This window comes from Quercus suber, unplaced genomic scaffold, assembly GCF_002906115.3.
Source record: "Quercus suber isolate HL8 unplaced genomic scaffold, Cork oak 2.0 scaffold_301, whole genome shotgun sequence".
NCBI classification, from domain to species: domain Eukaryota; kingdom Viridiplantae; phylum Streptophyta; class Magnoliopsida; order Fagales; family Fagaceae; genus Quercus; species Quercus suber.
The window spans coordinates 510,967-583,055 of NW_027069757.1; the positions used below are offsets into that span (position 1 = coordinate 510,967).

At 31.7% G+C, this 72,089-nt stretch overlaps 5 protein-coding genes across 6 annotated transcripts in view; 3 read left to right on the forward strand and 2 right to left on the reverse strand.

The window, feature by feature from the left end:
• The first annotated feature begins 12,853 nt into the window (after window positions 1–12,853).
• Window positions 12,854–17,899, forward strand: LOC112008585 (biogenesis of lysosome-related organelles complex 1 subunit 1). Of its 2 annotated transcripts, none has more exons than XM_024040918.2 (5): window positions 12,854–13,151; window positions 15,767–16,001; window positions 16,121–16,326; window positions 16,422–16,518; window positions 17,421–17,899. In XM_024040918.2, exons 2-4 carry the CDS (start codon window positions 15,833–15,835, stop codon window positions 16,509–16,511), a joined length of 465 nt encoding a protein of 154 aa, XP_023896686.1. In that variant the 5' UTR covers window positions 12,854–13,151; window positions 15,767–15,832; the 3' UTR covers window positions 16,512–16,518; window positions 17,421–17,899. The 2 variants fall into 2 exon arrangements, with proteins under 2 accessions (XP_023896686.1, XP_023896685.1); XM_024040917.2 differs by having other exon boundaries at window positions 12,855–13,151; window positions 15,783–16,001.
• Window positions 17,900–19,164: 1,265 nt separating this feature from the next.
• Window positions 19,165–25,162, forward strand: LOC112002602 (biogenesis of lysosome-related organelles complex 1 subunit 1). Its single transcript, XM_065782404.1, has 4 exons — window positions 19,165–19,242; window positions 24,517–24,568; window positions 24,682–24,887; window positions 24,983–25,162. Exons 1-4 carry the CDS (start codon window positions 19,165–19,167, stop codon window positions 25,070–25,072), a joined length of 426 nt encoding a protein of 141 aa, XP_065638476.1. The 3' UTR covers window positions 25,073–25,162.
• A 13,597-nt stretch (window positions 25,163–38,759) lies between these two features.
• Window positions 38,760–44,957, forward strand: LOC112008587 (chaperone protein dnaJ 16). The gene is made up of 12 exons (XM_024040921.2): window positions 38,760–39,206; window positions 40,831–40,954; window positions 41,168–41,250; window positions 41,365–41,476; window positions 41,620–41,724; window positions 42,795–42,845; window positions 43,489–43,578; window positions 43,672–43,780; window positions 43,887–44,035; window positions 44,116–44,169; window positions 44,297–44,514; window positions 44,604–44,957. The coding sequence occupies exons 1-11, from the start codon at window positions 39,067–39,069 to the stop codon at window positions 44,507–44,509; spliced, it is 1,230 nt and encodes a 409-aa protein (XP_023896689.2). The 5' UTR covers window positions 38,760–39,066; the 3' UTR covers window positions 44,510–44,514; window positions 44,604–44,957.
• Window positions 44,958–51,486: 6,529 nt separating this feature from the next.
• On the reverse strand, window positions 51,487–58,160 carry LOC112010974 (uncharacterized). The gene is made up of 3 exons (XM_065782425.1): window positions 57,988–58,160; window positions 57,250–57,407; window positions 51,487–51,953 (listed from the first exon to the last, which is right to left on the reverse strand). The coding sequence occupies exons 1-3, from the start codon at window positions 58,142–58,144 to the stop codon at window positions 51,846–51,848; spliced, it is 423 nt and encodes a 140-aa protein (XP_065638497.1). The 5' UTR covers window positions 58,145–58,160; the 3' UTR covers window positions 51,487–51,845.
• A 12,506-nt stretch (window positions 58,161–70,666) lies between these two features.
• Window positions 70,667–72,089, reverse strand: part of LOC112008578 (pseudo histidine-containing phosphotransfer protein 5) — a 1,993-nt gene continuing 570 nt past the window's right edge. Inside the window, exons 2-5 of the mRNA XM_065782405.1 lie at window positions 72,010–72,089; window positions 71,338–71,409; window positions 70,852–70,924; window positions 70,667–70,756 (exon numbers count right to left, since the gene is read on the reverse strand). The exon at window positions 72,010–72,089 is cut by the window's right edge and continues 45 nt beyond it. Of these exons, the coding sequence (XP_065638477.1) occupies window positions 70,667–70,756; window positions 70,852–70,924; window positions 71,338–71,409; window positions 72,010–72,089 (315 nt within the window). The remainder of the gene's footprint in view (window positions 70,757–70,851; window positions 70,925–71,337; window positions 71,410–72,009) is intronic.

Below are 72,089 nucleotides of genomic sequence, written 5' to 3' on the forward strand. Positions count from 1 at the left end.
TTACATGAACAGAGTACAATATTTTATACTACTTATACAAATGCATACAATTTTGTTCATTTTATACAAATAATAAATGTAAACATATAATTTTTTATAATAATATTTGTAATATCCTTAAAATCACTCATTAAAAATAATAAAGTTTATGCGAAAGATTGCTATTATACCACATCATCACCCGTGACTATATATGGTGAAAACGGATTTCAAACACGTACATAGCAAGACTCTTTTAGTTCGGGTTTTTACCCTTTCAGATAAAAGTGCTGGGTTTGAGTAATTCACCATCTGAATCCCATGCATGAACTTATTCCTTTGTTATTATTACAACTACTACAACATTAAAAATAGCATCTTATACTATGAACTCATTTAAAACAATTGATATTATTATCTTTAATACTATTGAACTATATATTTCTATAACCTTTTTTAATAAAAAACGTTTTTTGTTTGAATTATTCTTTAAGATCAGGTTTGGTTGATGGCTTTAATAATGGGTTTGATTGAATTGCTTCTCTAGCACTTATGCTATAGGTTGGATTCAAAAAAAATATTGAGGCAGAACAAAACCACCCTAAAACCATCTAGAACTTGATTACTTTATTTGATTAAGATTTGATCCTGATTTGTATACAATACTAAAAATAATACATTATTTTATTGTAAGCATTAAGATTTCAACCTAAAACATTAAGAATAGTTTATTAGATTAAGATTTGATCCTTAGAATAATACTTAATAAGATTTAAAACGACAACATCCATTTAATGATTATTCTACTTTGCTACCAAGACGTTACGGGCAGTAACAATTGTATTCTAATTCCTAGCAATTTATTAATAAAATTTGACTTTAAATATATATATATATATACACACAGATCAACCTATGATATTCATTTTTAGTGATTGTGTTAGTTGTTATCAGATCAAGACATCGGTCGGTTTTTGATGTTAAGCAGGACGGGAGATTGAACCTCAAATCTCTTATTCAATTTGAATCAACTATCAAAAACTTTACCAGTTGAGATAACCGAAATTCATAATCAAATTTGACTTCTTAATTTCCCTTCATTTTTTTTTTCTTTTCCATTTTGGGTACCATGATCCTTTTATTTTATAAGTTTTTGAGCTACATGTTACGATACTTGTATAATTTGACTTCTCTTATTCAACTTGAATCAACTATCAAAAACTTTACCAGTTGAGATAACTGGAATCCATAATCAAATTTGACTTCTTAATTTCCCTTCATTTTTTTTTTCTTTTCCATTTTGGGTACCATGATCCTTTTATTTTATAATTTTTTGAGCTACATATTACGATACTTGTATAGTAAAATAATGAAAGTGCACGAATCCGGTGTACAAAATATGCCTCTTCCCTCTTCCTCGCACTAGCACGTGCAAATAAGCTAAATATACAAAACTATTAACATTTCTTATTCAGCATTTTAATAATATATATAGGATATTTATTGACAAGAACAAGTAATGTAATTATTATTATTATTATTATTATTATCATATTAACAATAAAATAAAATACCCTATTAAAAAAAAATCGATCAATGCCATCATCATATTTTAACATATATGTGTAGTTACTAGTTAACTTATAATTCTGCCAGTTTTTATAAATGGGGCAATATAATAATGTTAAAATTTGTATCAATTTATTTATTTATTTAATTAGAGTCTTTGCTTGTTCATATTACTGTCTAAAGTCTAAACCAGTTCATTTAAGTATAATTAATTAGCAAACATCAGATTTGAACACGGCATTAATCTCACCACAAAACAAATTAACAAACAAATAAATAATAATAAATAATTATTGGTTTGTCAATATTGTAGATTAGCACATAGATTATATTTTTCATGAGATTTTCTTTGTGAAGAATGGACCAGCAATTATTTAATAGGTTTCATACTGGAAGATAGTCCAGCAAAGCTATTGTCCAATTTTCTTTAATTTGGTCAAGATCATGTGTTTCTTAAAAGTTTCAGCACCATGAAGCAAAGGCAATGACTTCAAAATTATGAAATTTAAAGAGAGAGAAAAAAAATATATTATATTTTCTTACTATGACACTCTAGATCAACCCAAAAAAATTGACATGTGTTTTTGTTTCCTTGGAGTCTCCAATGTCATTGCACTGTGCTGTATGAACAGCCAGAATTTCTTTATTTATTTCATTTATGTTTCTTAAAAATTGAAGTGCATGGCAGCATTTTCTTAACCTGAACCTATTTTGTGGAGGAAGAAAAACTAATTTTGTTTATGATATGAGGAACATGAAAAAGTTACATCCTGTTTATAAAACTTTTAATTATTGTTACATTATTCAATATTTTCTTTATAAATTTATATTTTTAAAATCTCAATTTTAGATTATATACTCTCATTAGTTTTAGTGCACAAATCAAATTCCATGTTAATAGCATATTATTTACTATTAGATATATGTATAATTTTAAATATTTAAAAAAAAATTGAATCAAATTCCATGCTAAATAACATATTATTTACTATTTAAACATTGAATAAATAAGATAGTTATTAATCTCCTATCATCTTCAAATTTTACAAGCGCACAATAGCACAAGATATAAAATGAAAATGTAATATGATAATAGATTTGTTGAAATACACATTAAATAGAAAATTATTTAGTGATAATACAACTTAAACATAATTAGAGATATAATAACCAACCTCTCTTTCTCTCTCCATAAAATTAGAGTTGTAAGCAAGCAAACCTGAACCAAGTATTTAAAGTTTAGGTTTGTTTATTTAATTTTATTTCAAAACATGAGTCTAGTTCAAGCTCAGTTTATTTTCTAGTCAAACTAACTTGAAATTGTTCACAAGTTACTTGATTAACTTATTATTTTCCTATATATAGTATCCATTACTACCAAATTTTATCCCTTATAAAATCTATAAATTTTTATTACAAATAGATTTTTTATATTAATAATAAACTACAAATAATAGTTTGGTATTATATAGATCTATTTACAAAGTTACATAATCAAATATTAAGTCTATTTTAGTATATTTTTAAACAAGTATACATATAAAAATATATTATTGCATATAATTAAATTGAACCTCGTATGTATTCACGAGTTTGTTCACAAACACAATATAATGTTTGAGTTTAGCTCCTTTAATAGTCGAGCTTAAATTTAGACTTAAGGTTGGCTTGTTTACTAAACAAACGAATATAAGTATAGAGACCTAGAAGGAGGGTCTTGCAATCCATAGAATTCCACGTCACTTAGGGAAGCACATGAGGATGTGCTTATAAGGAGTAACCTCTCTTTAGTGTGTAAAGACTTTTTCCTCCACTACTGTGTGCTTTGGAGGAGAACAAAATCGTGGTAGGTATGGTCTCAAAATGGACAATATCTACACAGTTAGGACAAGGTCATTACAGGTGGTATGAAAGACATGCTTTAATCGGAAGTGTGGGCCCCATACATAAGGACGCGTGTGCCCATAAGGAGGTGGATTGTAAAGACCCAAAATGGGGGTCTTGCAATCCATGGAATCCCACATTGCTTAGGGAAGCACATGTTGATGTCTTTATAAGGAGTGATCTCCCTTTAGTGTGTAGAGTCATTTTCCTTACTTCTGTGTGCTTTGAGGGAAAATAAAACCGTGAGGGATATAGGCTTCAAAGTAGACAATATCTACACAATTAGGGCGGAGTCATTACAATAAGCAAGCATTTTCTTGAATCAAACTCAACATATTCATAAACAACTTTGTTCTACGTAGTAATGGAAAATTATAATTAACTGCATGTGATTTGGTCCTATAATAATTTAGTCCATAAGCTGTCAATTGTTAAGTTTGATCTCCCGAAGTTTGAATTAAAATGAAATTATCACGATTTGACTATTTAGTTTGGTCCTCTAAAGTTTGAAAACCGTGAGGGGTATAGGCCCTAAAGCGAACAATATTTACACAATTGAGGCAATGTCTTTACAATAAGCAAGCATTTTCTTGAATTATACTCACATATTCATAAACAACTTTGTTCTACGTAAAAAAGGAAAATTATAATTACCCACATGTGGTTGGGTTTTATAACAATTTAGTCCACAAGCTGTCAATTGTTAAGTTTGATCCCCTAAAGTTTGAATTAAAATGAAATTATCACAGTTTGACTCAAGTTATTGCATTCGATGCTAGATGGATATAATAAAGGCCTTAAAATATTTCTACTTCTACATAATCTATAATCAAGTTTACTGTACAAGATTAATCCTGTTGTTTATCACTGTCCTCATCACCTGAATCACCAACTAGTACGATAAAAGCTGATTTTTCAAATTTTGTGTATATTTGGCTAATTTAGTTTTTGCTAACTTATTTCACTATTCAGCTTATTTTTGCTACTATTCATGAGTCTCATTGTACTATTTTAACTAATATTTACTTTTATCTACAGTACTTTCAACAAAAAAAATTTCAGTTTTAGTAAAATAAGCGGATTCTAAACAGACCTTTTGTAAAACAAGGCTCAAACTATTGGAGTTAGGTTTTGACTTTCTAACAATGTGCTGGGTTTGAGAAGATTATATATATATATATATATATCTAAACCAATGCATGATCGTAATTATTATTCTATATAATAATAAGAGTAATATAATTAATGAAGACATTAAAAAAGAGGATCTTATATAATCTAATTCACGTTACTCACCTAACTATTAACATTATCTTTTTTTAACGATGTAATCTTTATTATAGATATGGTAGGAGTCAACAAACTCTTCTTTTTTTATAAAAAAAAAAGTAAGACTGATGAACCTAGGTTTATTGCTTAATTCATTTGCTTTTCTAGCAATTACTTGATGGTTTTAGTTTGAAAATTATAGCAAAAAAGCCTACGTTTGGATAGCACGGTTAGTTACTCAAAGTTGTGTTGCGTTTTCTGCTTTTTTTTTTTTTTTTTTCAGCCGGATTTGTTGACTTTTGTGAGAAAAAAATACTGTGCATGTACTGTGCGTGTATTACTCAAAGTTGTGTTGCGTTTTCTGCTTTTTTTTTTTTTTTTTTCAGCCGGATTTGTTGACTTTTGTGAGAAAAAAATACTGTGCATGTACTGTGCGTGTACTGTTTACGCACTGTTTATGCACTGTTTACACATTAAAAATATTAAAAGTGGGTCCCACGTACTATTCATATATTTAAAAAATTATTTTGCTACAGTATTTTCAGCAACAATAAGTTTTTAGCAACTTTCAGTAACAATAAGTGCTATCCAAACAGACCCTAATGAGAAAGCATCTTTTGCGTCAGGACGTCTTGCGTCAGGACGTGTGAGATACGATCAGAGCATAAAGGATTTTTCCCAAAAAAAAAAAAAAAACCTCATTCTTTAATATATAGCCTAGGGAGAAATTACTACTAGGCCAGGAAAAATTTGTTAGATAAAACTAAATTGTTAAAATCAGATGACGTGCTCACTTTTTCCATCTTGGTACGTAGGATGCTCGAAAATATAATTAAAATTCTAAAATTTAATAAATCAAAATTGACTTTCTTTGCCAAAGTTTTTTTATTATTATTATAATTTATGTTTTGAGTTACATATATACGTATGCTTATACATATTTTATAAAAAAAAATGTTTTGTCTATAATATTTTTACAATAAATTCTAAACGATAGATTATTACAGGTTATTATTGGTATTTCAATTAGAACCAGTAATAACTTATCATCTATAATTTATGATGAAAATGTTGTGAATATAACTATTCTCTATTTTATATAACTATTGATTGAGTAGGCATTCCTCCCACATCATTGCTGATGTATGCCCCCTCAAAAAAAAAAAATCATTGCTGATGTATTTATTTTCTTCTTCTTCTTTTCTGATACGCACTTCTTCTTCTTCATTTTTTAATTGTTAAAAACAGCATTCTTGGAACCTAGACAGGTTAATATCTTTTTCTTTTTCATTTCTTTTCTTTTTTGAGAAAGACCGAATTATAATTATCATAAAACGTTTTAAAAAGGAAGTAGTGTTAAAATAAATATAGGCCTACCATATATCACAATTTAAATTTATTAAACTTGATAGTTAACTTATAATTATGTGGATTAATTACACTATAGAAAGCATGATAGATTAAGTCAAAAAAAAAAAAAAAACAGATCTCTTGCTTGGTTTGTGAAAAGATTGACAAGTTCTTCTTTCTTTTGGTTCCCTCTTTTTAATCATTCTTTTACTTTCTAGGTTTGTGAAAATGATATGAGACAGTAGATAAGGCGGCCTAAAAAATTTAGAGGTCTAAGACGATATATATAAATGAGATTTTTTTGTTATCATTTAAATAATACTTAACTAGTATTTAATATCATAATTTCTTTATAACAAAAATCTATTCCTTTTATTTTGTAATATGCTTTTTTTTTATTTGGAAAAATGCTAAAGTTATAATAAATTTTACTAAAAAAAAACTTTCAAACGATATAGAAATGAATGCACTTTGTGACACTTCAAGAAGATAAGAAACAAGTATTTGAATGAATGATGTTATGGATATTATAAATTCTACAACATAAGGCTTACAAAAATGTATCATTAATCACAAAAAATAATTCAAAAATACATTTAATAGGTTATTGACATCCACATATCATATTAAGGGTCCATTTGGATAGCACTTATTGTTGCTGAAAGTTGCTAAAAACTGATTGTTGCTGAAAACACTGTAGCAAAATAATTTTTAAATGTGTGAATAGTGTTGTGGGACCCACTTTTAAGATTAAATATTGCATGAACAGTGCGTGAACAGTGCACGCACAGTACATGCACAGTGAATTTTGTCCCCCAAAGTCAAAAAAGCCGGCCAAAAAAAAAAAAAAAAAAAAGGGAGAAAACGTGAAACGGAAAACGTGCCGCAACTTACCGTGCAATCCAAACGCAGGCTAATTGTCACATTAATTTGTAAATTTTTCAAGTAAAATTAATAATATTTCTAACAATTTCCTATCTGAATTATTTCTTGCGATTAGTGATACATATATTTGTAAGGGAAAATGTTAAAGATACAAATTCTTTTACAAAAACTTTTACAAACTGATAATGTGATGAATGATTATAGATAAATAATAATAAAAAAGTGATGTTATCGGTGGGCCTAAATAAGAACTAGTAAGAAGTTGGTCACAATAACAGTTTGTAAAAATGTTGTAAAATAGTTTGTAAAATTATAGCATTACTTTATTTATAAGACTCATGTATTTAAAGTTGTATTATCTCTAGTATTACTCAATACTTTGGGACTTCTTAAAAGTAGAGAAAAATTATAAAACTAATTTTTTTTCAATATCTCCAATTTTTTTTTTTTAAATATATCAATTTTTGCCCAAAATTTGGGGCCTTCCTCTAGTAGGGAGCCCTAGGCGGTGGCCTAGGCCTAGGGCCGGCCCTGGTAGTAGCAAATATGTATTCTATGCTTATTTAATGATTTATAACACTTGCATTAAACAAGTGTACAAAGAAATATACTTACTTTTTGTCCGAATACATGTATAATCTATACAAAATTTGAGATTAAGATTTTGTTGTTATTATTGTTGTGTCTGAAAACACAAAGTTGGATACAAATATTTTTATTTTCAAGGAAAAGAAAAAAAAGGAAACCCTTCTACAAATTAATGGGCAAAAGAGTTGGAGAGTACTAGACTAGTCCATTATTACTTGTTATCTCCTTGTCCCTCTATTGTATAAGTTCATGCCTCTCCATTTCAAATGGAGATCAGTTTATTTCACAGTTAACATTTTATTTTCTGATTCTAACAATATATAGATTATCACATGACCACATCATTTAAGATTTTAAAATGATATGGCAATGAATTCACATTTAAATTTGTAATATATAATCTAAACCATAAAATAGATCTATTTTAAATGTCAAGATCATTTTTCGTTTAGACACATAATTTTTTTACTTTTACAATTTCTAAGTTGCTAGAATATTATCAATTCCAATATGAACGCACCACCAATAATATTTTTATATATTCACCATTAATAACTTGTCACATGCATGAATTTAAAGCCTGCTGTAATTTTTTTCCTTTTTTGGATCCATTCTCTTGGCGACCAAATCAGATTTGTTTCACTTGGGTGCGTGCCTTGCATCTTACTTTACACTAGGGCTCAATAAAATTGGGCTTCCATTCGGCCCATTCAACCACTGAAGGCCATACTTTTAGCTATTGAACCTGACATGTCAAAGCTTGGGCCTTCGCATGTGTTACTACAAAAGTCAACTCAACTAGGAAGGATCAGCCCAATGGGCATCCCAATTCCAATATGTTGCGTCCATGAGCTGACCCAGATGGGTTTAGATTAGACTCAAAAATGACAACTAGGAAGGATCAGCCCAATGGGCATCCCAATTCCAATATGTTGCGTCCATGAGCTGACCCAGATGGGTTTAGATTAGACTCAAAAATGATTGAGAATGTGAGATTATTTAAAAAGCATCGATACTAATACAAAACATAAATGTTATAGGGATGCAATTATAAAATTTAGAGAAATTTTAGGGACACACTCATTCCCACACGGGCCACACTCAAATTCACACTCTGTTTATGTGTCAATTCTTAATAGGATTTCAGTAATTTCAAAATATACATAGTGGACCATGTGAAAATGTTGAAATCTAATCAAGAGTTGACATATAAACAGAGTGTGAATTTAGATGTGTCCTTGACATTTCTCAAAAATTTAATGTTGCCAAAATCACAATCCTAAATCATAACCCCTTGAATCGATCCATATTGATATAGAATTGAGTATGATGTAGAATTGCAATGGGATCACCTAACCAAAACTACTGAGATTCTACACTATCCAACTACATGGGATTAAACAGGTTATGGTATGGTTATTGGGCCTCCAATTTCAAGCCCAAATTGAGAAAAAGACAAAAATGACCTCCAAATCAGTTTTTAAAAAATCTTCTTTAATCCACTATGTTACAATTTATATAAAATTACTCATACTTATTATTCAAATAAATCAAATGATTTAATAGAAAAGTCATATGACGAAAAAAAACCTGCTTTGAAACTAAACTTTTTTATGAAAAAAAAGGGCCTTGCTGAGTCTTTTTTTTTTTTTTTTTTTCCAGCCCAGCCCATTAAAATGAGAAAAAATAGACTTTTTTTTTTATAAAAATAAATCCCGAAACTCCCTAATTTTTTTTTTTTTTCCAGCCCAGCCCATTAAAATGAGAAAAAATAGACTTTTTTTTTAATAAAAAAAAATCCCGAAACTCCCTAATTCAGCACAATCTGAGAGAGAGAGAGAGACGACAACTGTGCCGGTGCTGCGACTCTGAGTTCGTAAGTATTTATTTATTTTTCACTATTTTTTGTTGGGTTTGTTCACTCTTCAATGAATTTATATATATTGGGTTGTTCATGCCTTTTGTTCGGACTAAGTTTCTGATCTCAATATGACAAAAATTGAATTGTTTGGTGATCATTTTGCATGAGAAATTAAAAATGGGTTTTGGAGTTTTTTTAACAACTTGTACGTGTTTTCTAGGTAATGGGTTTTTGTTAAATTTAGTCATCATGATTATGAAAATCTAATTTAGGCAATTCAAAGTCATTTTTTATTTTATTTTATTTTTTAAATAGATACAATACAAGCTCCAGTACTACCATTTTGCTATTTTAACAAGCTTCTTCTTTAAAAGTTGTGTAACTGTTTGTCTCAAAATTCAGGTCTGCATATTTGGCTTATGTTAATATACTCTGTAGCTTTATGGGTTTGTTTTGCTGTATTTTGTTGCATTTTGTTCATAGTTGTGCTCCTAAGTTCATTTCATCACCTAACTTGAGTTGTTCACAACTTATTGTTGCTTGGAGCTAAGCTTAGTTAGGAAAACAAATTTGGAAATTTTATTTAAGAATAAATTTTAGGAACTTGTAACCAGGGGTAGCCCTAGACATTTTAGGGCCTAAGGTGATAACTAAAAATGTATGTGTATGTGTATGTGTATGTGTATGTGTGTTTATGTATGTGTATGTGTATGTTTATATTTATGTGTATGTGCATATGTGTTTATGTTTATGTTCATTTATGTTTATGTATGTGTATGAGTGTGTATGTGTATGTGTATGTTTATATTTATGTTTATGTGTGTGTATGTTTACGTTTATGTGAGTTTATACGTGTTTATGTGTATGTGTGTTTATGTTCATGTATATGTATATTTATGTGTATGTGTATGTATGTTTATGTGTATTTGTATGTGTATGTGTGTGTATGTGTGCTTATGTATGTGTATGTGTGCTTATATATGTGTGTATGTATTTTTGCGTGCTTATATTTATGTATGTTTATGTGTATGTGTATGTATTTATGCATGTTTATGTATGTGTATGTGTATATGTATAGGGCTGTCCACGGGTCGATCCGGGTCGGGTTTGTGCCCAACCCGGAACCGACCCGCCTGAATCGGGTGGAGGAAAAAGGAACCCGCCGCCGACCCGCTGGAGTAATCGAGTCGGGCAATTCAGAACATCAACGGGTGGCAGGCAGGTTGGTCGGATTTGGGACGGGGAGAAAACTGTAGAAAAAACATAGATCTGGTGAAAATCTCATCGGATTCATTGAGATTTCGCCAGATCCGGCTAAAATCTCACCGGAGTCGCTGAGATTTCGCTAGATCCGACTTAAAATCTCACTGGATTCAATGAGATCTCACCAGATCCAGTCAAAATCTCACCAGATCAAAGGAAAATAGAGCCGGAATCTGGGTTTTTCACCAAATTCTAGAAAATTTGGCCAGAATCTAGAAATATTTCAATCGGTTCGGGTTTTTCAAGTTTTAAGGGAGGAAAACCGAAACCCGACTTGCCATAATTGGTTTTTGGTGATGAAGACCCGCCGAAGTAGTCGAGTCGGTCGGTTTAGGGTCCGGTCCGATCGGTTCTTCGGGTGGGTCGGGTACTCGGTTGAATCTGGACAGCCCTATATATGTATATGTATATGCATGTGTACTTATGTATGTGTACGTGTATGTGTATGTGTAGGTCTTTTTGTCTTTTTCAGATTCAGGTGCAATACCCTAATGCAATCGTAATTAATGGCTAAGATTAAAAGTTGAAAAAACAACTTTCAATCTCAACCATTGAATAAAATATATTAAGGGAGAGTTAAAAAGTAAAAAAAAAAAAAAAGTAAAAAATGTAAAAAAATACCTACAACAATGCACCTCATCTTAATTCGTCTTTCTTCTCTCACTATTTTTATTTTCTTATTTTTTTATGCGGTGCTTTGTTCTTATTCCTTTTATTTATCTTTATTCGTCGCCTAGGTTGACAGGAGAGGAGCGAGCGAAAGCCACGTCAAGAAAAGAAATCGAAGATTGTTATGCTGAGCTAAAGACTATGAAATTGTATTCCTCTCAACTCAGACGATCCTCTTCGGTGAAATTGTGGCTCACGAGGCTTCACCGGATTATGGTGTGTGAATTTTGGTTATTTATTTATTTATTTAAGATTATGAAGTAAATAGTTTTTATATTTTGCTTACCCTTTCTATTTTTTGAAAACACTTTTATGGAAAATACCATTTTTTTTGCTTTGCTTTCAGTCTATCATTCTTGTTTGTGGTATGTGTTTGATTAATTTGGATTTAAAATTAGTTCAACAAGATGATTTTTCTTCTAAAATATAATAACAAAACCAATATATGTTTTTTAATGGTGGGTTCACTTTCAGTGTTTTCATTTTGTGATTTTGGTTGTTTTGTGGGGTTTGTGCTTTGATTTCGGTGGGCTTCTAGGTTTTTGTTACGATTTGATTTTGGCTAGGTTTTGGCTGTGGTGGTGGTCATGATTTGATTTTGGTTGGGTTTCGGCAGTGGTGCGGGATTGGAGGTGATGAGCTTGAAAAGCTCCGGCCATGGAGGTTTAAAAGGAGAGCTTGGTGGTCAGCCATGGAGCACGGTGTGACGTGGGTTGAGGTAGAGAGAGGATGAGAGGGAAACAGGGGCGGCCCTATACATTTTGGGGCCTAAGGCGAGAACTAAAAATGGGGTCTTTTTTATACTTATATATTAATTAAATTAACGTTTATTTCATATTTTTATATTATATTTTTCTTCATTATTTTAATTTTCTTCTAAATTATTTTGAAGTTCCTTCTAAATTATTTTGAAGTTCGTTATTAAGATTTGTTGTATTGCAAAATTGAACATCATTTTCTTCTAAATTATATTGGTGAATTTCTTGCTCATTTGTGATATTTTCATCTAAATTTTGTGTTATATTTTATTTATTACTAATAACAAATTTATCCATTAATCCTTTTTGAAACTCAATTAATTAATTTTTTTTCTTTTTTTAAGTTTTTTCATATTCAAATGCATATTTTTTAGTAGACATTTCTAATCAAATAATATATTTATAAAGATTAAAATAAGAAATAACTTTCAAGTGTAGAGCAAATGAGAAATAGAACCTGATTTATATAAAAAGTATTGTTGTAGTTTTACTGAACAATAACAAGGTTTTAGCAATCTCAACCTACATAAATTAAAAAAAAAAATTAAGTACAAGCATAACAAAAATTTAAGCACAACCATAACACTGACACAAGACTTATTAATAAGACTCACAAAAAAAAAAAAAAAAAAAATATACACAAAACAAATCCTTAACCCCCAAACTTAATAAGTGTTGAAGGCCCAAACTTGAAGGCCCAAACTTAACGCCCAGTCCAGGGAGGGTCCAGGCAGCCATAATGATAAACTGATAAGTGATAAACAAAAAGTTACAAAACCAGCCAGGGAGATAAACAAAGTTATCTTAAGTTCTTAACAAATAAAATGGAGTGCCCTGGGCCTGTGCCCAAATATTTATAATTTTACACCTGATTCCTGAGGTGAGGTGAGCAGTTGAGACTTGAGAGAGGCGCAGAGCAGAGTATCAGAGAGAGCCGTCCAGGCGGAGGAGCTTCAAGCTTGCTGCCTTGCTTGAGCCTTGAGCCTTGAGCTGTTGTCTGTTGAGCAGATGAGAACAGACTGAACAGTGGAGACTGGAGACTAGAGAGAGGCGGAGAGCAGAGACTAGAGAGAAAGGTAAAATTTTTAGGGTTTTGAGTGTATTTATTTGTGATTGTTTTGTGGTTAATCTCTTAGACCGGATTTGTAGTTTATCTGGTTGTTTTTTGGTCAATGATTTTGTTTAGAACCAATGTTTAATAGGATTTACCAAAATTTTTGTTTTTTTGGTTAAAAGGATGTGCCAGATTATTTTTGTAATTCATTTGAAACTAATTCATTTACTACCCGGTTCTTTTCTAAAATTTTGGGCCTTAGGCAATTGCCTAACTCGCCTAAGGGAAGGGCCGGCCCTGTGTGTTTGTCTATGTTAATATACTCTGTAGCTTTATGGGATGTTTTGCTGTATTTTGTTGCATTTTGTTCATTGTTGTGCTCCTAGGTTCATTTCATCACCTATCCTGAGTTGTTCACAACTTATTGTTGCTTGGAGCTGAGCATAGTTAGGGAAAAAAAAATATTGGAAATTTTATTTAGGAATAAGTTTGGGATATTATGTAAGTTTGTGGTGTTAGAACTCGTAACTTGGAAAAAGTTTGGGATATTTACTTGTCCTTTAAAATTCCTTCTACCATTCCCAATTGGGATATTTTGCAAATAAGCCAAGACTCTAGAGAGTTTGTGGCTTCTAGGAGCGGTGATTGGATTAGATTTTCTGGGTTAGGAGGTGCTTTAACAAGGCTGCTTACTTGTTGGCAAAATGGACTGTTGAATGCCAGTTCTCGAGAGTCCACTCGTGGCTTCCCAATTCCCCTCAACTCTTGTGAATCAGCTGGGTCTAAATGGGGCTTCGAGATTGGATGTTAAAGGATTGAGTTTTCTTTTCTGCTTCTGTTTCTGTCTCTGGGTTGTTTTTCCTATGGTTCGTGTATTGGGTTAGTTTGTTGTTTCTACGTTGGTCTCTGCACTGTTTTATTTTTCTTAATGAAAATCTTTCCTTTGAGGGGAAAAGAAATCTTGTCACTTTGAAGTTTAAAAATTTTCACTTATTCATGTATTTGTATAATTTGGTACTTGTAGTTATTGCCTTATATATAAGTAATTTCTATCAAAATTTACTTTTCCCCTATGATTCTACAACATATATTATGAATTATGATTGCTAGTATTTTTTTCTATATATATATAAAGAAAAATTTTACGAATCTTAATCTGATCCTACGATTAGATTGACTAAGGAAAAATTGGGAATTAGTCTACGAGTGACTGTGGTAGATTAAGGTTTAGGAGAACTTATGAAAATAGATTTAGAGTTTTTGAAGAAATGGTTAAAGGTGGTTTGATGAGTTGTTTGATGGCTATTTGGTAGAAGAAAGTATGTAGGAATTTAGGGTTTTGATTAATAAAAGAAAGGGATTGATTTGAGATTATAAGGAAAAAGAAAAAAAGAGATTTTTTTGGTGTTTAGGGGCTGTATGAACAGTACCTTAAGAAAGACAAGAAGAAGAAGAAAAGAGGGAGAAGAGAGAGAGAAGAGAACCCACAAAGGCCAATGTGCCTCTATGCTCAAAATACTCAATAAATTTTATTAATCAACTCCCATCTCTTTTGAATACATTGAGCACAAATATACATAAAGACTCTTCCTAGTATATGTAGTATTAGGACTCCTACTAAAACCTAATAAAATACTAACTTGGACCCAAAGAAAATAAAACTTAAGATACTTTTAGGATCTCCTAGAAGATTCTAGCCTCAAGTAAATTACCAAAATACCCTTAAGTTGCAAGAATTATAGAGTTTCCCCTAAATATAAAATTGATCATAACTGAGGAAATAAAAAATCCAAATGAAAAACTGTTTTGACCCTAGAAGACTCATACACCTTTATGGCCTATTTGGATGTTTAAAAAAGGAGGGAGAGTAGAGTAGAGGGAGGGAGAGTAATTCAATTATCTTATTTGGAAGTTTTTTAAGGAAGAAGGGGAAGGGATTTGGAGGGGTTTCAACTCTCTCTAACCCCTCATTTTTAATTCCCCCAAATTGGAGAGATTTGGAGGGAGAATAGAGTAGATAAATTATTGTCCAAGTAAATTCCCTAATTTATCATTTCCAAATTAATCATAGACCAATGTTGTAAGTCTATTTTCAAATAGGGGTAAAATTTGTCTATTTTAATCATTTCCTCTCCTTTCTATCCTAATTTTTAAAACATCCAAACAAGGTAGATGGGAACCATTCCCCTCCACTCTCCTCTCCACTACTCTCCTCCCCTCTACTTCCCTCTACTCTCCTCCCTCTCTAAACTTCCAAACAGGCCATTAGAGCCACACAACTTTCACATCAATTGGACTTCACATGCAAAGTTGCAAATTCTTCCATGGTTGCATCATCGATCCACAGGACCCTCTCACTGATCTTATGTAAGATCCCGATCCAGACAATCATGATAAAGTCACTTCTGAAAAACAAGCCTAAATTACAATTGCAGCTCTCTTTTAATGTTAGTACTTAATGGTAACCTTATATTGGATTAATATTTTAAAAATTTTACCACTAGATTATATATTCCCTTTATTTTTAACACACATTTCAAATATCACGGTTATTAGATGTTATTTACTATTGAATTCATGATCTCATATTTACGTAGTTTAAAAAACATGACCAAAAATAATCGTGATTCACTTTAGCGTTTTCATGGTGAAGTAATAATTTTTGGTGGCACCAAGAAGGGAGATTTTTCTGTTGGCTGGGGCATGTACTCACCACAACTTCCACTGGCACATGGGCGTGTGCCTTCATCGTCTTCGTCCTCCTCTTTCTCCTTTGATGCACAACATGCAGACCCAGGAGGTCTGGAAGCTGCTTTGCTCCAAATAATGCATGACCATCACCACACCTCTCTCAGACTCCGTGACCAAGCCGGTCAGTCCAAAAATATATATATGTTTTTTTTGTACTCATAAAAAAAAAATATATATATATATATATATATATATATATTATATATATTGTGAGCTTATCTTAATTGGGTATGTATACAGAGAGAGCGAAGAAAGATGCGATTCAAAATGCAGCGCGAGTTTCAGATCTGTTGGTGGATGCTGTGAACAGTGGAGTGCAGGAATCCTTTATCAACGAGAAGCGAATTGAGCATGAAATTCGAGCATTAGCAGTCACAATTTCCCGCTTCATGAAGCTGACCAATCAATGGCTCACTGCGACACGTGCTATAAACACTGCTGTCAAGGTCTGCTTATTCATCATTTTTATATTTGTTCGTTCTTGTTTCTAAATTGTTGTCAATTTGCTTGTCTTAATGTTGGTGTGAGGTTTGTGTTATAGGAAATTGGAGACTTTGAGAACTGGATGAAGACCATGGAATTTGATTGTAAAAGCATCACTGCTGCTATCCAAAACATTCACCAAGCGTGACCATTTTGTAAGTTGTGTTCTATGTTTTCCGTGAAATGAATAGTGTTATCTGATATTAACAATTGCATTCCAACAAGACTTGTTGCTCAACTAGTGTTTTTTGGTGTCTCTAATGGAGATGTCCAAGTTCAAATTCCCCTCCCCCAACTATCAAATTATCAAGGAAAAAAATGTATTGATATATGGTAAACATCCAAACAATTGCATTCCAACTGCCAATTTGGTAGATCCTTCATGAGAAAGATCCAACATTGAATACCAATAAAAAAATAAAATAATATAAAAAGATCCAATATTGAATGTTTTGTTCCTATCACACAGTCACAGTTATAAATTTATAATGTTATGTGCCAAAGATTATGTGTACTTGCCTCTGATTTACAAGTAAACACAAATACACTATTTATTGAAGTTCCAGGGGACTAACACATGCTACTCTCTAACCTTCTTCAAGCACAAGCTTGTAAAGAAATTTATTTTGTCGAACTGTCATTCTCATACGCCATTTTTTTGTTCTCTATGTAAACTGTAGATCCTGAAACATGATTAGAAAATTTGCATGCCCCATCGTTCAAATCAATACCCTGTCTTACAAGGTGGTATCTTGTGTAACAATCATATACAACATCCCCTCACATAGGTTCAGGTCTTCGCCCATGTGAAAGAGGTGTTGCGTGCAACCGTTAAACAAGATAATAAATCCTGTCTTATAATGCAAGACTTACATTGGTACCTCTGTCAACTTCAACTTTGCTCCAGGTCTATCCCATGGACTGACACACCTGATTACTCTCCTGTATCTATCAAAATTCAAAATTAGACCATTAGTTCTAACTTTTGAGTCTTTCTTATGGTGTTGGTTGTTTAAAGAGAATTGCTGAAGGGAAGTTTCATTTTAAATGCTGATAGGGGGCACAGGGCTTTTGATTTCATAGTTGAGAGGGAACCAACTAGGCAACTACCAACAATTAGCTGGTTGGTAATCAAAATTATTATCACCTGCGGGACGCATCAACCTCAACAAATTCGGTTACTGCAATGATTGGGGGATAAAGCACACTATCCTACTGAGAGCAGCATTTGATTATGCACTCAATTAGCTGGAGTTGCTGTGACTGAAGATCTACTGCAAACCAGTTGTCGGCCCTTGTTGGTCCCAATGTCTTTTTGTATTTGCAGTTTGATTGGCTTGTGTTAGTTATTACTGTCCTTAGTGCAGGGTTGGTCTTAGATTGGGGGTTGTTTGCTGATCTGTGCGACTCTGTCACCATGTCCATGTGCCTTTTGTAGAGACATGCCTTGGCTTGTGCCTTGTATCTTGGTTTTTTAGTGTCAATAAAAATTTTGCTGATTCATTAAAAAGTAATAAAATAAAATAAAATTGGTTACTGCTGCAGTTTCCTACTCAAATTTGCTCAGAAGTAGACAAAATAAATAAAAATCTAGTGATCAATGGAACAAAACAGAAAATTCCATCTAATTAATGGGACTGTCATGTTGGTGAGGTTGTGGAAGTGCCCTGTGTCCAAAGATTAGCATTGGGTCCCATATTTTGTGCACATTTGAATCGGTTTTGCATTATATGTGAAATAGAAGTCATAAAAGCACAGCCAAAGTAGGTTGTGAAATGACATACAAGTTGTGTCAGGTTGAAGTGCTTAGTATAACCATAACCTAAGACACCTACATTGGGCCACATCATGTGCAAATTGGATTTAGACTGGGTTCTGCTTTAACTCTTCAATAACACTTGGCTTCATTTTCATTTAAATTTCCTTCAATTTTTAATTATTGTTTTTCTTATTTGGATTCCTGGTTTTCTTTTTCCTCCACCTAAAACAAGGAGCATTTCATTACTATAAGAGAAACTTTACAACTTACAAGAAGGAATCCTCAAACAGCACTTTCCAGAACAGGTGGGGTACATTACAGTCCAAAACTAAGCCAATAAGACTCTTGCATTGCCCACTTCCTTGGACTCTAGTTTTCATGAGAAATACTATGCAAAACGGAATTCCTGCTTTTGTCTTTTGTCTTGTGTTTTTATTGAGTACCATTTTTTTAGTTTTATCAATAAATAGTACATGACATCATTTAATTAAAAAAACAAAGTCTACTTGAAAAAATACCTAATGAGGTTTTGGTCAATTGCAAAAACACGCTCAAAAGTTTCAATTCTTTCTTCTAACTCCTTGAAGTTTCCATATCCATCAAATTAATCAACAGGAGTAATATCTGTTAACTCTTATGAACAGAAAAATCGCGTGACCAATGTCACAAATAACTTAATAAGTCTTCCTAATATAATTATGTGATGGTCACAAAATTTCTGTTCATAAGAACTGACGAAAGTTAATCTCATTAAGTCAATTTGACAAATATAAAAATCTCAAAATGTTATAAGAAATAAGTGAAATCTCTAAAAATGTTTTTGTAACTTACCCAAATGTCAAGGGTGTTTTGTATTTTGGCCCCCAAAAAAAAGGGGTTAGAAAGAAAGATAATGAAAACAGAAAACAGCAGATGGAAGCGCTTGGTTTAAGCTGAGGTACACGTCATATAGGTGTCCCGTCTGTGTCTTTGTTTTTGCATTGAGACAGAAGTGAGGTACATAGTGCTTGGTTAGGTATCTGGTCACCCTCTGTGCTTGGCCATGGTCAATCTTAAAGACAAGAACAAGACAGAACCTTTGAAGTTCATGTCAAAGCTTCACATGACAACAAAATTTGAGGTCTGTATTGTAATGCCGGCAAGGGTCATATTCTTTTTTTTTTTTTTTCCTGCTGATCTAAACAGAAACTCTGATGGATAGCCTTTTGTGTATGAGACGGATAGCTTTTTGTTTTTTTCTGTAATAAATTAAAAAAAAAAAAAATCTCAAGAGTTTTTATTTTGGGGTCACATATTTAACATAAAAAAAAAACTACTAAAAACTATGTATTTTGATAAAGACGGAAACTACAGAATACCCAAATAAACACTAGCACAAATTTTACGAAGGTGCTAAGGAGAGGGGAAAATAATAATAATAGAAGGTTGTGTGAATAAACTTGTTCAAAAGCCAAAAATGTTCTATTTCTTTTTTTAATGTAATCATATATTGTGTGGAGCCACATTGTTGGGGTAGAGAGTCTATAGACTAGAGAAGAAAGAGGGAGGAAAATAAAATTAATAATGGAAATGTAAGAAGAGAGAAAAGACAAAGTTTAGTTACAAAATTGGTTGTAGTCTAAGATTATAACCTTACTCAATATCTTTTTTTTAGAAATGAATTTTGAGAATTCCACCATTGGATTACATCTTTTTCTTATATCCTCCATACTTGCAAAATTTCTAAAAAATTAAAGATCAATAGCTATGACATCAATAAATTATATAAATTGTTAGTTTTTGTAGTTTAAAATTATACATAAAATATAAGCTTATAGATCATATAATATATAATATCTGATTGACATAAAATTTGATATGTGTATTAAGAGTGTAAAGAACATGTAATTCAGTGGTTAAATTTTCAAAATATGTAATAATATTTATTTTATTGAGTAAGGTTGTAACTAAGGCTATAACTAATTTTATAACTAAACTTTATCTAGAAAGAAAATGAAAATGGAGTTTGACTTACCTTCAGTACTTTTTAAATAGGAATCTGCTTTTGTTTTAATGAGAAACTGTCACATCACCCACTAACTAAATAAAAGGTGAAGATTAAAACTCACTACCACTTGTTATTGTGTATTTAAAAAAGTACTCGAGGTAAGTCAAACCCAATGAAAAGAAGCACTTATCTTATATATGTTTGGAAATGGGAAGAAATGAGAAAATATTTCCTTTGTTGGTTTGCAAAGGTCAAATGGGAGGGAAATAAAAAGAAAAATATGCCATGAATTTGAAAGAGGAATGAAAATTATGGGCAACAATGTAATTTTAAATCAATGAAAAGTCAAATTTGTCCGACTCCAATTTTTTGATGCATTCTCTCTCCATTTCCGCCTGTTGATTGGGATCCTATCTTTTTCTTTTCCCTCACATAAGCCAAAACTGATGATTTAGTATTTATATTAAAAAAAAAAATTGTTAAAGAGAGAAACTTTGGTATATGCCAAGTTCTTTTTTTGGATTTTTTGTTCGTGTTCATAGCAAACTAGAGAAACTTTGGTATATGCATTAGAGTCTAGCATGGTGTGATAAGTCCTTTTCAAAAAGAGAAACTTTGGTATATACATTAGAGTCTAGTATAGTGTGATAAGTCCATTTCAATGATTATTTTGTAAACATATTTATCTAAGTTATATGTATATAAGGAAGTGGCGTCCCAGTTTTTGACCAGACTATTTTTTCTTACCTATGAGACACACCAGAAATATTTATGGACTAATAGTGTGGTAGATTAAACTTGGGATCTTAGAGTTTACCAATGCCCACCACTCTGATACCCATAGGAGTAACATATGTATTAAAATTGATAACTCTTCTTACCAAAAAAAAAATTTTTTTTGATAACTTTGTATACAATATAAGTTACAACTAGCTCTTGTCTAATATAAAATTTTATATTCTTTCTCATATATCAATTTTGCTACGGTCATAACTTTTTCCAAAGTTTGTTAAAGTGGTTGATTGTAAGTGGTGGACAATCATTTTCACATGGATCTACAACTAACATTAGTTTTATTTTCACCACTCATAATTTACCACTTCAACAAGTTGTGGAAAAAATTTGTCGATAAAGTACTCTCTCTCTCTCTCTCTCTCTCTGAGTATATATATATATATATATGTATTTTGAATTTATCTTGTCTAGTGTATCAATACTGTAATTTCACCTCCAAAGTTTCTAGTTTCAATCTTATTTTTCATGATTATATTTTCAACTCTTCTTGGTAGAGATTTTAACTTAATTTGAAAGGGAATCGCTATATAGAATTACGAAACTTCTAAGGATTGTGCCGGAGAAAAATGTTGACAATGATTAAACTGAGACAAAGATGTTTACCATAGACCTGAAGAGAAAGTGCATGTGAAACAAGATTTGGGCATGTGTATCAGATTTGAAGATAAAAGGGCGGATTGCGAAATGTGTGAGCTGGTTGATTGGGTTTCTATCTTTTTCTTTACCCTCACATAAACCAAAACTGATAATTTAGTGATTTATATTAAAAATAAACTGTTAAAAATTTCATCAAGAAAATGATGATAGATAAGTTTTATTCTATAAAACTTATCATTATGCATAACTTTATTGGAGATGCCAAGTTATTTTTTTGGATTTTTTTGTGCATGTTTATAGCAAAATAGAAAAAAAAAAACTTTGGTATATTCATTAGAGTTTAGCATGATGTGATAATTCCTTTTCAAAGATTATTTTGTCAACATATTTATCCAAATTATATGTATGTAAGGAAGTAGTGTCTCAGCCTTTGGCCAGACTATTCCTTTTTACTCATGAGACATTTCAGAAATTTTTATAAACTAATAGTATGGTAGATTAAACTTAGGACCTTGGAATTTACTAATGAGCCCACCACCCTGATATCCCATGGGGGTAACATATGTATAACTCTTATTACCAAAAGAAAAATAAATTGATAACTTTATATACAATATAAGTTATAACTAGTTTGTCTATCATAAAATTTATACTCTCTCTCTCTTTCTCATATATCAATTTTGTTACAGTCACAACTTTTTTCACAGTTTGTTGAAGTGGTCGGTTGTAGTTGTAGACAATCATTTTCACATAAATCTAAAACTAATATTACTTTTATTTCTACCACTCACAATTTACCACTTCAACAAATTGTGGAAAAAATTTGTCTATAAACTCTCTCTCTCTCTCTCTCAGTATATATATATATATATAGAATCATAGATATGTATATTAAATCTATCTTGTCCAGTGTATCAATATTGTAATTTCGCCTCCAAAGTTTCTAGTTTCAACCTTATTTTCCATGATTATATTTTCAACTCTTCTTGGTAGAGATTTTAACTTAATTTGAAAGGGAATTGCCCTATAGAATTATGAAACTTCAAAGGATCGTGCTGCAGAAAAATGTTGACAATGATTAAATTGAGACAAAGATGTTTACCAATTACCATAGACAGAGAAAGTGCTTGTGAAAGAAGATTTAGGCATGTGTATCAGATTTGAAGATAAATTAAACTTGGAAGAATTCCAAAGGTCCCTACACAGAGTGTGGACTTGGTGCCCAATCAAGCATCATCAAGCTGGCTTCTTTGTACAGATCTAGATAGTACCTTAGCTAGCACCCCTTTGAATATCATAACCAAATCAAAATGTGACTCTCACTCTAATTACTAATAATAATTTTGGTAAACTGCCAAATGTGCCAAGTTAAACATGATTATTTAAGTATCAATTTTTATCATTATGATGCCCCTTTCTAAATCTTAATTTTATTGTAGGATGAGTCATTTCGGAAAATCCTAGACCTTTAATGGCCGATGGGTTAGGTAACCATATACATCCAATTCAATAACTATCAAAACAGCTTAGAGAAGAAGAAAAAAGTGAACAATGCAAAACAAACAAAACAATAAATCCCAAAACAAGAGAGAGCAAGAGAGAAGGAGAGAAGGGAAAAAAGAAGTACTTTTCTTAAGCCACAGGACAGAAGCAGGTTGAATTTCCATAACCAATAAACCGTACCTAAACCTCATGTTTTTGAAAGATACAAACAAAGGTAGATAATACTTAGCCAAAACAAAATGAAGGTAGTAAATATTACGATGAGTTGCGTGTGTATTTGTTTCTCAAAAGATATTACGATGATAAGAGATAATAAGAAGTTAGTGGCTAGGCTAGGATGTCATTTTAAAGCAGGCAAATTCAAATAATAAAGCATATATATTAATAATTAAATTAATATTTAATTACTATAGTATGTTGGAAAAATATAATTAAGGCTATAAACTAAGCAAGTATTAAAAATTCAAGCATATTTAATTTTAGTATGACATGAGCCAACTTAAGTTCATCATGAATAAGTTCGAGCTTGTTTATGAGATAGATGATTAACTTATTTTTTTCCTTATACATAAAAAACACCATAACAATTTTTTTAAACATATTATCAAATTCTTACTAATAATTAATAATTAAATAATATTTGAAATTATATTGCTCGAGTAAATTAGATAAGGCAATTTTTGTTTATGAACTTCTAGATTGATCAACATTGTATTGTTAAAAATTATAGATAATTTTTTACTATGGAAAAAACAGTTATTTATCAATATTCAATAAATTATAAATAAAAATTTGATATCTTATGAACATATTTATAAACTTACATAATCGAATATTAAACTTATATTAGTATGTTTTTATTCATATAAACATATAATATTATGTATACTAATCTCATACTCACAAGTTTATTCGCAAACAAATTATTATATTTGAGCTTCATTTATTTACTAAAGAAATGAATATAATTTTTTTTTTTCTAAATCAAACCGAAATTGTCCATTAATTGTTCGATGCATTTATTGCCATATATATAGGTTGTAATCATTTCGAATAATTACAACCTATGTTCGTGATAGGACAAAATTATTCTCATAATTTCTTCAAAAGTAACCAAACTAGTTTTCAATGAAGGAAAAAATTTAGACACATAATTAGGATATGATAACTCTAATATATGATACATGCATGGCACCTAATCAAACAATCAGCACCAATTCACTGCTTTAAATAACAACAGTGCAATAAGTACTGATAAGTTTAATCTTGAGAGAAATCAAACTTTTTAATAAAAAGTAATTCAATAATTTTTTTTTTGAGAATCAATAATAATAAATTATTTAAAAGACAACTCATTGCATATTGAGTAATTTACCTGTGTACTAACATTTATTCAATAATTAAAATCATAAAAATATACCAAAAATTGCCAATAATAGTTTCTTTATAACTTTTCGTTTTAATGATGGAGAATTACCGTTGCTTTAACTTTTAAACTCTATCAATCTATAGGTTATTATTGTTTCTCAAAAAAAAAAAAAAAAAAAAATTCGTGACCAAGCCGGTCAGTCCAAAAATATATATATATATATATATATGTTTTTTTTGTACTCATAAAAAAAAAAATATATATATATATATATATTGTGAGCTTATCTTAATTGGGTATGTATACAGAGAGAGCGAAGAAAGATGCGATTCAAAATGCAGCGCAAGTTTCAGATCTGTTGGTGGATGCTGTGAACAGTGGAGTGCAGGAATCCTTTATCAACGAGAAGCGAATTGAGCATGAAATTCGAGCATTAGCAGTCACAATTTCCCGCTTCATGAAGCTGACCAATCAATGGCTCACTGCGACACGTGCTATAAACACTGCTGTCAAGGTCCGCTTATTCATCATTTTTATATTTGTTCGTTCTTGTTTCTAAATTGTTGTCAATTTGCTTGTCTTAATGTTGGTGTGAGGTTTGTGTTATAGGAAATTGGAGACTTTGAGAACTGGATGAAGACCATGGAATTTGATTGTAAAAGCATCACTGCTGCTATCCAAAACATTCACCAAGCGTGACCATTTTGTAAGTTGTGTTCTATGTTTTCTGTGAAATGAATAGTGTTATCTGATATTAACAATTGCATTCCAACGAGACTTGTTGCTCAACTAGCGTTTTTTGGTGTCTCTAATGGAGATGTCCAAGTTCAAATTCCCCTCCCCCAACTATCAAATTATCAAGGAAAAAAATGTATTGATATATGGTAAATATCCAAACAATTGCATTCCAACTGCCAATTTGGTAGATCCTTCATGAGAAAGATCCAACATTGAATACCTATAAAAAAATAAAATAAAATAAAAAGATCCAATATTTTTTTTTTTTTTTTTGAGAAACAAAAAGATCCAATATTGAATGTTTTGTTCCTATCACACAGACACAGTTATAAATTTATAATGTTATGTGCCAAAGATTATGTGTACTTGCCTCTGATTTACAAGTAAACACAAATACACTATTTATTGAAGTTCCAGGGGACTAACACATGCTACTCTCTTAACCTTCTTCAAGCACAAGCTTGTAAAGAAATTTATTTTGTCGAACTGTCATTCTCATACGCCATTTTCTTGTTCTCTATGTAAACTGTAGATCCTGAAACATGAGTAGAAAATTTGCATGCCCCATCGTTCAAATCAATACCCTGTCTTACAAGGTGGTATCTTGTGTAACAATCATATACAACATCCCCTCACATAGGGTCAGGTCTTCGCCCATGTGAAAGAGGTGTTGCGTGCAACCGTTAAACAAGATAATAAATCCTGTCTTATAATGCAAGACTTACATTGGTACCTCTGTCAACTTCAACTTTGCTCCAGGTCTATCCCATGGACTTACACACCTGATTACTCTCCTGTATCTATCAAAATTCAAAATTAGACCATTAGTTCTAACTTTTGAGTCTTTCTTATGGTGTCGGTTGTTTAAAGAGAATTGCTGAAGGGAAGTTTCATTTTAAATGCTGATAGGGGGCACAGGGCTTTTGATTTCATAGTTGAGAGGGAACCAACTAGGCAACTACCAACAATTAGCTGGTTGGTAATCAAAATTATTATCACCTGCGGGACACATCAACCTCAACAAATTCGGTTACATCAATGATTGGGGGATAAAGCACACTATCCTACTGAGAGCAGCATTTGATTATGCACTCAATTAGCTGGAGTTGCTGTGACTGAAGATCTACTGCAAACCAGTTGTCGGCCCTTGTTGGTCCCAATGTCTTTTTGTATTTGCAGTTTGATTGGCTTGTGTTAGTTATTACTGTCCTTAGTGCAGGGTTGGTCTTAGATTGGGTGTTGTTTGCTGATCTGTGTGACTCTGTCACCATGTCCATGTGCCTTTTGTAGAGACATGCCTTGGCTTGTGCCTTGTATCTTGGTTTTTTAGTGTCAATAAAAATTTTGCTGATTCATTAAAAAATAATAAAATAAAATAGAATAGGTTACTGCTGCAGTTTCCTACTCAAATTTGTTCAGAATTAGACAAAATAAATAAAAATCTAGTGATCAATGGAACAAAACAGAAAATTCCATCTAATTAATGGGACTGTCATGTTGGTGAGGTTGTGGAAGTGCCTGTGTCCAAAGATTAGCATTGGGTCACATATTTTGTGCACATTTGAATCGGTTTTGCTAATTATATGTGAAATAGAAGTCATAAAAGCACAGCCAAAGTAGGTTGTGAAATGACATTCAAGTTGTGTGAGGTTGAAGGGATTAGTATAACCATAACCAAAGACCCCTACATTGGGCCACATCATGTGCTAATTGGATTTAGACTGGGTTCTGCTTTAACTCCTCAGTAACACTTGGCTTCATTTTCATTTAAATTTCCTTCAATTTTTAATTATTTTTTTTCTTATTTGGATTCCTGGTTTTCTTTTTCCTCCACCTAAAACAAGGAGCATTTCATTACTATAAGAGAAACGTTACAACTTAGAGCATTCACAGCAGTGTAGCTATAATACTATAATGCTAAAATTTAGCTCCAGAAACACAAAAATCACGCCGCAGCAGTGGAGGCAAAAGTTAAAATTTTAGATGATTATGAACAGTACACATCTATATATAGATGTGTACTGCTCATCAAAGCTAAAAATAAAATGTATTATTTTATTCCGGTTTTGATTAAAAAAAAGGCCACTTGCTCTCTCTCTCATTCACTCTCACCGTGCCTCTCTCTCTCTCTCTCATTCACTCTCATCTAAAATCTCTGAACTTCATCTCTCTCAATCTCACTCTCTGCTCATTGCCTCTCTGCTCAATCTCTCTCCAAGCCCAATCCTCACCGTCCGTTTCTCTCTTCCTCATCACCACCACCCACTTCCCTCCACCTCTGTCTCTCTCTCACCCACTTCGCTCTCTCTCCACCACCACAACAACCCCACCCGCCACTTCCTCACCGCTTTCTCCATCTCAAACTTCGCCGTATCATTCCCCGGCGGAGACGACAACAACAACAATGGAAACAGCGGCGGAGGTGGTAGCAGAGGAGGAGGAGGCGATGAGGGGTCGTCGGCGGAGGACAAGAACAGAGAGGAGGCTTTGATGGTGCTAGCGGAGGCTGGGAGGTCGTTGAAGAATTTGCCGAAGGACTTGGCGGCGGCGATCGAGGCCAGGAGAGTCCTCGGCACGGTGGTGTCGAGGTTTTTGGAGCTGGAGAAGTCGCCGGTGTTGCGGTGGTTGATGCAGTTCGGCGCGGTGGTTGTTATGTGATACAATTAAGGTTCGGCGCTGTTTCCACTAGCTAGCTATGATAAATTGCCAATTGGGTTTTCTGGGTTTATTTTGTTTTATGGTTTAGTTGTCAAAATCACTTCAATTTGGCCAAGTTAGCTTGTGTTTGATTTTTTTTTTTTTTTTTTTTTTATTTTTTGTGGTGATTTGTGTGGTGATTTTTGGCTAATTTGGATTTTTGGCCGTATTTGTGGGTGGTTGTTCTTGGCTTGCTAGTTGTTGTTGGGTGGTTGTGGGTGGTTCTTGGTTGGCAGTGGTAATGGATTTTGCCACTGATCGGTTTGTGATGATTTTTTTTTGGTAGTAGGATATATTATTTTATTGTAATAGATATATTATTTTATTGTAAAGTTTATATTATTTTATTATATTAGAAGCTAAAATAGATCCACTGCTACAACATGTATATAGATAAAATAGATAAAATAACTTTTGGTGGAGCTAAAAAGCTAAATTTTTAGCTCCACTGCTGCGAATGCTCATACAACAAGGAATCCTCAAACAGCACTTTCCAGAACAGGTGAGGTAAAGTACAGTCCAAAACTAAGCCAATAAAGACTGTTACATTGCCCACTTCCTTGGACCCTAGTTTTGATGAGAAGTACTATGCAAAACAGAATTCCTGCTTTTGTCTTTTATCTTGTGTCTTTATTGATTTCCATTTTTTTAGTTTTATCAATAAATAGTACATGACATCATTTTATTAAAAAAGTAAAAAATAAAGTCTACTTGAAAAAATACCTCATTAGGTTTTGGTCAATTGCAAAAACACTCAGAATTTTCAATTCTTTCTTATAACTTGTTAAAGTTTCCATATCCGTCAAATTAATCAACAGGAGTAATATCTGTTAACTCTTATGAACAGAAAAATCGTGTGACCAATGTCACAAATCACTTAATAAGTCTTCCTAATATAATTACGTGATAGTCACAAAATTTCTCTCCATAAGAAGTGACGAAAGTTAATCTCATTAAGTCAATTTGACAAATATAAAAATCTCAAAATGTTATAAAAACAAATTGAAATCTCTAAAAATGTTTTTGTAACTTACCCAAATGTCAAGGGTGTTTTGTATTTTGGCCCAAAAAAAAAGGGGGTTAGAAAGAAAGATAATGAAAACAGAAAACAGCAGATGGAAGCGCTTGGTTTAAGCTGAGGTACACGTCATATAGGTGTAACGTCTGTGTCTTTGTTTTTTAATTGAGACAGAAGTGAGGTACATAGTGCTTGGTTAGGTATCTGGTCACCCTCTGTGCTTGGCCATGGTCAATCTTAAAGACAAGAACAAGACAGAACCTTTGAAGTTCATGTCAAAGCTTCACATAACAACAAAATTTGAGGTCTGTATTGTAATGCCGGCAAGGGTCATATTCTTTTCCCTTTTTATTTTTTATTTTCTTCTGATCTAAACAGAAACTCTAATGGATAGCCTTTTGTGTATAAGACGGATAGCTTTTCGTTTTTTTCTGTAACAAATTAAAAAAAAAAAAAAAAAATTTCTCAAGAGTTTTACTCAAGAGTTTTTTATTTTTTTATTTTTTTTTATTTTTTATAAATAATCTAAATTTTAGTTTTTTTTTTTTGGTCACATATTTAACATAAAAAAAAACTACTAAAAACTATGTATTTTGATAAAGACAGAAACTAAAGAATACCCAAATAAACACTAGCACAAATTTTACGAAGGTGCTAAGGAGAGGGGAAAAAAAATAATAATAGAAGGTTGTGTGAATAAACTTGTTCAAAAGCCAAAAATGTTCTATTTCTTTTTTTAATGTAATCATATATTGTGTGGAGCCACATTGTTGGGGTAGAGAGTCTATAGACTAGAGAAGAAAGAGGGAGGAAAATAACATTAATAATGGAAATGTAAGGAGAAAGAAATGACAAAATTTAGTTACAAAATTGGTTGTAGTATAAGGTTATAACCTTACTCAATATCTTTTTTTTAGAAATGAATTTTGAGAATTCCACCATCGGATTACATCTTTTTCTTATATCCTCCATACTTACAAAATTTCTAGAAAATTAAAGATCAATAGCTATGCCCTCAATAAATTATATAAATTGCTAGTGTTTGTAGTTTAAAATTATGCATAAAATATAAGTTTATAGATCATATAGTATATAATATCCGATTGACATAAAATTTGATATATGTATTAAGAGTGTAAAGAATATGTAATTCAGCGGTTAGATTTTTAAAATATGTAATAATATTTATTTTATTGAATAAGGTTGTAACTAAGGCTACAACCAATTTTATAACTAAACTTTATCCAAAAAGAAAATGAAAATGGAGTTTGACTTACCTTCAATACTTTTTAAATAGGAATCTCATTTTGTTTTAATGATAAACTGCCACATTACCTACTAACTAAATAAAAGGTGAAGATTAAAACTCACTACCACTTGTTATTGTGTATCTAAAAAGTACTCGAAGTAAGTCAAACCTAATGAAAAGAAGCACTTATCTTATATATGTTTGGAAATGGGAAGAAATGAGAAAATATTTCCTTTGTTGGTTTGCAAAGGTCAAATGGGAGGGAAATAAAAAAGAAAAATATGCCATGAATTTGAAAGAGGAATGAAAATTATGGGCAACAATGTAATTTTAAATCAATGAAAAGTCAAATTTGTCCTACTCCAATTTTTTGATGCATTCTCTCTCCATTTCCGCCTGTTGATTGGGATCCTATCTTTTTCTTTTCCCTCACATAAGCCAAAACTGATGATTTAGTATTTATATTAAAAAAAAAATTGTTAAAAATTTCATAAAGAAAATGATGATAGATAAGTTTTATTCTATGAAAATTGATCAGTACGTATAACTTTGATTGTAGATGCCAAGTTCTTTTTTTGGATTTTTTGTTCATGTTTATAGCAAACTAGAGAAACTTTGGTATATGCATTAGAGTCTAGCATGGTTTGATAAGTCCTTTTCAAAAAGAGAAACTTTGGTATATACATTAGAGTCTAGTACAGTGTGATAAGTCCTTTTCAATGATTATTTTGTAAACATATTTATCTAAGTTATATGTATATAAGGAAGTGGTTTCTCAGTTTTTGACCAGACTATTTTTCCTTACCTATGAGACATACCAGAAATATTTATGAACTAATAGTATGGTAGATTAAACTTGGGATCTTAGAGTTTACAAATGCCCACCACTTTGATACTCATAGGAGTAACATATGTATCAAAATTGATAACTCTTCTTACCAAAAAAAAAAAAACATTGATAACTTTATATACAATATAAGTTACAACTAGCTCTTGTCTAATATAAAATTTTATATTCTTTCTCATATATCAATTTTGCTACGGTCATAACTTTTTCCAAAGTTTGTTAAAGTGGTTGGTTGTAAGTGGTGGACAATCATTTTCACATGGATCTAAAACTAACATTACTTTTATTTTCACCACTCATAATTTACCACTTCAACAAGTTGTGGAAAAAATTTGTCAATAAAGTACTCTCTCTCTCTCTCTCTCTCTCTCTGAGTATATATATATATATATATGTATGTATTTTGAATTTATCTTGTCTAGTGTATCAATACTGTAATTTCACCTCCAAAGTTTCTAGTTTCAACCTTATTTTTCATGATTATATTTTCAACTCTTCTTGGTAGAGATTTTAACTTAATTTGAAAGGGAATCGCTATATAGAATTACGAAACTTCTAAGGATTGTGCCGGAGAAAAATGTTGACAATGATTAAACTGAGTCAAAGATGTTTACCATAGACCTGAAGAGAAAGTGCATGTGAAACAAGATTTGGGCATGTGTATCAGATTTGAAGATAAAAGGGCGGATTGCGAAATGTGTGAGCTGGTTGATTGGGTTTCTATCTTTTTCTTTACCCTCACATAAACCAAAACTGATAATTTAGTGATTTATATTAAAAAATAAATTGTTAAAAATTTCATCAAGAAAATGATGATAGATAAGTTTTATTCTATAAAACTTATCATTATGCATAACTTTATTGGAGATGCCAAGTTATTTTTTTGGATTTTTTTGTACATGTTTATAGCAAAATAGAAAAAAAACTTTGGTATATTCATTAGAGTTTAGCATGATGTGATAATTCCTTTTCAAAGATTATTTTGTCAACGTATTTATCCAAATTATATGTATGTAAGGAAGTAGTGTCTCAGCCTTTAGCCAGACTATTCCTTTTTACTCATGAGACACATTAGAAATTTTTATAAACTAATAGTATGGTAGATTAAACTTAGGATCTTGGACTTTACTAATGAGCCCACCACCCTGATATCCCATGGGGGTAACTTATGTATAACTCTTATTACCAAAAGAAAAATAAATTGATAACTTTATATACCATATAAGTTATAGCTAAATTGTCTATCATAAAATTTATACTCTCTCTCTCTTTCTCATATATCAATTTTGTTACCGTCACAACTTTTTTCACAGTTTGTTGAAGTGTTCGGTTGTAAGTTGTAGACAATCATTTTCACATAAATTTAAAACTAAAATTACTTTTATTTCTACCACTCACAATTTACCACTTCAACAAATTGTGGAAAAAATTTGTCTATAAACTCTCTCTCTCTGAGTATATATATATATATATATATATATATAGAATCATAGATATGTATATTGAATCTATCTTGTCCAGTGTATCAATATTGTAATTTCGCCTCCAAAGTTTCTAGTTTCAACCTTTTTTTCCATGATTATATTTTCAACTCTTCTTGGTAGAGATTTTAACTTAATTTGAAAGGGAATTGCCCTATAGAATTATGAAACTTCTAAGGATTGTGCTGCAGAAAAATGTTGACAATAATTAAATTGAGACAAAGATGTTTACCAATTACCATAGACAGAGAAAGTGCTTGTGAAAGAAGATTTAGGCATGTGTATCAGATTTGAAGATAAATTAAACTTGGAAGAATTCCAAAGGTCCCTACACAGAGTGTGGACTTGGTGGCTTGGTGCCCAATCAAGCATCATCAAGCTGGCTTCTTTGTACAGATCTAGATAGTACCTTAGCTAGCACCCCTTTGAATATCATAACCAAATCAAAATGTGACTCTCACTCTAATTACTAATAATAATTTTGGTAAACTGCCAAATGTGCCAAGTTAAACACTAGAACTTTAATGGCCGATGGGTTAGGTAACCAAGTACATCCAATTCAATAACTATCAAAACAGCTTAGAGAAGAAGAAAAAAGTGAGCAATGCAAAACAGACAAAACAATAAATCCCAAAACAAGAGAGAGCAAGAGAGAAGGAGAGAAGGGAAAAAAGAAGTACTTTTCTTAAGCCACAGGACAGAAGCAGGTTGAATTTCCATAACCAATAAACCGTACCTAAACCTCTTGTTTTTGAAAGATACAAACAAAGGTAGATAATACCTAGCCAAAACAAAATGAAGGTAGTAAATATTACGATGAGTTGCGTGTGTATTTGTTTCTCAAAAAATATTACGATGATAAGAGATAATAAGAAGTTAGTGGCTAGGCTAGGATGTCATTTTAAAGCGGGCAAATTCAAATAATAAAGCATATATATTAATAATTAAATTAATATTTAATTACTATAGTATGTTGGAAAAATATAATTAAGGCTATAAACTAAGCAAGTGTTAAAAATTCAAGCATATTTAATTTTAGTATGAACATAAGCCAACTAAAGTTCATCATGAATAAGTTCGAGCTTGTTTATGAGATAGATGATTAACATTTTTTTTTTCTTATACATAAAAAACACCACAACAATTTTTTTAAACATATTATCAAATTCATAATAATAATAATAATTAATAATTAAATAATATTTGAAATTATATTGCTCAAGAAAATTAGATAAGAAGATTTTTGTTTATGAACTTCTAGATCGATCAACATTGTATTGTTAAAAATTATAGATAATTTTTTACTATGGAATAAACATTTATTTATCAATATTCAATAAATTATAAATAAAAATTTAATATCTATGAACATATTTATAAACTTACATAATCGAATATTAACCTTATATTAGTATGTTTTTATACATATAAACATATAATATTATGTATACTAATCTCATACTCACAAGTTTATTCGCAAACAAATTATTATATTTGAGCTTCATTTATTTACTAAATAAATGAATATAAATTTTTTTTTTCTAAATCAAACCGAAATTTTCCATTAATTGTTCGATGCATTTATTGCCATATATATAGGTTGTAATCATTTCGAATAATTACAACCTATGTTCGTGATAGGACAAAAGTATTCTCATAATTTCTTCAAAAGTAACCAGACTAGTTTTCAATGAAGGAAAAAATTTAGACACATAATTAGGATATGATAACTCTAATATATGATACATGCATGGCACCTAATCAAACAATCAGCACCCCTTCACTGCTTTAAATAACAACTGTGCAATAAGTACTGATAAGTTTAATCTTGAGAGAAATAAAACCTTTTACAAATCATAAAAAGTAATTCAATAATAATAATAATTTTTTTTGAGAATCAATAATAATAAATTATTTAAAAGACAACTCATTGCATATTGAGTAATTTACCTGTGTACTAACATTTATTCAATAATTAATATCATAAAAATATACCAAAAATTTCCAATAATAGTTTCTTTATAACTTTTCGTTTTAATGATGGCGAATTACCGTTGCTTTAACTTTTAAACTCTATCAATCTACAGGTTATTATTGTTTCTCAAAAAAAAAAAAATCTCTATAGGTTATTATTACTTTTTAATCATTTAGCTCATAATTACATAAATATCCACAAAAAATAATTGTGCATGTAAGCCCAATCATCAATTAGTATATCTTATGTTTTAAAAATGTGTATTACAGCTCATAATTTAGTTTTTATTTATTATTAATTCATTAATCTGTGTCTTTAAGGTACTCATTACTGGTTTATAATAGATAGAACATAGATTTTTTTATTTTAAAAAAAATTAAAATTAAAAATGATAATGCAAAATACATTTCAAGCCTCTAATTTTACATTTGCTCAATCGAGTTCTCTAAGTTTCAATTAACATCTCTCTGTTGACTTTTGATAAATGTTTATGTTGCCGTTAAGTGTCCAAATTTTCCTTTGTTTTAATGGCACCATTTAATGGGAGTTGTCAAAATGATCTTAATTAAATGAACTTGAAATTTAAATGACTCAATTGATTGAAAATAAAATTAAAGAATTAAAATAAATTTTGATCAAATTTAAATTTAGAATTAGTAATTTACATTTTTTTCCTTCTTTTAATTATTATTATTATTTAAGGACAAACGGGACAAGTTGAGTTGGAGTAGGTAGAGTTATTGATTGCGTACTTTCACTAACTCTGCTTAATTTAGATTCTGAAAACAAGCATGCAAAGTGCCAAACATGAAATACCCATGTGAACTGTAACCAATATTAAAACAACTATCTTCTCTGCTTGTCCAATGACGAGATCAGTGGAGCCAAATGTCTGATCAATGCATGGCACTAGTGAACATGGACAGTCAGGATAGACAAGGTACGTAAAAACTATAAAGCTCCAAGGTACGTACATAATTAATTTCCAATAGTACCATGGAAAGTTCGTTAATTTTTTTGTTGATAAAACCCTTTTTTTTTTTACTGTTATGTTTTTATTAGGTCTTAAATACTAAATCTTCCTAATTAATTTGTAACAAGTGACAAACCTTCTTATAGTTAAGTACAAAACATAAAGTCAACATGTCTTTTCAATAATTAATCACATTATACGACTTTGTTAATAAAATATTTATTTTATAAAGAAATATGAATATGATGACATTATCTTGAAAACGATAGAAAAAGATTTATCATTGTTTTAGTTTTTTTTTTAATTAATTATAAATGGTTATGTTTAAAGAATGATAGGACGAGAATTCCTAATCCACTACTTCTATGCATGGGTAGACTAATATGTTCCTAAACTATATATGAGAATGATGCTCACTCTTTCTTTCTTTTTCTCTTTAATTTTTATTATATAATAGAAAGAGCCTTAAAAAACTAGGATGAAGGAGTTTTATAGCTCAATAAGTATTTAATATTTATTAGTGTTTTTAACATAAACTTCCATGATTCAAATTTTTCTTCTTCCATCATATCCAACAAATAAGAAACAAGAAACGAGCACAAAACCAATAGGCATTCATTCATTTTCAAAATATGGCAAACATAATTCCTCTTCTCTTCTTTTTACTGGATTATCTTTGTCTAGAATTTCTCTTCTCTTGATTGAACGCTTAAAATACCTCATAATTAAAAATAAAGGCTTCAAAGCTTATAATTTTGGGGTTAGCAATTCTGGATCCTCATACAAGGGGCTAGCATGCAATGGTTAGTTCTCTTTAATATTTGCATTTTTTCACGACTTTGCATAACTACAAGATTTTTTCCACTTCTAAGATAAATTATCTCATTTGTGCTTAATAATATTTGTGAAAATGCTGTGAACATAACATGACTCTACAATTCTAGCATGTTGATGGATCTTATCCTAGTAAAGTGTAGCCACTTATACATATTTGTTTGCCAATTGGTAATTCTGCTTAGGCCTCCTAAAAAATATTGTTTAGGCCAAGTAAAACCAATGTAGCACAAAATGATTGGTTTCTTATTAATGCTCAAAGCTTGATCAGTGGATATATAAAGTAATATTTGCTGGACTTCCGACATATTATCTACTAATGTCTCCATTTTTTTCCTTTTTACATTATTGACCAACCATTATCCTAATTTTATTTTTTTAGAGATAATTAAATTATATATAAATATAAAATTGTTCAGTATATTGAATAAAGTATCTCATGAAACGGTTTCATGAGACTCACATGTGTGAAACCCACATATGTTTTAAAAGAGATATCTTAACATTCGCACACAAACACTCATTTTCTCTTGTCCAATCATGCACCAAATAGATGTCTCTTAGGATGCCTTTCTAAAATTCAATACAAAATTATATGCAATCGTTAATAATTATTTTTTGCATTTGACAGATGCATACATAAGACCTATAACAAACAAATACCTACCTACTCATATATCATGACTATAATCACAGCATACATCACAAACCTTATTTCATAAGTAATATCCTCAAAAAGTCACATTCACCTTTCATTGTCATTATTTTTTAACTTTGCAAAGTTGTTTTACTTTGTTTGAGCCAACAAATTGACAATTCTTAATCCCTAAGGAATATATATATACCATATACGTTTGAAAGAAATTTTATTTGTTTGTTTGTTTGAAGTGGAAGTCAGTGAAATAAGTTTTACTATTGGGTCATGAGTGTATTGGTTGATTCTTATAAAAAAGGAAAAAAAAAATCAGTAATTCTATGTTGGTATCAAGTGTGACACATCAAAAACAAGTTGGACCTATAAAATCACATAAATGAGAGTCCCAAAAAAAAGCAAAGAACCTTGTCAAATAATAAAGGCAATCAATATAATAATAATAATAATATTAATAATAATGTCATAAGTGTTTTGAGGTCAAGTTTCTCTCTCAGTCACAACCCCCACTGATTGCGATTGCAATGCCTTAGCTTTTTAGCATTGATTATGGCCAATCATCCAAACTCACAAACTTCTCAAGTTTTTTCCCACCGAACCCAATTATTTCGAAACTAAAAAACAAAAGCAAAGTCTCTTCAATTTCAAACAAATCTGACAGACTTGCTAACGTGCACCGCTATGCGTACTGCGCACCTTCCTTTTTCCATGGATCAGAATCCATTCCCGTTACAAATAGGCAAATCGCATCAAACATAGGCGTGCGTATTACGCACCCTCCTGCGTTCTCTACCAAAAAGCACATTCGTTTTCAAAATTCGTTTTCATCTTTTTTATTTATTTCTTTCTTTGTACAAACAAAGCACACCTTGAAGGCTTGAACTATAAATTATAATATAAATATATACACAATAGGTTAAAGCTTAGACAGAATTACCTGGTAAAGTTGCCTTGACTTTAATTTTTATTTATTTTTTAATTTTTTAAAGGGTGACACTGTCTGCAATTTATTAGTTAACAGAATCATGTTTTGAATTTAATGTATATGCACCTAAAAATCTAATAACTAAGTTTTTCCACATATAATAAATTTCACAACTTTTTTAAGGTTGTAATTCATGTATAATAAAATTAATGTTAATGATGATCCAGTAATGCTGCATTAATCTTAAGATGACACCTCAAATTTTATTAAAAAAATTGTAAAATTTATTATATTTGTAGTATTGATAAATATATTTATAATACCAAATTAAACCCCACATCTTTACAAGATTTAAATAAAATAAAATAATATTTTAAAACATGTTTAATTCAAACGATAACTCATTTTAAGAGGAGAACTAAGTGAATAACATATAAGTACTGTATCTATATTTTGTCTTTTCTATTATATATGAAAATGATTTTATTATAAATCACACATACCCTATATCTTAAAATATGTTCTCATTTTTATCTAGCATATTGAAGCACCAAAACTTTATTTAGTAATTAAAAGATATGTGAATCTGTAGATTTGAAATATCTCGTATATATCATATATCCAACATATGCATCGTCACCCTTTAAATATTGTATACAGACACTATAAAAAGAAACGGATATACCATATAAATGCATAAAATAATTAAATTTTTTCTGTCCTAAAAATAGAAAACTTCATGAAAAAGACAAGACAATCTTCACAACTAGAGTATTCCAGTTTAACATTGTTAAGTCTAATTATATGAATGGTGTTTATCGAGAGAAGTTTATCTTATTGCCATTTTGACATATATTTAGTATTTACTCCAAATTTGAATATCTTAAACAAAAATTTTTTAAATTTTATTTTCAAAAAAATAAAAAAATAATAATTTAGTAATTTAATCTTTGTATTGAAAAGGTGGGAATATATAATATTAAAAAAATAATATACAAAAACAAACAGCTAATTTGTAAAATTCCCCTCCAATTTCTCTTCTCGTCCTCTTTGTCTCTTTCTTTCTTTCAGAGCGAGCTCCAGCTTGGAGCGGTTCATGGAGTCTCTCTCTCTCTCCTCGCAAACCATGGCCCAGTGGTCCTCAAGCTTCAGATAAAATGAGAGAAAAATTCACAACTGTTACTCTTCTCAGCTCTTGAATTTCCGTGAGGTCGAATTTTTTTTCTTTTGTGTTTTTTTGCGTGTTGTGGAGATAAAGAAGCATTTCTAGGGTTTTTGTGAGCTATAGTTTTGTGTGAAAAAGAATGCCGGCGAACCGATCGAAATCTGAGAAGCACGATGCGGCGGCGAAGCCGGTCCGGCGAGACCCGTACGAAGTGCTCGGTGTCTCCAAGAACTCCGCGGATCAGGAAATCAAAAGCGCTTATCGAAGAATGGCTCTCAAGTATGCTTCAATTTCTGCGTTTTCAACTCTTGTTTTAGCTCATGAAGCATTATTTCTCAGTTTGAGTTTGTGTTTGTGTTTGTGGTATTTTTTTTTTTTTTTTTTTTTTTTGAATTTGATATAAGTTCTTGTGTAATTTCTTTGAAATTTTGAGATATTTGAATGTTGAATATTATGTAATTACTAGAATTTTCAATTTTAGCTCGGTTTTTAGCTCGCGGTGAGAGAGAGAGAGAGAGAGAGAGAGAGAGAGAGTCATCAAGGACTATGCAGCTAGTGATGGCTATTCAAAGCAGTAGCTCTGTGTGAGTGCTGCTGGATTTTTTATGCTTGTACGGTGGATATGGTAGTTTTTGAGGTGCCTCTTGTGGTTGCGAGTGAGGTAAATCTAAAAGCTAAACAAGGGTTTGTTGATATTGTTTAGGAGTGTGGAAGAATGCACGTAAAGGCGGCCAATCTTGCAGTATCTATTGGGGGTTGTGGGGCGTGAATGAGAAGCCTTTATTCGGTTCAAGTAACACTTGGTTCCTTGCAGTTGTCAACTGCCCACTTGTTGTGTTTATATTGTGAAAGTGAGAGAGAGCATATAATGGTGAAGGGCTGAAACAAGTAAGGGACTCGAGATTTTGTGTTAGGAAGAATGTAGACATTGATACAGTGGATCTTGGGGTCCCATTTTCTTGGGGGAGGATGCAGGGGATGGGAATGAGAAGGGAAGTTCGATTTCACAAATTACGAAGAGTTTTGTCTCTTACTTGTCTTTAACTTGATTAGGGATGCTTGATCAGAAAAGAAGTAATTGATACATGAGCAAACCACATTCAGAAACGTTTTCTTGAGGATACATGGTGCAAAACCTCGAATTCATTGTGCCTTTTCCTCGTGTTATAGTGAAAATGAATGTCAAGTAGTGTGACATGATTATAAATGGAAGTACTGGAATGCAGTGTGAAGCTCTAAGTACTTGGGTTCATGTTCATGTGAAGGTTTATCAGTAAGTGTTGTGTCTATATAACCTCCAATAATGTTTCATGTGTGTTTATATGTGTAAGATGATGTGCAAAACATCTGTGCTTCCATTTATACTGGAGTATGCAAATAAGAAGCAAACAATTGACAATATCACAAAGCACATAATCAATGTGGGTCCTTAACTCCCTCATATTCGTCCTACAATGGTTTTATTTATTTATTTTGTTCTTATTTTTGAAAAGTTAGAGAGAACCCACCCAGATGGAAAAGAATACATGTGCTGACACTGACCCCAAAATTTTTAAGAATGAGGCTTCATTGTTGTTGTTGTGGAAAGAACCTGCTAAACAACACACTCCCTTATGAAACATCTACATTTTGTGCTCAACATGAGTGCTTTGCAAATTTTGGAGAGTCATTCGAACGATAAATTTATTGGTGTCTGAGGTTTGCCTCTTGAAGTCAATGGGTTTTTGGCCAAAGTTTTATTCTAAGGTGGATTCCGTTGATTTTTAACTAATGGTATTGGGTTATATACTTATATTTCATGTCCTCTACATTTTGTGTTGCCATTTTTTTTGCTAATATTATTCCATGGTTCCATATCAAGCTGACTTAGATTATCAAAGATACTAAAGTTGTACTATTTCAGGTACCATCCTGACAAGAATGCAAATGATCCTAAAGCAGCTGATATGTTTAAGGAGGTCACCTTTTCCTATAATATCTTGTCTGACCCAGACAAACGGCGTCAGTATGACACAGCCGGTTTTGAGGTGAGATATTAATGCTAGTTTTCAAAAATGTTAATTCTATGTGGTTCATTAAAATCGCTTGTGTTCCTGCTAGAGATGTGACTGATTCTTTGGTCCACCTTTTATTCCAAAAATTCATTATGCATGCGATCATTAAAATTCTGAGAATCCATTTTTATTCTTGGCTTAATATTCAAAACTTACATGGAACGTGGTTTCTTGTTCTTTGTCTAGGCTGTTGAATCAGAAAGCCAAGAATTGGAGCTAGACCTTTCAAGTTTAGGAACTGTGAACACCATGTTTGCTGCACTTTTTAGGTGAGTTTTGCATTTTTCATATTTCATATTTTTTAATTGTGAAAAAAAAAAATCTCATTGATTTTAACGATTTCTATGTGTTAATTTTCATTTTTACTATTTTCTAAATAACAGTAAACTTGGTGTGCCAATCAAGACCACTGTATCAGCAACAGTCTTAGAGGAGGCACTTAACAATTTGGTCACTGTTCTTCCACTACCAATGGGGCAACCTGTATCTAAGAAGGTGAGCCATTCATATTCCAGTTGAGCCTTCATTTTTTTTTTTCGTGGTCTGCTGATCTGAATTATTATTATTATTTTTTAATTAACAGGTTGAGAAGCAGTGTCCTGATTTTAATTTTTTGTTTTTAATTTCTTAACTAACAGGTTGAGAAGCAATGTGCTCACTTCTATTCTGTCAGGATAACAGAAGAGGAAGCACGATCTGGATTTGTATGTCGAGTGCAATCGTCTGACAAAAGCAAGTTCAAGGTAATAAACCTCTGGCACACATGCATTGAAAACTACATCTATTTAAATTTTATCCCTGCTTTTAAGGTTTTCTTTCTAGTCTTCTGAAGCTAAATATCTCCGTTGTGGTTAAGATTACATAGGTAACAGAAGTCAAAATGGTTTGCTTGGTGTATTTTTCAGAACATGAGATTGCATTATTTCAAACATATCAAAGCTCAGCAATTTATATTTTTATCTTAAATCTGTGTCAATGTTTTATTATTGATAATATTAACTTCTATATTTACAAATGATCCTTTAATTACTTGTTATTCTCTCCCTCTCTCTGATTTTTGGCTTTCCTAAATGATCAAGCTGTACATGGTGTACTTTCCTTGTTGCTTGCTGATAGACCACTTAAGATCACAGCCTTAGACTAGACTATTGATTTCCTAGTCTGTGTTGAAGCTTGAGCCGTATCTGTTCCATCTCTTAAGTCTTTCAAGAACGAACTTAAAAGACAATAAGTTTTGGGTCTGGTCAGTTGTTCCACAAATGAGCCTGCAGCCAGTCTATTTATGTCATTATGACCAGATACTCTGCTTTAAATTACTAAAAAAGTAGTGCCTGGATTACAGCATTAAAATACAATATTCAATCTTTCAGCTTGTGAGACGAATGTTGGGGACTTGTATTTCCCTATTTCTCACACAGGTGAGTTGGTGCTATTGTTAGCCCTTTGTCATGATTTTTAAACATGTACAATGATCTGGGAATTTCTTCTTTCAGCGCCTCAGAAAATAATCAAATTTTGGGGTCCTTTCCTGATTAGATTGTGCAGTGTGTATGACTTAGTTTCCCCTTAGTTCGATAAATTAAACCTTAAAAATCTTAGATTGTATAATTTTTATTTTATTTTATTTTAAATTTGTTTCAATCATTGACTTCAGAGTATCATAGCCTATTTTCTTTGTTTGAATTTTATAAAATACATATATGTACAATTTACTTAGTATTTAGGTAATACCATACATGTTGAGTAATTGCCTAAATAATAGTACTTTCTTTCATGGATAATCACCATTACCTAATATATTAGCCTTTTGCAGTTGTTGTATTTTGATCGGGAAGAGAATAATGGCTTAAGCCTAGCGCTGCAGGTATCACGCATCTTCTCCTTTCATTTGAGTTGGTTATGAATCATTCTCGTAATTACTAATTAGGACTCTCCATCCTAATGAGCATAGAAGTAGAGTAAAATGGTTGCTAGATGAATAGAATTGAAGTATTATGATTTTAATGGCATGATTTCAATCTTTTGGTTTTACAAGATCACATGCTTGTGTCTCATTGTTTCTGTGTAAACATAAGTTTCATCCAAATTTATGGTTTACAACTCTTGCAAATGTAGACTTTGTTTTCTCTTTAAATTTGATTGAATTTTTTTGAATAAATAACTGCATTAGTCTTGCTTTTTTCTTGAAATACTTAATCTAGCACAGAATGTTAGCATTTAATCAAAAGTTTTGATAGATGGCGATAAAGAGCTGAGTTACAGTGCCTTGTATTCAGCAGTAGCAATGCTGTATATTCACTCATGCATAGACATTGTAGGGTAACAACTATCGTGTCATTTTGGGGGATCTTTGATAATTCTTTGCAAAATTAAGTGTCATACTGTTAGATATGTCTTTTAGGACCTTACTTCTTATTAGCATCTTCTGATGCCATTTCTACTGAATATCATGCATAACATGCTATTGGTTTTGTTCAAGTTGCTTATACAAAATGTATTTCCTGTAGGAGGACAGTGCCAAAACAGGGAAGGTCACATCTGCTGGAATGTACTTTCTTGGTTTTCCTGTTTATCGGTTGGATCAAACAATGAATTCGGTGAGCTGATGATATTACAATAATATATTATTCAACTTCTAGTTTGGCTTGTCAATTCTTTTTATCTGATTTTTAGAATTGTTGTGTCACCAGGTGGCTGCTTCAAAAGATCCAGATGCTGCCTTCTTCAAAAAGTTGGATGGATTTCAGCCATGTGAAATAACTGAATTGAAGGCTGGCGACCATGTATTTGCTGTTTATGGTCAGTAATTGACAAGTAACCAGTTAAATTTTATTGTGTTTATCAATTACATAGGTATTTGGTTGAACCTGATGACCACCTTCATCTTCTGGCAAATTTATTCAAGGTGACAACTTTTTTAGAAGTGCAAGCTACACAATAGAGGCTCTCTGTGCTGCACCTTTTAAAGAAGAAAAGGAGTATCTTAGAGCTGTAGAAACTCAAATTCTAACAAAAAGAGTGGAAATATCAAAGTTTGAAACTGAATACCGAGAGGTCTGGACTTTGACATAATCAGTGCTTATGGCCTTATAAATACTTATCTTTTTCTGAATTTTCACATCAAGTGTTGACAGGTTTTGGCACAATTTACAGAGATGACCAGTAGATATGCACAGGAAATGCAAGCAGTGAGTTATTGTGAAAACTTGTTGCCTAATTAGTTTTACAGGGGGAAATGATGTTTTAGTACGTTGATAGTTTATAAGATGCACTGATCGAGTTTTTCTTGACTCTTGATGTATGTTTGTTTTGCAGATTGATGAGCTTCTCAAGCAACGGAATGAAATACATGCATCGTACACAAGTGCTCCTCCAATGAAGCGGAGTAGGAGCAAGAGCAGAGGTTCCTTCAAGGAGGCCAAAGAAGATGGCCAAGTGAAAGACAAGAAATCTACAATGAGGGATCGGCCTAAGAAGAAGAAATGGTACAATATCCACTTGAAGGTTGAAAAGAGAAAACCTTGCTGAAGAGGGTGAGAATTGTGTTATATACTTTCCTTGTTATCTGTCTTTCCATTTTGACAATGGTTTACTGTATAAATAAATTACTCTGATGTTACAGGGAAGCTAAATCATGTAGTAAGCACTCATTTTTTTTTGTTGCATTCGCTTGGCATCTTTTGAACAAAGTTGGAGGCTAAGCATTGCTGCAAGAGTGTTGATCAATGATGATTCTGGTGGAATGTTTCCATTTCTCTAGCATGCTGAGGATGACAACATCTCATTGTTATTGTAGAATTCTTTTTTTTTTTTTTCCTCATTGCCTTGGTCGTTCTCTTGTTGTTTTTCGTCAGTATCTTCGACCAGCATACCTGTAAATTGCATAATTTTATTCATGAAGTTCACTTCATCAACTTGTAGCATGGGTTGTATTTTTGGATTAAAAAAAATGAAAATATGGAAAGACATTTCCTGATGCTTCAAAGTCCCAATTAGTAAGCTATTGGATTCCATTCGACTACCCTGAATGTGTGGGGTTTAATTTACTGTAGTTTGCTTTTGCTTGTTCAGGTTCTGTGGCTCTTCAGTTAAGGTTTGATGGGTGTTTATTTTGTGGTTTCAGAAATTTTGTGACCTGGTTTACAAACAGCACAATCTATTGGCTTGAATCATGATTTCAGTAACATGACCTGCTTAGAACTATAATGCCTAGTGACTGGGCCCTTGTAATCTAAAGGTGTTCAAACTCATGCTGATTCAGTGATCCTACCTGCACAGGTAGCTGCTTGATTTTATTTATTTTTTTCTTTTTTAATAAGCCAAAAAATTATCAATTTGGGGTGCTTCACTTTATGTACCAAAACATGAAAACGGATACCAATGGTCGGTTTGGAGGGAGGGGGAGAGAAATGGAGTAGAGTAGAGTTGGTTGGAAATTAAGCTTACTTTTGCAATTTATGGCCAACTCTACTTTGCAATTTTGGTTTGCAATCTCTCTCCACTCAGAAGACTGGAAACTACAGTTTTGTCAATAATACACTTAGTTTTGCTCTGCGCAAAAGTTGGGATTCCTCAAGAAATTGGTGCCTTATGTTGTTGGAATCAAAGTCACAAGCCTCCTGCAATGTCTCAAATTTTTGCAAAATTTATGACCAGAAAACATCAAAACATGACAATTTTTTGTGCATGGTATCTTTTTTCCTTATAATGAGTGGGGGAAAGGAGAATTCTCCTCACATGGGAGATTGAACCGTATCATATTGAAATATAAAACTTTTGATATGATCTCTAATTAGTCTTTTACGTGGTTGGTAGTCATTTTACAATTTCAGGATATGTTTTCCATGAAATTGTAATTTGCTTTTAACAAGCTATCGTAAAACAGTTGTACAACTAATCCTTTTCTCATATACATTGTTTTTTTGGCTGAAAAATTGTGCTGTTCATGCCATATGGAGAGCAAAACTTATTGCCTAACTTGAGAAAAAGTTAGAATTGAGAATTTGGTAATATTTATAACAATATAGCAATAGGTTTTTTCTAAATAAAAGTGTTAGAATATATATATATATATATATATAAGCAGAGACTTCATGCGAGAGAACATAAGGTTCTAATGCATTCTTTGAGATTTTCTTTATTTGAACTTACATCTTAATAAAGTTTGCATTTACATTACTTATCAAAAAAAAAAAAAGTTTGCATTTACATCATACTATTAGTTCATTGAATTAACTAATGGAGCAAATTGATATATTAACTATATATAGTTATATATCAATTATTTATATTAGAGGAATTTAAATGATTATAATATATATATTGTAGGGACTCAATTTGGATTGACCCTGGGTGACAGGTTTTCAGCCCAATAAGCCCAAACAATAAATTTATAGAGAGTGGGGTGAAAGGTTTAGGTGCTGGCCGTCGATCACCAAGCATGAATTTTCTTGCAACGAAGAAAAATGCTAAGAGTTTTTCTTTCAAGGGGGGAGATGCTCCTCGGCCTGTGGCCGAGGAGGCCTTATCGTTCTCCCTCTTTTTTCTCCCCCTCTCTTTACTTTACTAACTTTTCTTTTATAGTTTTCATCTTCCTATCCCCTCTTTCCATCTGTTGATCATCTATTTGCCTTCTTATCTAGCCATCCGTCCCATCAGAGGCCTTATCGGTACTCAAGTGGTTTACTCTGATCAACGTTATCCTGCCAAGGGGTTACCTCCCCATTAATGCGGCATAAAATTGACAAAAAAGTTATACAAAAAAATTGTGAATTCACTAAAATTAGTCATAACCATTTAGATTTCTTAACTTTTAGTGATATATATATATATATATAACCAACATTGTAGTATTTATTCTATATAATTAAAAAGATAACAAATATGATAAATAAATATATTTTTTATATTAATTATTTTGAGCGGTTCATTAATTATTTAAGTATAATGAAATTTGATGTCAGTTTTCTAAGATTTATATGAGAAAAAATTGATTAGAAATATGATATTTTGTTACAAATTTAGTCATTTTTGCAATAGTGGAAACAAGGTAAAACAAAAGGAAAATAATAATAATAATAATAACACACACAATTATATATATATATATAGAGAGAGAGAGAGAGAGAGAGAGAGAGAGTGAAGTTACAACTAATGTAATTTACAAAAGTTACACATTTTATTCACCATAGATCTCTAAGCAATCTAATGGTTAAAAAAACACTATCGTACTTAATTAAAATACACTATCTTAGAGAGAGAGAGAGAGAGAGAGAGAGAGGTTACAACTAATGTAATGTTACAAAAGTTACACATTTTATTCAATGTAGATCTTTAAGCAATCTAACAGTTCAAAAAACACTATCTTATTTAATTAAAATAGCATGTTTTAGTGTACTCTCTCTTATTTATTAAGATAAATTATGAAATTCTCTTCCATGTTAGTATTTTCTCCCTCTTGCTGAACCACTTAAAAAAAAATCTCTCATATTTTTTTAAATGCTATATTCAAAAGAAGAGTAATCTTAGAGACAAACAATTAAATTTTTACAAAGTGTTGATGTTTTGTGGTCCACATTAGCTTTTAAAAACAATTATTGAAGGATATTTGAATTTTTATTTATGAAAATGATATTTGCATTTTTCAGTAGACATGAAAATAGCTTATCTATATTAGTTACAATATCATGCAATTTTCAAATTTGTAAACACATATAGTATGATCAAATTCTTACACCACTCTTATTGTCTTTCTGATTTGTTTATAAAATAGAGCACTAAATATTACAATTTTTAGAAGAAAAATTATTGAAATATTGGAAGAAACTAACAAAATGCACTGCACATCATATGGAAACTAGGCTAGTTGAGAATAAACTATTGATCTTGATGTGAAGTGATTAACATTGTACAAAGTGCAGTACAATGGATTTAGGGTCCATTGGGCTTATACTTTAATAGCCTCCCCCCAACTCAAGGTGGAGGATGAAAAAACCACCACTAAACTTGGGAGANTCCTCTCCTCACACTATATTAATACTGAAAAGCTGGATGATTTAGTTTAGGTATCTCTAAATCTCAGTTGCTCTTGACCTCTATTCTTGTAGTTGCTTGCATAATAGTTCAATGTAAGTATTAGATTAATAGTGTTTATTCCTTTTTATTGATTTTTTTTTTTTTAATTAATAGCGTTTTTCTTTTTTTATTGATTTTTTTTTTTTAATTTTGTTACTACCTCTTTTGTGTTGTGGTCATATATGAGTTTATATATGTATTTAGGTTGGGTATTTGTATTGATAGATGATTTTTGTTTCTATGTTAAAATTGATTTGGTTTTTTTTTTTTTTTTTAAATGTTTGAGACAGTAACATTATTGGTTTATATTGTGTAATCCGTGTGATAGAGTTTTGTAGTATCCGTGTGATAGAGTTTTTGTAGTATCCGTGTGGTAGAGTTTTAGTAGTTAGAATTGAATGATGAGTTTTAGTACATCATGCCTGCAGAAATTCAATTAATAATGTAATCCGTGCCTAAAGAAATTCAATTTGCTAACTACTAAAATACCTTAGCAAATTGAATTATAGAGTTTAAAAATTCAATACTATACTCATAACACGATACTTCTCCTTTTTTCTAGTCTCCTCATTTAAGTGAATCCCTTCTTCATCATTGAAATCGATTTAAAATTTCTTCTATTAGCTTTGATTGTACTCTTGGCTATATCATAAAAAACTGTTTTTTTATATAATTTTTTTATGGTAATTATCGTCATTTTTGTTGTAGTTGAATCAAAATAAGATTAAGCTAGATCTGCATAATTAATAGTTGTTGCATCTTCATCATTATCACAAGTTTAAGATAGAGATTACCCTTATCGATAGCTGTTGCATCTTCTTCGTTGCCAACTTGATCATCTGAATAACCTTTTATTTATCTGATTGTACCACACGTATTTATTTACTTTTGGATTCTATTTGATTGTAAGATTTTTATGTCTTTTGTTATAAATTAACTAGCTGGTATGCTAGCCAAACCACTTGCTTCTTCAGTTTTTTTTTTTTTTTTTTTTAAATCTTTTACTTTGCCACCAACACTATCGTAATTGGTTGTCTCTTTAAAGGCATTTTTTGTCTCCATCGCTATATATATATATATATATATTGTTTTGTGGGATCCAAGCAAGAAAGAGTTTAAGATGCTTGCTATATTATTCTCTCAAATTTTTTACAGCATGAACAACTTGCGGTATTGAAGTAATTACATAATATTTTATATCAATAGTTGTTTGACAACTTTAGAATATGAAAAAGTTTAGGTTAAGTGGGTAACAGCTTTAATTTTGTTAATTTTTGCTTTCTAAATTACTAATAGTAATTTATCATGTTAAATTGGTAGTTTATTTGTATATTAATCAACTACAATGTTGTAATGTTTTTTTTTTTTTTTCCTTCTAATTTGTGAGGTTTAATTCAAATAATTTTGAATAAGTCCTTTGAAATCAAATTCAATACAAAAGAAATTTTGTTAGGGACTCTGTAAGGCTAAGGGGAGCTTGAAGATAATATAAGTTTTGGCCTTATATAATATACTTATATTGTGAGCTTTAGTGGCTGCAAGTAGTATTGTAGTATCTTAGATATAAAACTCTAGATACAATACAAACAGCTAAGGATAATGAACAGCAAAGGATAATGACATTTACTAATATTTGTCTTTTAATTTAAATTGTATTTTGCATAATTGCATTCATTAGATTTCATTTTCAGTAATTTTTCCGTGCATCGCACGGGTTAGCGACTAGTAATAATAATAACACACACAATTATATATATATATATAGAGAGAGAGAGAGAGAGAGAGAGAGAGAGAGTGAAGTTACAACTAATGTAATTTACAAAAGTTACACATTTTATTCACCATAGATCTCTAAGCAATCTAATGGTTAAAAAAACACTATTGTACTTAATTAAAATACACTATCTTATAGAGAGAGAGAGAGAGAGAGAGAGAGAGAGAGAGAGAGAGAAGTTACAACTAATGTAATGTTACAAAAGTTAGAGAGAAGTTACAACTAATGTAATGTTACAAAAGTTACACATTTTATTCAATGTAAATCTTTAAGCAATCTAACAGTTCAAAAAACACTATCTTACTTAATTAAAATAGCATGTTTTAGTGTACTCTCTCTTATTTATTAAGATAAATTATGAAATTCTCTTCCATGTTAGTATTTTCTCCCTCTTGCTGAACCACTTAAAAAAAAATCTCTCATTTTTTTTTAAATGCCATATTCAAAAGAAGAGTAATCTTAGAGACCAACAATTAAATTTTTACAAAGTGTTGATGTTTTGTGGTCCACATTAGCTTTTAAAAACAATTATTGAAGGATATTTGTATTTTTATTTATGAAAATGATATTTGCATTTTTCAGTAGACATGAAAATAGCTTATCTATATTAGTTACAATATCATGCAATTTTCAAATTTGTAAACACATATAGTATGATCAAATTCTTACACTACTCTTATTGTCTTTCTGATTTGTTTATAAAATAGAGCACTAAATATTACAATTTTTAGAAGAAAAATTATTGAAATATTGGAAGAAACTAACAAAATGCACTGCACATCATATGGAAACTAGGCTAGTTGAGAATAAACTATTGATCTTGATGTGACGTGATTAACATTGTACAAAGTGCAATACAATGGATTTAGGGTCCATTGGGCTTATACTTTAATAGCCTCCCCGTAACTCAAGGTGGAGGATGAAAAAACCACCACTAAACTTGGGAGACTGATGAAAATCTTGGAATCTTGTATGGTTCTAGGAGTGGTATACTTCTTGCTGTGAAATTAGCCCAATTAGAGTTGAGACTCGAGCTTTCTTAACTAGAATGGGTGTTCTAAGTGGTGCAATATCTATCTATAAAAAAGAGTATAAAATAAGGAAATTTAAGAGGATCAAGACACTGGTGCCAAAAGTTATAATATTACAAGATAAGGAAATTCACAAAAGGAAAATGTGACAGAATACATTTAGTCTTTGGACTCAAACATGACTCAAGCTCATAATTGATGCAGGACCGTTTAAGAAATTCAGCCCTATACCAGGTTTCTTGATTAACATAAATAAAACCCTAGGCAATGACACTTAGGTTCCTTGACATCACACCTCAGAGAAGTTGCATCACACAAACAAAGCTTCAAATAAGCTGCTGAATTTTATTAATCAATCACTATATTCTGAAATAACATGAACACAAAAGAGCCGAGGCTATAATTATCCCTTTTCTAGTAGGACTTGGACTCTAAATAACGACTCTAAACATAAAATAAGACTAATGCTCTTTTGGCAAAGCCAAGAACAGCCCATTCCAGATTTCTGGAAATTAAAAATGCCCTTATTCTAATAGAACTTAATTAAAACTGATCCAGCAGCTTCTCAACCTAAATACTCAATACTAATAACTAAAATGACCTATCAAAGGTGTTAAGAAGGTCCGACATCAAAACTAGACTACAATTATTGAATCTTTGTATATTTAATCTTCTTTTTCCTTGGTTTCTTCCTTGTCCTCATCAATCATTCTACATATCCACAAGCTGCGATTAGTGTTAATTATGTGCTTAATAACATCACTAGTGCACTATAGTAAAACTAATCTCAAAGACAGGACGCTCTGTCAATTCATGAATTGGTGCAATTTGTCCATTTACTCCATAACAATGTAGGTGAATTGCCAGAAGATTCAAAATTGCACCAAGAAAAAAAAAAGGAAAAAAGAAAAGAAGACGAAGCCATATTGCAGTCCATAAACATACCCAATACATTGTTTTGAGAACAGACACAAGTTGGAAGTCATCACAGAGCATTTGTCATCCTCTTCATCTCAGCTGACCTCCTGGGGTCTGGTTCTTCAATTGCTCTCTCAGTGAGTACTTGCTTGATACGGCACATTGACTTCCTCACCTTAATTTTCATTCAACACCAAATACCAAAATGCCAATTAGCAATTGTGGTTCCAGAAAGATGGAGGAAAAGTAAAAACAGACGTAACAAATTTAAGGCCTAAATGGTCATCTTGCTAACCAATTGAAAGACAATGAGACATATCGAATGTGGTAATTCTAGTTACAGACAGTACTTAATGTGAAATGCAAGTTGAATTTCAAAATAAACTAGTAGCTAAAAGCAATGAAAAATTGAGAAATATGGCCAATTGACCCCTAAAGGTTTTTATATCAAATGTATATAACCAGTTTCCAGGTATGACTCAACATACTAAACCAATTATGAAATCCGAGGATTTGTTGCAGCGATTCCAAGTAATGATTAGGTTTAATATAAGGAAACTATTTCCCTTTCATTTTTAAACATTCATCAGGTTTTCGTCCTAAAGAAAATTTGATTAATTTCACCCGCCTTTTTTGGCAGAGAAATCCAAATGGCAATTAAAAAAATGAAATGGATATAACTAAAATGATGTGGATATATCTACATTGCCAAACCTATTTCACATAACTCATTGTGGTTATATCAGTCAATGGTTGAGAATTGAGATAGAACTAGATCATGTAATCAGTTGCACTTTGCTGCACTTTAAGACTTTGGCAGTCACATTCTGACTTGGAGACTAAAACTACCATGACCAAGAAAAAAGAATCTTTAAAAAGCCAGAGTCCACAAAGAGTTCTTCCCTCTACATTAAAAGAACGTAAAGTACTTCAAGTAGCATGGTCTTTGTTCAAAGTATTGGTAACATTCACGAGTCAGATGGTTCATATCTTAAAAAAAAAAAAAAAAAAATTAAAACGAAAAGAAAAGAAAAGAAGAAGAAGAAGCGCACTGAGGCATGCTTTGTGCTTCAAAGCGCCAGAAAAGCGTGCCTAGGGCAAGCTTCATCAAATGAGCAAAGCATTTAAACCTTGGGCCTTTGAGCTTTAAGCATGCTTTCAACAACACTTTAAACTAAGGGGAAACCTTTTACTGATTAGTTGTAAAGAGTTCATGAAGTTTAATTAAAAAACATTGAGGTTATTTTTGGGAGAAGAAACTGCCTGAAAAATGATTGCAGTACTCTTATCTACCATTGGATTACAGTCCAACATTGAAAAATAAATAATTTATTAAAAAAAAAAAAATCAAAGCTAACATGGTTAAATTTGAACAAATCAAAGACAACACAGTTAAACTGGTATTTCAAGAATTTGAATCTCAATTCCCCAAGCAAATGGCCAATCAAATACCACAAACCAATGTCTGAGGAAAGGCAATTCAAGGCAAGTGATGAGATATAGAAGCTTGGCACTAGAAGGGACCGGAATGGGGTTCACCACATCCCTAAGGGTGTTCCAAAAGGTTAAATGGGTAATGACATACATAGGCGCTTACCTTCTTAGATCCCTTGGAAATGGAATTGGATCACGTGTCTTGTTGGTCGTAGATTTAAATCAGTGAGAAAAGAATGAGACTAAATAAATGTTGGTTTCTTTTGGACCATTCCTGCACTAGATTTGCACAGCCAAATGTAACACCGAGATTGACTTTTTTTTTTTTTTGATAAGTAAAAAGACATATATTCAAAGAGCTACCTCATGAAAAACAAAAGGTAGAGCAAGGAGTACAGAGAAGGAAACAAACAACAAGAAAAGACAACAAAACAAACATAAGCCAACAAAAGAACTAAGTACAAAGCAGAGAATTAAGGAACAAAGGGAGAGAGTCACTAGAGGTGATTCCCCAAGCCCTAGTCTAATAAAAAAGAGAACTACTAAAGAAAGCGAGCAACTAATTATCGGATTTGTCCGTATCCTCAAAGGTTCGCCAATTCCGCTCCCTCCAGACACACCACATAAGGCACAAAGGAGCTAAATTCCAAATGCTAGAAGAATGCTTTCCAAACCAATTCCACCAACCAAAAAGCGTATCTGCAACCGATCTTGGCAGAACCCAAGAGATCCCAAAAGTTCTAAAAACCAAGCTCCACAGCTAATAAGCTTTTTCACAATAGAGAAGCAAATGGTTCACCGTCTCCCCATTACTACGACACATAATGCACCGGTCAACAAAAACCACTCCTCTATGCCTCAGAATGTCCCCTGTAAGAATCTTCTCCCAAGTTGCAGTCCAAACAAAGAAAAAGACGCGCAGAGGAGCCTTAACCTTCCAAATACCTTTCCAAGGAAAGATAATAGGCAAAGGACAACGAAGCTTGTTGTAGAAAGAGCGGATGTCAAAATCCCCCTTCTCTGTCAACTTCCACCTCATACGGTCTCCGAGCTCAGAATGAGGTAAATTAGAACCCAAGGTACGAAGGAATTCATCCACCTCACCCATCTCCCAATCATTTGGATCCCTTAATAAACGAACATTCCAGCTTCTCCGAGCCTCCATCCCCAACCTTTCGAGAGACAAGGCCACCGATGCCTCTCTATTAGAAGCAATCCCATACACTAATGGGAAGGATCAATGGAGTGGTAAGTCCCCACACCACCTATCTGTCCAAAACTTCACTCTATCCCCCACCCCTACCTCAAACTGAATGCATTTACTAAACACCTCCCAACCTTTTCGAATACTTCTCCATAAACCACACCCATAGGCACCCCTACCTAGCTTAGAAGACCAACCCCCCCCCACTCTTCCCCGAACTTCGAAACTACAACCCTCCTCCAAAGACGAGTCTCCTCAATCCCAAACTGCCATAACCATTTTCCTAGTAAGGCTTTGTTGAAAGTGGTTATTTTCCTTACACCCAGACCACCGTTCGCCTTAGAAGCACACACCTTATCCCACCCCACCAAGTGAGCCTTCGAATCCCCCCACAAGAAGTCCCTTTGCATCTTCTCAATCTTATTCGCCACATGTGATGGAATGGTAAAAAGAGACAAATAATAAGTAGGGAGGCTAGATAGCGTACTCTTAAGTAACGTCAGTCTTCCACCTTTCGACAAATATAGCTTCTTCCACCCAGCCAGCTTCCGCTTAATTTTCTCCAAAATAGGATTCCAAATAGAGGGAGACTTATGAGGAGCCCCTAACGGCATACCTAGATAGGTCATAGACAAAGTCCCAATCCTACAACCCAGAATCTCTGCCAAGGCATGCACATTATTAACCTCTCCTATTGGAACCATCTCGCTTTTCAGGACATTAACCTTCAAACCTATCACAGCCTGAAAACAGAGGAGAAGCATCCGAACGTGAAGGATCTGCTCCACTTCCGTATCACAAAAAAGAATAGTGTCATCCGCAAACAGAAGATGAGAGACACATTCTCCTTCACCCCGTCTACCATCTGCCTTAAAACCCCTGATCAAACCAGCACCTTCAACTCTTTTTAGCATTCTGCTTAAAACCTCCATAATAACCAGAAACAACATAGGAGATAGCGGGTCCCCTTGTCTCAAACCCCTCGTGCTCCTAAAAAAGTCAGCTAGAGTCCCATTAACCAAAATAGAGAATTGAACAGTTGAAATACAAGTCCGGATCCATCTACACCACTTCCCCCCAAAGCCCATTCTCTTCAAGAGATCTAGCAAAGCCTCCCAATTCACGTGATCATAAGCTTTCTCGATATCGAGCTTACAAATAACCCCCGGAGTCTTACTCTTAACTCGGCTATCAACACACTCATTAACAATAAGAACTGAGTCAAGAATTTGTCTACCTCCCACAAAACTATTCTAGGACTCAGAGATCAGTTGGTCTAAAACCATCTTCAAACGATTTGCCAAAACCTTAGACAAGATCTTGTACAAGCTCCCCGCCAAGCTAATAGGCCTGAAATCTCGGATATTGGAAGCATTATTCTTCTTAGGAATTAAGGCTATGAAAGTAGCGTTCAGAGATTTCTCAAACTTACTGTGGAGATAGAACTCCTCAAAAAATGCTAGAACATCTCTTTCCACCACTCTCCAGCAATGGTGAAAGAAGGCCATAGAAAAACCATCTGGACCTGAGGCTTTATCCCCAGCCAACTCATTAACAGCTAGAAGAATCTCCTCCTTCTCAAACCTCCTTTTTAGGCTGACTATCAAAGCATAAAACCAAGTTTGTAAGCTATGTTAGCTACTGCCATCAGCTATGTTGAGGAATAAGTAAAACACCTCAAGGAAATATGTGTCTCTTCACCATTGAAAAGCACAATCTCTTAATTCCATTTTGTTATGAACAGAGTTTTCTTCCAAGAGAAAAGTTCCTTCAACTCTATATTTGGCAACGCAAAAGATTATCTACGTGTACTTTCAGTCACACTACTTATTTAAATAGTCACGTGACTGTTTAAATGATTTAATACATGTCGATGGTCTTATAAACCATCACGTAATGGGTTGAAGGAGATTCCTCCGAACCAGTTTTTAAGAAAAAAAATTTTCCTTTTATTATTGTCACACACTAAAAATTATCAAAATATTTAAAGAAGAAGATTTTAATATCTCAAGAGCAATGTCTCGCTTCACTCTGCAGGAACCTTTCATAGTCAAACATTGTATCTAATGCATTTAGGGTGTATTTGGATACCGCTTAGTTTGCTGAAAACTGAAAATACTGTAGGAAAATAATTTTTAAACGTGTGAATAGTGTCATAGGACCCATTTGTAATGAAAGTTCTATTGAAAAAAGAGGTTTGTGGGTCCCGTTCATTGGAAGTGCATTGGCTTTACTAAAACGTGCTTTAAAGAAAATGCAGACGCCGGATAGTGCTTTTCAGCACTATCCAAACACATACTTAGCGAATTTGAGTTTTACTTCTCTGTTTAATAAAGATAATTGCATTCAATTGCTATGTTGAAAAATTGAAAAATAATAAATCATTACATCAGCAAAAATGTCAGTCTGCACAGAAATTGAATTCAAAGAAACAGCAGCAATTTTTTAAATTCATATTTTGTTCACTAAAAAGGATTCATATAATCAAGAAAATGAATTTGGTTGCTTCATCTCAGCACTTACATGGAAACCAAGGGGAAAAAAATGAATATAGGGCATACAGATACCGAACCTTGAACATCAATTTCAGTATATATAAGTTGATAACACTAAAGTCCCTGTATTTATCTACAGGATGAGTATCCCGATAATTTTTCATGAACTGCAATACTAACAGTACATGAGTTTTAGTGATGTCCTGGGTTTGGATAGTTACAGGCTATCTCATCTAAATTATACTAAACCCCTGTACAATTAGCCAAGCATTTGAGGAGCCAGAAATGACAAGAATTACATACTGTGTCAAGGGAGAGGCAAAGCAACAGAGTTATACCTTGGGAATGCGCTCTGGGTTAGGAAACCGTAGATTCTGTGAATGAAGCATCTGGCGTTGAGTCATCAGCATGTTTTTCTCCTTTAACAAGACATACCACAGCTTATTAAGATCATCCCAAGACTTCAGTCGCAATTCAGGAGCCTTCCAACTACGACCTGACAGCACCAAAGCCAAAAGGATGATTATCAATATACATTATTGAGAAAACAGAAAATTTTCAGAATTGAAATTGTTCTAGAAGTACATTGATTCACATGATAGTGAAAAAACTACAAGAAAAATGATCTCATGTGAAAAATGATTTTGAAGTGCTTTGTTATCTCTTGTATTCTTCCTGCATACTAGGGCTGATCCCCCTTTCAATGGAATCTTGTTACTTATTAAAAAAAAAAAAAAAGACTTCAAATTTTGTAAAATTCTATCTTAAAATAACGAGTACAATAATTTTTAAATACCAAGGTTTTAATTCATTATTTAAATCTATAGAAAAAAAAAATTTTATTTTACTGTTTTTATATTAAGATGCCAACCCATGGGCCAAGCAAAAAGGGGCTGGGCTAGCTTGGCCTGGCCCGGCCCATTGCCGAACCTTGCTACAAGCTACGGGGCGTGTGTAATTACCAATTATAGAAAGAACAGCTAAATATCTTATAACATAAAGCCATGAACAATGAATAATTATGACTACTAAATGCAATCAGCAAACAAAATGAAGGAACATGATCAGGCCCAAACCATAGACAACAGGTTTGTCATCATCTACGCTCCTATCAGCCTCAAAGAACTCTTGCAGAGGGTTCCTCGCCACAGAAGTCACCGCAGCTGTTGCAGAATACGTTTCTGATTTAGCAGCAGCAAACAGTGTTCTCCCAAAAATTCTTGACACTAACATTATTATTATCACCTCACTGCATCACAATTCAATTACAGAAGCAGAATCAGGAAACACTCTCATGGCTATTATTCTTTGTAGGCAACACAAACATGAATCCATTTGTTTTGTTGGAAATTGTTTTTTGGAAAAGGACTCATTTCCAAAAGAGGGAAAAAAAAACACTTTCTAGAAAACTAAATCATTTTCTTGTGCTTGGTAGTGACCTTGAAAATGAGTTGGAAAACGCTTTATGGTGTTTGCTACGTGCAGAAAATCAGTAACATTTCTTGTGATTCAAACAATTATATGAAACAAAACTCTCATTCATAACATGTATATTGTATAAATCAAGTACACAATCAACATAAAGTAGTCCACAAACATTAAAAAATGACAAAATCAACTGTACTTCTTATAGAGCAAAATACCATCTTCCACTCAAAATAGTTCTACATGCCAAATTTTCCAAATAACAATCTTCCATTGCTAGTTTGCTACAATAATAGTAACAAGATGAAGAAGATAACATCATAATGACAAGTTTCATATCTTTAAGAGTCAGTTATGTTCTGTTCATAGCTTCAACCACTTCAAACTTCACTTGGGTTTGATGATTTGCAGTGAATAGTTTAAAATTTAGTTAGTTTGGTGAGTAAGTATTGTGCTGGATAGCTTCAAATTTGACTATTCAAGCAACTGATTTCGAGGTTATGGAACCAGTGATCCCTCCATTGTTGGATAACGAAAAAGCTTAAAATTTTGTAGTTTGGACGTTAATGTATGTATAAAGTTACATTTTTTATCTTATAAAATGATCACAAGATATAGTCATTATGCAAAATAGTCTTGGTGGTATAGTGAACCTCTCTAAACTTATTATAAACTACCCTTGTGGTTTGACCTATTACAATTTGGTATAAACATTTTCAATTATTACATTTGACTCTGTAAAGTTGGATTGCAATGAAATCGTTAAGGTTCCAACCAAATTAGCAGATTTTGCATTTTTTGGACATACAAATTAGTAATTACCCCTGAGGTTTGACCCAATGACAATTTAGTCCCACAAGATTTTTCAGTTGTTACATTTTGACTCCCTAAGGTTTGGATTAAAATGAAAAGTGAAAACCATTATGGGTACTTTGGATGGAACCCTAACAATTTCATTTTATTCCAAAACTTTAAATGTAGCAATTAAAAGATAAGGCACTAAATGGTCATAATTTCAAATAATGAGGAGGTACATTGTAATTTTCCTCTTTTTTTTTTTTTCTTTTTTTGAGGGGTTGGGATGGGGGTTGGATATCTATTGGAGATCTGCAAGGAGAGGTAATTCTGTTGGTTACAAAGAATTTCCTTTTGGTTCAATTTTGTGGTTTCCATTTCAGTATTTGACAAGCCCATACTTGTTTGATTCCTTTGTGAGTGTCTCATAGAAGGCTCCAACGTCCTTGTATGACTAAACTTGATTTTTAGTACTATCACATGTCAATAAAGAAAGTACTTGTATCATGAGGATCAAAATTTCATTGCAATTGAAGTCTTGATCTTTTTCTTATTTTTATTTTTTTTCTATTTTATTTTCCAGTTGGTCTAAAGTCCAACCATATGACAGAGATTCAGTGACTCATTTCTAGAATATTGTATACAATTATAACTAATACTACTGAGCTTGCATGCTTTGTCAAAGTACAAAAGCTATATGGGGATATGTATGTAATGGATATGAAACTTGTCATTATGATGTTANGTCACAATCATGGTAAATGCATATTAATAACTATAATAGTTATTACTTATTAGTAAACACGAACTTTGTGAAGGCATTAAAAAAATCTGCTGGGTTTAAGTGTTTTATAAATCTATAGGAATGGACTTGTTGGGTTATATGGGCTTGATTGTACAAACTCAAGCCCATTGGCTATAAACATAATATTGGGCACTCAACAAGCCCTATTTCTTAGCCCAAGTTCAAGAGACCAACTCGCTAAAACCCACAAAGCTTCCCAAAAACCCAAGCACCACCACCACAACAAAACAACCATAGACATACGGTGAAAATTTCCACAGCTCAACAATCGAATCATTTTCGCTTATTTACAGAGCTTTTTCATTCAAAGTGTTCTCTTAGGTATGTATGTAATGCAATCTCTCTTTCCAAGCCTTTAAATTTTTTTTTTTTTTTTTTCCATTGTGAATTTTGGATTTGTATTAGATATTTTGTGGGTTCCAATCTTTTGGTTTTAACTTTAAGAGTCAGTTATGTTCTGTTCATAGCTTCAACCACTTCAAACTTCACTTGGGTTTGATGATTTGCAGTGAATAGTTTAAAATTTAGTTAGTTTGGTGAGTAAGTATTGTGCTGGATAGCTTCAAATTTGACTATTCAAGCAACTGATTTCGAGGTTATGGAACCAGTGATCCCTCCATTGTTGGATAACGAAAAAGCTTAAAATTTTGTAGTTTATATTATATATATATATATAGAGAGAGAGAGAGAGAGAGAGAGAGAGAGAGAGAGAGAGAGAGAGAGAGAGAGAGAGAGAGTAGTGTTCAAACTTCCAACACGTGTTTCATGGTCATATAAGGTCTTACTAGAGAATTCTCAGGGTTGAGAATTAGAGAGATAAAATAACATAAAGTAAAGAAATGGAAAAATAAAAATGCAAAAAATTGAAGGAAAGAAGAGAATATAATACTAAGGAACCTGCTCACAGGCCCATGACCCCACCATAATTTTCTTTTTCTCTCTTTTCTTCCTCTAAAATTGTTTGGGAGTTTAGAGGGAAAAAAAATTATTATATTAAAACATAATTGATTGGAATAAATAGGCTTAAGATAATCTCTATGTTCAAAGTTTAAGAAAATAATAATGAATAAAAAATAAGGAAAACAAGAAACTTTGTCTTAATTAATCAAGTGAAAATGGTGTTTTATTCCAGTTGTTCTTTTGTTATTTATGTTTTCAAATAAAAGAAGGATTCCTTGCTTTTGCCTCTCTCAAATATAAAATTTTCATCTTATATTGGTGTTCATCATTATATAGAAAAAGTTTGATATGCTTGCTTTACTATTTCTTTTGTAATGTTTTTGGTAAATCTTTGACATAATTTGATGAAAATGTAGGGAGGGTTGTTGATCCTTATAAAGTCATAGGCTCACAGCCAACAACTCTTTGTATAGTGTTTGGATGAAAGGAATATAGAAAGAAATCCCATATTGTTTCTTTATTTTGGAGGATATAATAGCAAAAGTAATGGAATTGTTAAAGTTCTCTCTCTCTCTTCCTTTACATTTAACATCCAACGAAAGAAAGAGATCATTTAATTTCTTTCTTTTTACACGTTAATAAATTGTTCATTCCTTTCCACTCCTTTACATTTAACATCCAAAAAAAGAAAGAGATCATTTAATTCTTTTTTTTTACGCATTAATAAGTTGTTCGTTCTTTCTCATTCTTTTACATTTAACATCCAAAGAAAGAAAGAGATCATTTAATTCTTTTTTTTTTACACCTTAATAAGTTGCTCATTCCTTTCCACTCTTCCACATTATCCAAATTCTACTTAGAAATCAAAGGAAAAGGTTTAATAAAATTGGTACTTTAAATATAGATCTACCCAACATAAATCATCCATGCAACCAAATGGAGGTTAGTTTGTAATCAGTTTAGAGAGGTTCATTATACCACCACCGGCACCAAGATTATTTTGCATAATGAAAATATCTTGTGATCGTTTTATACAATAAAAAATGTAACTCTATACATAACACTAATGTCCAAAACTACAAAATTTTAAGCTTTTGCGTTATCCAACCATGGAGGGATCATTGGTTCCATAACCTCGCAATCAGTAGCTTGAATAGTCAAATTTGAAACTACCCAGCACAATACTTACTCACTAAACTAACTAAATTTTAAACTATTCACTATAAATCATCAAACCCAAGTGAAGTTTGAAGGGGTTGAAGCTATGTACAGAATATAGCTGACTCTTAAACCAAAAGATTGGAACCCACAAAATATCTGATAGAAATCCAAAATTCACAATGGAAAAATAGATAAATGTAAAGGTTGGAAAGAGAGATGCATTACATACATACTTGAGAGAACACTTTGAATGAAAAATGCTCTGTAATAGACGAAGTGGTTCAATTTTGGAGCTGTGGCAATGTTCACGGGGTTTAGCCCGTTGATTTTCTTGAACTTGGGCTAAGAAAGAGGACTTGATGAGTGCCCAATATTATGTTTAGATCGCAATGAGCTCCAGTTGGTGTCTAATTGGTCCACAATGAAAGCCCCATAATTCAACAAGTCCATTCCTATAGATTTAAAAAACTCTTAACCCATCCATATATATATATATTCTAGTATTTGACTATTTCCTATGCAGTTTTCTGTTCTATACACATTAAGTTGGCTCTAAAAAGGTTTGAACTTAGAATCTCATAAATATCATAAGTTCCTTAAGAACAACTTAAATTTAACAAATTTGAAATTTATAGGACTGGTCAAAACCAATTAATACCTTTTTTTTTTTTTTTTGAGAAAGAAGTTAATACTTATGTTAATTTGGGTCTAATTGGGTGGGTTTAGATTTCATTTCACTTGGTGGATAATTGGGTTTGGGTTGCCTTGGCCACCTTACTTGAATGTGTGGGGTTTAATTTAATTACTGTAGTTTGCAATAAATCAGGAGCCAAATGCTTTTGGCTTCTTTGAATCAAATAAAGGAGCTGAGGTGGAATTATGCATATTGTGTTTGTGTGATTTTGTCCCACACCTGAGCACAATGTTCTTATTTTGAAGGTATAAAATACTTTTTCAGTTCTTCCATTTTTTATTTTTATTTGTTTATCTTATGGTTTATGATTTTCTTTCTTTAATTTATTTACGTCTTTTTCTTGTAAATGTATTTTGATTTTGTTAAACACTTATATTTACTTTGAAATGTGTGGGGTTTAATTTAATTACTGTAGTTTGCAATAAATCAGGAGCCAAATGCTTTTGGCTTCTTTGAATCAAATAAAGGAGCTGAGGTGGAATTATGCATATTGTGTTTGTGTGATTTTGTCCCACACCTGAGCACAATGTTCTTATTTTGAAGGTATAAAATACTTTTTCAGTTCTTCCATTTTTTATTTTTATTTGTTTATCTTATGGTTTATGATTTTCTTTCTTTAATTTATTTACGTCTTTTTCTTGTAAATGTATTTTGATTTTGTTAAACACTTATATTTACTTTGTATAAATAATAAATGTTACTTGGTTTTTCAAAAGAATAAGAGAAATTTGGAGAGGAGAAATGAAATGACCTTATAAAATCAGGCTTACAACCATCAACTCTATATATAGTGTTTGGATAAAAGGAAAATAGAAAGAAATGAGATATTGTTTCTTTATTTTGGAGTTTATAATAGCAAAAGGAGTGAAATTGTTAAATTTGTTCCAGTTTTACCTTTAATTTTGTAGAAAATGTTAAAGATACAACAAAGTTCATTATAAAAGTTTTACATATTAGTATAACAATGATTCTATATATAACACATTAACAACATAATTAAGAAATATCTTTTTTTAAAAAAAATTGATACATCAATTTATCATGTAACTGTCCAGATTAACAATAAATAACATATATTGGACACGTATTTGACATATATTGTATATGTAGTAAAATTCACTACTCCTTTAATCACTCATTTTGTATTGCTAGTGGGCAAATATATAGTACACTACTTATTAACTAAGTCAAAATTGGAACTAAAGCACCAAAAAAAATAAATAAATAAAAAAGAAAAAAGAGAGAGAAAGAAAGAAGAAAGATGACATTAATCTCTCTCTCTCTCTCTCTTCCTTTACATTTAACATTCAAAGAAAGAAAGAGATCATTTGATTCATTTTTTTTTTTTAATATTTCATTACGTGTTATTAAGTTGTTCATTCCTTCTCACTCCTTTAAACTATCCAAATCTATTTAGAAGTCAAACGAAAAGGTCTAATAAAAGTGGTGCTTTATATATAGATCTACCCAACATAAATTATTCATGCAACCAATTGGATCAATATTTATGTATTTTAAGAGAGCCAACAATTGGTTGCTTGACGGACGATGTTTCAAAGCCAAATTCAAGTTCTTGTTCTTATGTGAGTATTACTTACTATTTCTTTTGTCATTTTTTTACATACTGGTATAGATGATGAAACTGTAACAAACATTGTTGATCCTTGCAAAATTACAATCATCAACTCTTTGCAAAGTGTTTGGATACAAGAAATCTAAAAAGACTTACTAGACAAAAAAAAAGAAATCTAAAAATAAATGACGTATTGCTTCTTTATTTTGGTGGTGCTTGGGCTTTGGGCCGGGAAGCTTTGGGGGGTTTTAGGGAGTTGGTTTCTTGAGCTTGGGCTAAGAAAACTAAGGAACCTGTTCACAAGCCCAAGACCCCACCATAATTATCTTTTTCTCTTTTCTTCCTCTAAAATTGTTTGGAAGTTTAGAAGGAAAAAAAATATTATATTAAAACGGAATTGATTGGAATAAAAAGGCTTAAGATAATCTCCATGTTTGAGTTTAAGAAAATAATAATGAATAAAAAATAAGGAAAAAAAAAACTTTGTCTCAATTAATCAAGTCAAACAAGTGTTTTATTTCTGTTGTTCCTTTGTTATTTATGTTTTTAAATAAAAGAAAGATTCTTTACTTTTGCCTCTCTTAAATATAAAATTGTCATCTCATATTGGTATGGTTCAATTGTTGAGCTGTGGAAATTTTCACTGTGTATGTCTACAGTTGTTTGTTGGTGATGCTTGGGTTTTTGGGAAGCTTTGTGGGGGGTTTTTAGCGAGTTGGTTTCTTGAACTTGGGCTAAGAAATAGGGCTTGATGAGTGCCCAATATTATGTTTAGAGCCCAATGTGCTTCAGATTGTGTCTAATTGGTCCACAATGGAAGCCCCATATAACCCAACAAGTCCATTCCTACAGATTTAAAAAACACTTAACTTACATACATATATATATATATATATAATATATATATATTCAAGTATTTGCCCATTTCCTGCACAGTTTCCCACACACATTAAGTTGGCCCCAAAATGTTTTGAATCTAGAATCTCATAAATATCATGAGTTCCTTAAGAATTACTTTTTTTTTTTTTTTTTTTTTTAATTAAGTTGTTCATTCCTTCTCACTCATTTAAACTATCCAAATCTATTTAGAAGTCAAACGAAAAGGTCTAATAAAAGTTGTGCTTTATATATAGATCTACCCAACATAAATTATTCATGCAACCAATTGGATCAATATTTATGTATTTTAAGAGAGCCAACAATTGGTTGCTTGACGGACGATGTTTCAAAGCCAAATTCAAGTTCTTGTTCTTATGTGAGTATTACTTACTATTTCTTTTGTCATTTTTTTACATACTGGTATAGATGATGAAACTGTAACAAACATTGTTGATCCTTGCAAAATTATAATAATCAACTCTTTGCAAAGTGTTTGGATACAAGAAATCTAAAAAGACTTATTAGACAAAAAAAAGGAAATCTAAAAGTAAATGACGTATTGCTTCTTTATTTTGGTGGTGCTTGGGCTTTGGGCCGGGAAGCTTTGGGGGGTTTTAGGGAGTTGGTTTCTTGAGCTTGGGCTAAGAAAACTAAGGAACCTGCTCACAAGCCCAAGACCCCACCAAAATTATCTTTTTCTCTTTTCTTCCTCTAAAATTGTTTGGAAGTTTAGAAGGAAAAAAATATTATATTAGAACGGAATTGATTGGAATAAAAAGGCTTAAGATAATCTCCATGTTTGAGTTTAAGAAAATAATAATGAATAAAAAATAAGGAAAAAAAAAACTTTGTCTCAATTAATCAAGTCAAATAAGTGTTTTATTTCTGTTATTCCTTTGTTATTTATGTTTTTAAATAAAAGAAAGATTCCTTACTTTTGCCTTTCTCAAATATAAATTTGTCATCTCATATTGGTGTGGTTCAATTGTTGAGCTGTGGAAATTTTCACTGTGTATGCCCAATATTATGTTTAGAGCCCAATGTGCTTCAGATTGTGTCTAATTGGTCCACAATGGAAGCCCCATATAACCCAACAAGTCCATTCCTACATATTTAAAAAACACTTAACCTACATATATATATATATACATATATATATAAATAATATATATTCAAGTATTTGCCTATTTCCTGTACAGTTTCCCACACACATTAAGTTGGCCCCAAAATGTTTTGAATCTAGAATCTCATACATATCATGAGTTCCTTAAGAATTACTTAATTTTTTTTTTTTTTTTTGAGAAAGAAGTTAATACTTATATTAAGTGAGTCTGATTGGGTGGGTTTGAATCTTGTTTTACTAGGTGGATAATTGGGTTTGGGTTGCTTGGCCACCTTACTTGAATGTGTGGGGTTTAATTTAATTACTGTAGTTTGCAATCAGGAGCCGAATGCTTTTGCTTGGGCAGGTTTTGGGTTCTGTGGCCCGGTTTTGGGTTCTGTGGCCCTTCAGTTAAGGTTTAATAGCTGTTTATTTTTGTGGTTCCGTAATTTTGTTACATGGTTTACAAAAACTATGCAGATTATCAGCTTGAATCAATATTTCAGTAACATGGTTTGTTGGGGATTTTTTTCCATTAACTGCTTAGCAATGCAATAGCTTCTTGTAATAAGTATATAATATAATGCCTAGAAAGTTTCTCATAAAGGAGATTTCAGTAACGTGGTTTGATATAGGCATCTTTGGCTTTTTTGAATCAAATAAAGGAGCTGAGGTGGAATTATGCATATTGTGTTTGTGTGATTGTGTCCCACACCTGAGCACAATGTTCTTATTTTGAAGGTATAAAATACTTTTTCAGTTCTTCCATTTGTCATTTTTATTTGTTTATCTTATGGTTTATGATTTTCTGTCTTTAATTTATTTACGTCTTTCTTGTAGATGTAGTTTGATTTTGTTAAATACTTATATTTACTTTGTATAAATAATAAATGTTACTTGATTTTTCAAAAGAATAAGAGTTTTTTTTTTTTTTTTGGGGGGGAGGGGTGGGTGGGGGGGAATGAAATGACCTTATAGTCAGGCTTACAACCATCAACTCATTATATAGTGTTTGGATGAAAGGAAAATAGAAAGAAATGAAATATTGTTTCTTTATTTTGGAGTTTATAATAGCAAAAGGAATGGAATTGTTAAATTTGTTCCATTTTTACCTTAATTTTGTAGAAAATGTTAAAGATACAACAAATTTCATTTAAAGTTTTACATGTTAGCATTATTGCTTATATCACCACTGCTACATTAACAACATAATTAAGAAATATCTTTTAAAAAAAAAAATTTGATACATCAATTTATCATGTAACTGTGTCTAGATTAACAATAAATAACATTATTGAATNAAAAAAAAAATTTGATACATCAATTTATCATGTAACTGTGTCTAGATTAACAATAAATAACATTTATTGGATATGTATTTGACATATATTGTATATGCAGTAAAATTCACTACCCCTTTATTCACTCAAAAACTCTCTCTCTCTCTCTCTCTCATTTACATTTACTTTAGAAAAGAAAGAGATCAGCAAATTCCTTTTTTTATTTCATTACACATTAATTGTTCATTCCTTTTACTCTTTTACATCATCCAAATCTATTTAGAAATCAAAAGAAAAGTCTGACAAAAGTGGTGTTTAAATATATATCTACCCAACATAAATTATTCATGCAATCAAAGGATCAGTGTTTATATATTTTAAGAAAACCAACAATTGGTAATTGACCAATGAAGTTTTGAAGCCGAATCCAAAGTTCTTGTTCTTACGTTGGTATTACTTACTATTTCTTTTGTCAGTTTTTTTTTTAACATAATGTATAGTTGATGAAACTGTAACAAACATTGTTGATCCTTGCAAAGTGTTAGGATAAAAGAAATCTAAAAAGACTTATTAAAAGAAAAAAAAAAAAAAGAAGAAAGAATGAACTTTAAACTCTCTCTCTCTCTCTTCCTTTACATTTAACATCCAAAGAAAGAAAGAGATCATTTGATTCTTTTTTATTTTTTATTTTATTGTGCATTATTAAGTTGTTCATTCCTTCCAACTCCTTTACACTATCCAAATCTATTTAGAAGTCACAAAAAGGTCTAATAAAAGTAGTGCTTTATATATAGATCTACCCAACATAAATTATTCATGCAACCAAATGGATCAATATTAATATATTTTAAGAGAGCCAACAATTGGTTGCTTGACAGACTAAGTTTCAATGCCAAATTCAGTTCTTGTTCCTACGTGAGTATTACTTTCTATTTCTTTTGTCATTCTTTTACGTATATTTTTTTACATACTGGTATAGATCGATGATAAACTGTAACAAACATTGTTGGTCCTTGCAAAGTTACAGTCATCAACTCTTTCAAAGTGTTTGGATAAAAGAAATCAAACTTATTAGGAAAAAAAAAAAAAAAAAAGAATCTAAAAATAAACGACGTATTGTTTCTTTATTTTTGTGGTGCTTGGGCTTTTGGGAAGCTTTGGGGGGTTTTAGCCAGTGGGTTTCTTGAGCTTGGGCTAAGAAATATGGCTTGATGAGTGCCCAATATTAAGTTTACAGCCCAATGAGCTTCAGTTGATGTCTAATTGGTCCACAATGAAAGCCCCATATAACCCAACAAGCCCATTCCTATAGATTTAAAAAACACTTAACGCTAGCAGAATTTTATTTTTTATTTTTTATTTACAAATCGAGTATTTGATTATTTTCTCAAGTGTATGCAGTCTCTTGTCCCACACACATCAAATTATTATAAAGAAGATTTCCCTAAAGGTGGCCCTAAGATGTATCATAAGATCTTAAAAACTACTTAAATTTAGCAGATTTGGAATCTATAAGGACGGTTGGAATCAATTAATACTTATATTTTTTTTGTTTTTTTTTTTTGTTTTTATTTTATTTTATATATATATACAAAGAAGTGAATACTCATGTTAATTGGGTATGTTTGATTCGTATTTCACTGAGTGGGTAATTTGGGTTGGGTTGCTTTAGCCACCCTACCCAAATTGTAATTACCATAGTTTGCAATAAATTAGGAGTCTTGTGCTTTTGCTTGGTTAAGTTTGGGTTTTGTGGCCCTTCAGTTAAGGTTTGCTCACTATTAATTTTTGTGGTTTCGAAATTTGTTACATGGTTTACATAAGCTATGAAGATATTATTTTGAATTAAGATTTCAGTAACGTGGTTTGTAGGGGATTTTTCATTAACTGCTTAGCAATGCAATAGCTTCTTGTAATAAGTATATAACATAATGCCTAGAGCTCTTGTATTATAATCGTGTTCAAGACTCATATTGATTGGGAGACTTCAGTTTATGTACCAAAAACACAAAAAAGATACTAAAACTTTTCTATAAAACACTGGAAACAAACAGTTTTGTTAGTTTTTCTATGCATGAAAATTAAAATTTGAACTTTGAATGTCTCTAATAAAAATGCCAAAAAGTGACTGTTGAGCTAAAAGGCTTGCTCTTGTCGGTAGGATCGAAAACTAGAGCTTGAATTTCATGTATTTTGCACAAAGTGAATGGTTTTTAGTGCATGGGCCCGATTCAAGTGTTACATTGTTGGAAACACTACCGACATACTCAAAGCATGCACTAGGTTTTATAGACAAGTAAGGTCGATGCGGCCCTTATGGGTTTCTAGGCCTTTTTCATTTTTTGAAGTCAATTGATGAGCTCTGGCATAGCTTGTCTCACATTAAGGTGCATTTGACTGGACCACTCATATGCACACTGTAAACCGTTTAGTGATAGAAATCCCTGACCTTGTTATATTAAAAAAAGAGAACAAGAATATGTGATATCGCCAATTTGCCTTGAAGGCATGTATTAAAGAATATGGGCTTATGGGCCCTTATGTGTAACAGTCTAAGAAGCCTAATATATTGTAAACTCCGATTAGGGCTAACCCAAGTTTATATATTTTCTATGTATATCTTACTTGGATTTTTTTGTAACACACTTGATCATAGTAAAAATGTAGTTTCATGGATGTACGTAAGTGGTTAGACTAAACCATTTAATCTTTGTATTCTCTTTTTTAACACCATGCAAGCTCTTACTTCTCACATGAATTATACATTATACAAATTTTTTTTTGTATACATATGAGAGAGAGAGAGGGAGAGATAAAGAGAGAGAGAGAGAGAGAGAGAGATCCATATCAGGTTAATAACCATATATAGTGTGAGTTTAAATATAAAAGCAAGATAAAAGGGTTTCCTATAAAATAGGCAACCTTTATTACAACCAGACTTGGTGAATGAACCAGTATGCACTGATCACACACAGACAAACTAGTTCTAGAGAAACAAGAAATGTAAAGCGACATACTCATGCTATACGTAAGAATTCCTATATTTTTATTCATTATTATTCTATTAACAAAGGCAAAATGCCTTGACTTTATTTATAGAAGTATTATTATTGAAATGGTAAATGAAATAATCCCCAAATTCTAGTCATTCCCATTAGCCGATCCATGACCTGGAGGATTAGTATTAGACAAAAATATAGGTGCAGGTGGAGGTGCAGCTTGTCGAAGCAACTGTAGAATAAACAGAAAACAAATCAACATGTCACTCATTTATTTCGACCTTAAGCAAGACAAATAAATTGAGAGAGAGAGAGAGAGAGAGCGACCTCCAAGTAGGCTTCCAATTTGCTTCTCAAAGTGATATACTCTAGTTGCATCATAGCAAATGCAGCCCTACTCCTGCAAATAGTTATTGACATGTCAATAATTGCATGCAACACTTTAGCAATTATAATAACTAGTTGCATATCGCATGCACGGAAAAAATTGATGATTTATTTTTTTGTTAAATGAAAAATCAAAATAATAGACGAGACTTATAAATGTTAGTTTCAATATCTTCTTAAAATAATGTGATTATTTTTTAATAAAAGATAGTTTATACAACATATAAATTTCTAAAATTATTTGATTTTTTTTTTTTCCTTTTCAAAATGGACTGAAATAGACTAATTAATTATGAACTTTTAGTTTAAAATCATAGATGATAAAAAAAGAAAAAGAAAAACGTATAAATTTATATTTAATACTCCAATTTATTACGGCATGAGGTAAAGGATTAATTCAAGTAGCTAGGTAAGTATAAACCTTACCTTTCCATGTCGTTATCATAGCAACAAAACTTTATCTTATTGATTTCAGTAGTCACCTTGCTAGCACCAATGCTGCAAATAATCACAAAATAGATTCTGTATTTAGTGTCAAAAAAACCCAAAAAAGTCTAATTACTTTTTTTTGGGTGGAAATGGGATTTGGATTATATTTTTTTATAGGGCCGGTTAATGTATACCTATAGAAAATATATTAATTATCCATTTTAGAATTTTATTTCAATATTAAAAAAACTGTAAAAAAAAAAAAATTAACCACTTTTTTATTTTTTATATTCCCCTATATTAATACAAGGCTAAGAAAACAGGAAAATACCAGTCGCTGCCGTCTTTGAAAATTTGAAGACACCTATCCAGCTCCGTGACATTGAGGGGTTTAGCCTCCCTAATTATACAAACAAATCCATTCTCAACAAAAATAGATATATATATATATATATTTAAACAAATATAGCCTAATATTATTTAAACTAATCTGATCATAGTTAATGAGTTTAGAGCTTGAAGGCAACAATATCACTGTCATTGTTGTTGTTATACTATTGTTTATTAATTTTTTTTTACAAAATTTGCTCAGAAAAAAATAATAATGAATGCGGTTTAAATTAAATGGAAATATATCTCATGCATGCAATTTCATGTTACGCCACTCACAGTGCATTTTCAATGTCATTGATAGCTTTCGGTGAATCTTTGAAATATGCCTTAATAGCAATGTTAACAAAATCCGAGTT

Bases quoted from the DNA above. Each gene is read 5' to 3' on its own strand.
- LOC112008587 (XM_024040921.2), top strand. From the start codon at position 39,067: ATGCCGGCGAACCGATCGAAATCTGAGAAGCACGATGCGGCGGCGAAG. The intron at 40,955-41,167 runs GTGAGATATTAA...TTCTTTGTCTAG, and splicing joins ATGACACAGCCGGTTTTGAG to GCTGTTGAATCAGAAAGCCA. The intron at 41,477-41,619 runs GTGAGCCATTCA...CTTAACTAACAG, and splicing joins GGCAACCTGTATCTAAGAAG to GTTGAGAAGCAATGTGCTCA.
- LOC112008585 (XM_024040918.2), top strand. From the start codon at position 15,833: ATGTACTCACCACAACTTCCACTGGCACATGGGCGTGTGCCTTCATCG. The intron at 16,002-16,120 runs GTCAGTCCAAAA...GTATGTATACAG, and splicing joins CAGACTCCGTGACCAAGCCG to AGAGAGCGAAGAAAGATGCG. The intron at 16,327-16,421 runs GTCTGCTTATTC...TTTGTGTTATAG, and splicing joins CTATAAACACTGCTGTCAAG to GAAATTGGAGACTTTGAGAA.
- LOC112010974 (XM_065782425.1), bottom strand. From the start codon at position 58,144: ATGTTAGTGTCAAGAATTTTTGGGAGAACACTGTTTGCTGCTGCTAAA. The intron at 57,408-57,987 runs GTTTGGGCCTGA...TGGTGCTGTCAG, and splicing joins TGACAAACCTGTTGTCTATG to GTCGTAGTTGGAAGGCTCCT. The intron at 51,954-57,249 runs GTATAACTCTGT...ATGAAAATTAAG, and splicing joins ACCCAGAGCGCATTCCCAAG to GTGAGGAAGTCAATGTGCCG.
- LOC112002602 (XM_065782404.1), top strand. From the start codon at position 19,165: ATGGTCAATCTTAAAGACAAGAACAAGACAGAACCTTTGAAGTTCATG. The intron at 24,569-24,681 runs GTCAGTCCAAAA...GTATGTATACAG, and splicing joins AAAAATTCGTGACCAAGCCG to AGAGAGCGAAGAAAGATGCG. The intron at 24,888-24,982 runs GTCCGCTTATTC...TTTGTGTTATAG, and splicing joins CTATAAACACTGCTGTCAAG to GAAATTGGAGACTTTGAGAA.